Source organism: Giraffa tippelskirchi, chromosome 5 (genome assembly GCF_054371585.1).
Source record: "Giraffa tippelskirchi isolate mGirTip1 chromosome 5, T2T-mGirTip1v1.2.pri, whole genome shotgun sequence".
In the NCBI taxonomy this organism is placed as follows: Eukaryota; Metazoa; Chordata; class Mammalia; order Artiodactyla; family Giraffidae; genus Giraffa; species Giraffa tippelskirchi.
Window position 1 is genome coordinate 161,988,998 of NC_137279.1, and position 72,089 is coordinate 162,061,086.

At 44.5% G+C, this 72,089-nt stretch overlaps 2 long non-coding RNA genes across 2 annotated transcripts; both read right to left on the reverse strand.

Moving 5' to 3' along the window:
- Positions 1–15,213: 15,213 nt before the first annotated feature.
- LOC145507224 (uncharacterized) lies at positions 15,214–27,151 on the reverse strand. Its single transcript, XR_014054707.1, has 3 exons — positions 27,067–27,151; positions 24,742–24,830; positions 15,214–17,803 (listed from the first exon to the last, which is right to left on the reverse strand). It is a non-coding gene; the product is annotated as an uncharacterized LOC145507224 (long non-coding RNA).
- Positions 27,152–50,840: 23,689 nt separating this feature from the next.
- LOC145505045 (uncharacterized) lies at positions 50,841–55,457 on the reverse strand. Its single transcript, XR_014052752.1, has 2 exons — positions 53,511–55,457; positions 50,841–51,573 (listed from the first exon to the last, which is right to left on the reverse strand). It is a non-coding gene; the product is annotated as an uncharacterized LOC145505045 (long non-coding RNA).
- Positions 55,458–72,089: the final 16,632 nt, after the last annotated feature.

Below are 72,089 nucleotides of genomic sequence, written 5' to 3' on the forward strand. Positions count from 1 at the left end.
TTATTAATATAAAGGCAAATATATTAATATAATATACTAAACTAATTAATATTAATATACTAATATTAATATTATATACTAAAATATTTCTTTGACTTGAAGTACAGTGGAACCGAGGTGCTGTGCTTGTTGCCCTTAACAGGTACATCATCCCTGATATGGGTTGCTCGGCTTTTCCAGCTCTTTGGGAGTTGTCCCCAGGACTCCTCTGGGTGGGCAATCCTCTTCTCCTCAAGGGGAGCGCTGGCCAGCCCATACAGCCCTTTCAGATGGCACCTGCTTTGCCTCCAAGAACTTTTCATTCCAATTTCCTAAGAATGGTGCTGATGACTGTTTGGGCTGGATCCGATGGTGAGGCTGAGTGACAGGTGAAGGAAAGAGAGTTGCAAATGTCCCTGTGTTTAAGGGACACAAGTCAAAGGTCTCTGTGTCTGCAGATGTCTGTGACTTTACTCCTGGTGCCACCTACAGCGTCACCCCTGGGACTGGGCTGCCCGCCTACCCCACCCACAGGGAGGGTGGGGAGGCTGAGTAAGTGGCAGTTGCTGAGGATGCTGTCTGGAGAGGAGAAACATCACTGTCTGCCTGTCTGTCTGGGGTTCCAGGAAAACCTGTCTGGAGGTAGAAGAAGCACGCAGGCCTTGCTCTGTGGGTCTGCTGCTTGGGTAGCCATCACGGTGGGTGGATGGAGCTCCCAGGAGGGTTGTCCCCACAACACCTTCTTCCTCCAACTTTCCTCACAGATTCCTCACTGGCCTTCTCGTTCTTTCCTCCATATGCTCAGGATGGTGGCAGGATGACCTGATTCATGAACTTGAGTCCAGTCTCCTGAGTCCCAGCTTTGGCCACTGGATGTACCTGGGTAGGAGAGGCAGGCAAGAGATGGCAAGAAGAGTGCCAATCTGGGGAAGAAAAGTGCGTCCAACCAGGTCTCAATCTTCCCTCATCCTCAAATCACATCTCTCCAAGACCCTTCCTACTAGGTATTCATAATGGATGGATGAACGAATGAGTGAGTAAACATTCAACCTTTCCCAAGTCTTAGAAGTCACTCCTACCTCTGGTCTCTAATTCCTATAGTCAGGATATAGAACCCAACTGTCTCTTCAATTTCAACGAAATTGGATCTTGCAGATTTGGAGGGAAGTCATTGAACAAGCACCCCCCGAGGGCTTCTATTTTCCATATGAAGGCTGTGGGTTTGCTGGAAAGGTAAAGGATGAAGTTTGGAATTGCTCTGGAACAAAAGCAAGACTGAATTGATTGGGGATTTGCAGACACATTACAAGGGAGGGCCATGCATTCTATGATTTGGGGAAGGGTGGGGGCATAAAAGGAATAGCTAATATTCCTGGAGCAATTATTAGAGGTCAGGCACTGAGCCTGGCACCCTGCTTACATGACCTTCTTTCATCATCACATTTGCTCAGGAGGCAGGTGCCTAAGCAAGGATAACCCAGGCCATGCTACAGAAACTAAAACCACAACAACATTCAAAAACCACTCTAAATGACTTACAGATACAAAAGAATGTATTTCATGCTCACACTATATGTCCGTCTATCAATGTGCCAGAAGAAGAGACATGGCAAGACTGAAATCTAAAAGCCTGGTAAGGAGAGAGGGGTCCAGAGCCTGGAATTCAGGATGAGGTCAAAAGACCAGTGTGGTGAGAGAGCTCTGGAAAGATAAGAGGGACGGGTCAGAGAGTGGGACCCTACTGTTTGAGATTTCATGGCTGGAGCAATAGCCAGCCAAGATAAGAGCCAGGTGTGGCTTTGCGTGTGGGTGGCTGGAGTAGGATAAAGGTGAAGGTGCCCGGCACTGAGGAGGTCAAGGTTCTGACAGATGGAGCCATGCTTCCATTCCCTGGGGAGAACTGGGGACCAGGGAGGGTGATAACAAGTCACTGGTTGAATATGTTGCAGCCCCCTGGGTTGTACATTTTACCAGGAGAGGAAGTTTGGAAATGATTTTTTAAATGGTCAAACATGGAAATATAAAACATAAGACCTCAAAGAAAATTGTGTGTGGAAGTCCACTCCCCTCTCCAGTGGAAAGTTGGAGAAGCACAGATGTAAAAGAGTCACTGAAAATTCATAGATCATGACAACCAGGAGGATTTGAGGTGCAAGCATCTAACAACCAGGGGTCTATTAAAATTTCCATTAAATGGTAAAGATAATAAAAGTTAACAGTTCAAGAGAGCTTATTATATGTGGGGCACTGTTCTAACCACTTTATATGTGTAGCTGCTTCGGTTCTCCCATGACACCTTACAGGGAGGTATTATTTTTATTTCTAGCAAGGAAGAGCTATGTAACTTGGCCAAGATTGAGTGGCCAAGCGGCCACTGATGTGTCAGAAGCGGTTTGAACTCAGGCAAACTGGCTTTAGAGCCCAGACACTTAAATGCTGCATAAGTGGGTCTCCAATATGGGTGAGCATCAGCATCACCTGGGGCTTGTTAAGCTGAGGGTTGGGCCCCTCCACTAGGGTCTGGAGTGGGGCCTGAGAATTTTCATTTCTAACAAGTTCCTACGCTACAGGTCCCAAGACCACACTTCCTTCTGCCTCACAGATAGACACACAGCAACCCTTCAAGACAGAGCAAGTATAACACCTCTTTCCAAACATGGCTACCAAATGCCTGGGAGCAGGGGTGTGTGTGTGTGTGTGTGTCTGTGTCTGTGTGTGTGTCTGTGTGTGTGTCTGTGTGTGTGTCTGTGTGTGTGTGTCACAGAGGACAGAGATTATGACTTAAGTAGCACTGAGAGGTAAGAAACATGTTCCTGCCTTTTGGCCCTGAGATATGTGGGATATGGAAAAACAAACCATCCTCACAGAGAGTGAGGGCATCAGGTTCCACTTAAAGTCCAGAAATGAGGTACACAGAGCAGCCAGCTTTTTAGCAGAGTGTGTTTGGCTCAACACAGGAGCTCTAGAGGGCAGAATGGGAGATGGGACAGAGAAGGCAGCAGTCACAGGCCAGAATGGGAGACACCGGGGTGTGGGTGTGGGTGTGGGTGGATAAGAAAGATAGCAGTTGTCTGAAGATGGCCAAACAGGAGAGAAGTGCAGACCTGGAGGCCTTCCTGAAGCTGATTATCTCCCTTCCCCTTCTGGTAATTTCCCAGGGGTCAGTGATGACAAATAAGACTGGAGCTGATACCTAAATATAGGTTGAAGAATTCGGGGCTTCTCCTGGAAAGGAGTGAGCCAAAAACAGGTGTCAGTCTCTGCAGAGCCAGTCATAAATCTTAAATTCAGGGGTCACCAAAAAGACCAACTCTTTGCCTCCTTAAGAAAACCTTCTGCCTTCCCCATTCACTGCCTTCACGTGAGCATGTGGGGCCACCTCAGTTTCCCAGCCGCCAGCCCTCCTGCAGCTTGGGGTCCAGCTTAATTAAGAGCCCCGCCAGTCATTGGTCTCGACCGCCTCTCTAATTGGGCACCAGCTGTGTTTTCTCTTGACAAGGATTCCTTTATGGGACTTCTAAAAGGCCTTACATGAAAAAACATAACAGTTTAGGGTTATAGGATCATAAAACCAGGAACACTTGTTTTCTACAGAAATGGAGAGTGCATCTCTCTCTGTTCCAGAAAATTTTTTTTTGGAAAACCTGGGAGGGGAGGGTAGTGAACGTCAAATTCTCTGCATTTTTATGTTCTGGATATGAATGCTGATTGTGGTTTTAAATGGAGTTTTGCATAATCACAGGTGTTGGTGCATAAAGAATCCTGGAAGTTTCCTGGCAGAAATGTGAGACTTGAGAAATTGAACCATGAATGGCTCCATTTATGAACAGCGACCACTGATTGACAGAATGACTATTAATAGCTAACATTAGCAGAGCCATTCATATGGGCTCAGCCTAATGCCAAACACTTGGGATGTATTGTCTCATTTAAACCTGGCAACAGGCTTCTGAGATGGGTCTAAATGTTCTCCCCATTTTCAAAGATCAGAAAGTGAGACCCATAGAGGTGAACTAATTCATGTTCGATGTCACATGGCTCACTATTTGGTGGCTGAGATGGAACTGAAACCCACATCTGTCTCCTGCCAAAATTCCTTTCTGCCTCTCTCCAACTAAACAATGCAGTTAACTTGTTGAACTCAAGTGCTTGGTTTGCAACAATTACAATATCAACAACAATGACCACTAACTTTTGTACAGCCCTTTCCTAGCTACTAAATTCACTTGCATGTGTTGTCTCATGTGATGTGATAGCCCTGTGAGAGAAACAAAGCAATTGCTGCAACTCCATTATCACAAATCAGGACCCTAAGTATAAGGGGCTAGGCTATTTACTCAGACACTTACCACCAGCAAAGTACAAATTGGTCTAATTTCTACTCCAAATCCAGGGCCCATCTGTCTCTCAATTTGGTGCTTCCCCTGGAGGAAGCCACACACACACACACATATACATATATATTTATAGCCATTCACTCATTTATTCATTCATTCATTCATCCCTTCATTTATTCATTCAGTCACATTACATTTTCATTTCCCTAGCCTGATTATTTATACTTAGTTGCTGTCTATCTCCCCTCCTTGCAATATAAGCTTCATGAGAGCAGACCTTTGCCCTTCTTATGGATTATCAAGTTTCCAGCCCCCCAAATGGTGCCTAGAACTTAAGTGTTTATTGTTCAATGCAGTCAAACAAATATTAATGCAATCACTCAGAAGATACTAATTGAGCAACTACTACGTGCCAGGCACAGGTGGTCCTAGAGATAACTGCATGAAATAAGACTGGCATGATTTCCTACATCCATGGAGCTTATGTTCTAATCTTGGGTGTTGGGGGGTACTTATACACAAGTAAATAAACAAGATAATTGCTGATGGGAATTTGTGCAATGTGGGGACTTCAGAGTGATGCAATAGAAAGTAACAGTTACTCAGTTCTTGTCCCAGAACTGTTCCCATGTTGGTGGGGCAGAGCCTGCCACCCATAGGCAATTTCCACTGCCCGGTAACAGTGGGGGATTTACAAACTTAGAGGCAGTGCACTTAGCTCAGAGGACTTGGACAGGGATGGGGGCAGGGAAGACTTCCTGAGAAAGTGGCACCTGAGTGGTTTTAAAGACAAATAGGAGTCATCTAGGAAAGGGGTGGGTAAAATTCCTGGCCTGTGCAGGGACAGGTGGCAGGAGGCCAGCTGGCACAGGGCATAGAGAGACTGAACCTAGAGTGCGAGGTGGGGACAGAGGGAAGAAAAGAAGTGAGGATGACGAGAATGGACCAGGTCCAAGGGTATCGTGTATAATGCTTCTTTGTTTTATGTGTTGACTTGGCTAGGCTCTGGTTCCCAGTTATTCAATCAAACACTAATCTGGGTGTTGCTGTGAAAGTAGTTTGTAGATATGGGTAATATCTGCAACCAGTTGACTTTAAGTAAAGATTATCCTTAATAATCTGGGTGGGCCTCGTCTAATCCATTGATTGGCCTTAAGAACAAAACTGAGGTTTCCCTGAGAAGGAAGAAATTCTGCCTGTGGACTGCCTTGTCAGCTTCTGTCTTAGATTTTCCAGGCTTCGGTCTGACCTACACCTCTGGGACTTGCTCAGCCAGACTCCACAACTAAAGAAGCCAATTCCTTGAAATAAATCTCTAGATGATACATAGATAAGTAGACAGATGACTCCTAATCTCCTCCTGATTTACTTTCTCTGGTAGACCCCTGACTGACTGATACATACTTAGCCAGCTAAGTGAACTTCATCTTTAACGTAGTGGAAAGAAGCCATGGCAGGCTTTGAGCAAAAGAGGAAAATAACCAGATTTGTGTGAAAACACACTGGCTACAATGTCAAGTGGATTAAAAGGGCAAGGCTGAAGGCTGGTGGACCATGTCTGAAGCAGTTGCCTGAACTAAGTCATGACAGTAAAAATGGCTGTAAAGAGGGGGAGCAATTCAAGTGATATTACGAAAGCAGAATTGGCTAGTCTTAATGTCCAGTTGCTTTCAAATTGCTTGTCCAGATACTTTCGAATTGTGGTGCTCAAGAAGACTCTTGAGAGTCCTTTGGAATGCAAGGAGATCAAACCAGTTAATCCTAAAGGAAATCAACTGAATATTCATTAGAAGGACTGATGCTGAAGCTGAAGTTCCAATACTTTGGCCACCTGATGCAAAGAGGAAAAGATCCTAATGCTGGGAAAGATTGAGGGCAGGAGGAGTGGGGTGACAGAGGATGAGATAGTTAGATAGCATCACTGACTCAACGAACATGAGCTTGAGCAAACTCTGGGAGATAGTGAAGGACGGGGGAGCCTGGCATGCTAAAGACCATGGAGTCAAAAAGAGTGGGACACAACTTAGTGACTGACAACAACAACAACTAAGTGTCCAGTTACATGTGGATGGTGAAGGCGGTTGCAGTGAGTCCCAGATCCTTGGACATCTTGGTAGATGCAACATAAATGCCATTAGGGCAGGAATTTGGATCTGTTCCCAGCTGTCCTGTTTGCACCTGGAGCAATGCCTAGCACTCCAAAGCTGCTCCTTGTACATTGAATGAATGGATGGTGGTGCAATTCTCTGAAACTCCAATCATAGGTTGGATGGCCTGGTGGTCGAGGATGAGAAATCTACAAGGGAGTGTGGGACAGGTTGAGTTTGAGTTGACTATTAGGTGGGAGGAGAGAACTGGAAGGAAGCTAGAGAGGCAGTCCGTGGGCAGGAGACACCTTCAGGACAGAGAATGTGCCTCGTCGCCCAAAGGCAGGGATTGTACCTGAAAATAGGGGTCGGGACACCCCAAGGGTGTGTGTGTAGCATAGAACCAAGAGGCTGGGGACTGAATCTTGGAGAAATTGCAGCATCTAAAGACTGGAGCAGGGGAAGAACCCCTCAAAGAAGAACCAGAAGCAGTGGCCAGAGAGGGAGGAGGCAAATCAAGAGAATATAGTAGCAAGGAGCCAGCAAGGACAGAGTGTTCCCACTGCTACTGAGAGGTCAAGAGCCATGTGGACTTCAATAGTAACCTTGGCCAGTGTGGTGATGGTGAGGGTGGAGGGGACACAGGTCAGATGCAGACATTTGAGGAAGACATGGACAGTGAGATATGGGAGGTGATATCTCCAGAGATCTCTCCCAACCTCCCTTCCCAACAGTTGACCAGACATTACCAGCCCATCTTCAAGTATGTAAAACTGAGGCCCACAGAGATGAAGCTGGTGAAATGTCATCACAGGCCAAAGGGGACTGTGCTCTAACACAACAGCTGTTCAGAACATACACTGCCTTTTATGACCTGGCAGGATGCAGACTTTGACAAGAATGATGGCTGTGCAGGGCGGGGTGCCGGCCCTGTCCCAGCTGATTGCTGCCGACGTGCAGGGCAAGAGCCTCCAGGGCGTGCAAGAACATTTTCTCAGGGGGAACCACCTTCTCTCGAAACAGTCTGTTCTGCTGAGTTGACAGGAGAGAGGAATGGGGACTTCTCAGTCCTGGGCTGGGTGCCAAGACTGGCTCAAAGGAGGAAGGCGCCGGGAGGCCGGTCCAGCTTGCAGCCTCCCTGGGCCGAGCGTGGGCCGTACCAGCTCCTCTGCCTTCTCCGGGGACTGCAGAGAGACTGTATGTGTTGAATTTGTTTGTTTTGAACTAACATTGAATAAGCACTTACTACGAGCCATTCCCTGTATTCATTTTTACGTACTTGAGTTTATTGAATCCTACAATTCTCTTTGAGAAATGTATGCTGATTGTTCTTAGTTAAGAATGAAAAAACTGAGGCCCAGAGAGGTTACATCCCCTGCCCAAGGTTCTACAGCTGGTTCTGCAGGTGGGAAGGCAGAGATGCTTAACTCCTGAATCTGTTGGATGGATGACTTTTTAGCCCTGGAGGGTGGTGTGAGTTCAAATCATCAGTGGGGGTACGGAGGAGGATACAGGATTCTCTCTCCAGTTCTGGGATCTTTGGTGAATTACATCACGGCTCTGAGACTCTGTTGCCTCATCTGTAAAATGGGGGTAATGTTGCCCACCTCATAAGACTATAATGAGGCTCAAAGGGAGTGTCTTTTGTTTGTAAAGTGTCTCACAGAGAGTGTCCAGCTCAGAGAAGATGCTTCATAGATGTCCTATTTCCCTTTTCTTTTCTTCCCTTTTTTGTGAGAGTGGGGGGCAGTGAGGGGAAGCTTTATTTTGAACTTTAGGTCAGAAAATTAGGGCAAGAACGCTGGAATCTTAATCAGACCAACCAGGAGTCAAATGCTGCTTCCGATACCTGTTAGTTATTTGATTTTGAACAAGTCATTTTTCCTTGCCGGGACCTCAATTTGGGAAAATCAGTTTAGTCCAAGATCCCCAAGATCTAAGCCCTGACAACCCCTTGAACTACTATCACTTCCTGTGATCACCAACTGATCACATCGTTGTTTCCCCCAAGCCAAGGTAACACTTGAGAACCCTTTTGGTATCGACTTCCTATAGTCTGGCTATAATTCTACCAGTAAGCAATTAAGCAAAGATTAAATTACCATGTTTCAAGAAGGCACTTGCTGAAGTGCTAAGTCCTCTGTTGAAGATAACATATTAATCTTGGCATATGTTAATATTTGTATCACTAAGTACAATGTTTTATGAATGCAAAATTCATTTATTTAGTCTGGAAATGATTATTGATTGCCTGCTCTACACAGGGCGCTGCTTTCAGTGTGAGAAATGCCTTGCCCTCAGGTAGCATATAGTCCAGGCTCACATTTGCTGGCACCTGTTATATGCCTCATGCTTCACCAGCACAGGAGGCAGAGAACCACAGTGCTAGAGGCAGAGAATCACAGTTCTCTGTTGCTGACGGCTCTTCTGTACAGAACAACTTGTGAATCTTAGCTCCATGACTTCTTAATAGGTGAGGGAAGCCATTCCATCATTTTCCTCCTCAGTTTCCTCACCTGAAATATGAAGATAATAGTAGCTACTCCCAGTTCAGTTCAGTCGCTCAGTCGTGTCTGACTCTTTGTGACCCCACGGACTGCAGCACGCCAGGCTTCCCTGTCCATCACAAACTCCCAGAGCTTGCTCAAACTCATGTCCATCAAGTCGGTGATACCATCCAACCATCTTATCCTCTGTCGTCCCCTTCTCCTGCTCTCAATCTTTCCCAGCATCAGGGTCTTTTCCAATGAGTCAGTTCTTTGCATCAGGTGGCCAAAGTATTGGAGTTTCAGCCTTAGCATCAGTCCTTCCAATGAGTATTCAGGACTAATTTCCTTTAGGATTGACTACTCCCAGTACTGCTTTAGGATTGGCTACTCCTGGGGGGGCTCTATGAGGTTTAAAAGAAAGAGTATTTATAAAGCATGCAATACTAAAAACTTTTATATACCCAGTAAACTGTAGTTAGTATTATTAATTCTGTATCCTCTTAACAACTCTGTGAAGTTGGTACTATTTTCACCATTTTGCATAGAGGGAAATAAAGTTTCAGAGAGTTTTAATCTCAGAGAGGTTAGGTCGCTTGCCCAAGATCACACAGCTAACCAGCAGTAGAAGTGAGGTTCATATCCAGGGCTACCTGACTCTATTACCTAAACGTGATTCTGTGGTCACATGTTTCCCAAACTCACAATTGGACTAGCTGCAGGGCAACAGAAAACCGTATTCCTCTTTGGCGTCTTATGCAACAAACCATATGGACCCTCAAGCTCTTACATAACAGGCCCAGTGCTAACGAGAGGAAGTTTAACAACAACACAAAAAACAGATCGCATTCACAACAGACCACCATATGTTCTCCCGTTCCCTGACAGCAGCCATCCCAGCGCCTACTCGGGCGCCCACAGAAGTCTTCTCGACCAAAACAGTTTTATTCCCAAGTGACTCAAACGATAGTTGCCTTTACTTAAAGAAGGGAGGGGAAAAAAGAATCGGAGCTTTTACAAAAGAAAGAAATCTTGTTCACTCCTCAGGAAAGCCCAGAAACCTCAGCCTCCTCTCCTTGGCCTTGGAACCTGCTGGTTTCTCCAGAGAGAGTCTGGCCTCTGTGACCTGATTGCTGCCCCACACAGAGCGAGGGCAGCCATGATGGCATTGTTGCCTGAGTCTCCAAGTTAAACTGCCTGGCTCCTTTGGGTCATCTCCTTCGTGTGGTCTTTAACTCCTTCACTAATCTTGTGCTCATGCTCATTTCAAGAGTCTCAGGTTTGCGCTAGGTTTCTGCAAGTGGCCCCCTGGAACTGAACCCAGTTCTAGAAGGGTGCTTTCACCTGTGGACCCAGGGGAAAGGCCACTGACTCAGGACAGCTGCCATCTTCCTACTGTTTATCTTTGGCCTGGTCTTCTCTCTCTGACTCCCTTCCATCGACTTCCCTGTCCTGCAGCCAAAGCAATCCTGGCAATATGTAAATCTGATCCTGCCATTCCAAATTCCTGATAGCCCCTGTGGTCCTTCACGTCCTGCCTCTCGCCCCACTTTGCACTGTTCTCCCAGTTGTCCTCAGAGCTCCAGTTACATGGGTGTTCTTTCCATTGCCTGTGACTTTGCACGGCTCTTCCCTCTGTTCGGCCCATTCATCCCTCTTTCACACCTTCCTCATCTTCTGAATCTCAGCCACATGTGGCTATTGGAGCCTTGAAATGTGGTTATTGAGATTAAGGAATTAACTTTTTAATTTTGTTAGTTTTAATTCATGTAAAATAATTTTAGATTAATTCTCAGATTGCAAAGGAATTTTCTTTCCCATATTGTCTTCCTATATTTATGGACATACTTCTTATATTAATAGTAAAATACACTTGGTATTTATCTTAATATGAGCTATAGATACACAAAAGTTGCATATCCAAATGTCTACCCGTAATACTTTCTATTTTCCGAAGAATGCCATGTCGGTATAGATCCTGACCCAAACTCTCATTTTACAATGTGATGTTGACACTCTTTCACAGAGAGATGCAACTGGGTGGGTTTTTGTAACTGAGCAAGAGAATATGATGCCAGTGATAGTGTGTGCCTTCTGAAGTCATAAAAGGTAGCTCTGCATTTTGCATCCTGGGATCCTGGATTCCTCACTTTGAGGGAAACAAGCCACCATGCTATGAGGACCCTTTGGGGAGACAAACTAAAGATCTCAGAAAATAGCCAACACCAACTTGCCATTCATATGAGTGAGCCATCTCAGAAGCAGATTCTCCAGCCCTGGTCAAGCCTTAACAACAGCCCCAGCTTATATTTGATTACAGTTTCATAAGACATCCCAAGTGAGACCTTCCCAGATGAACCTTTTTGGAAATCCTGACACTCAGAATCTGTGAACACTATAAATATTATAGTTATAGGCCACTAAGTTTTGGGGCAGTTTGCTATGTAGTCATAATAACTCTACTCATTTTTTTTTCCTAACACCATTTATTGAATAGTTTATCTTTTCCCTGGGCTTCCCAGGTGGTGCAGTGGTAAAGAATCTGCCTGCCAAAGCAGGAGGCGCAAGAGACAAAGATTTGATCCTTGGATTGGGAAGATTCCCCTGGAGAAGGAAATGGCAACCTGCTCTAGTATTCTTGCCTGGAAAATTCCACGGACAGCGGAGTCTGGCAGGCTACAGTCCATGGGGTCACAAAGAGGTGGACACAACTGAGCACACATATACACACATCTTTTCCCTACAGATAAAAGATGTCATTTTCATCATAAATTAAATCCTCATAGAGTTGATCTTATTCTGTTCTATTGGAGTGTATCAATTCAAAAACTAATATTAAATTGTTTAAATCATTGGTGTTTTATGTGTTACTATATGTTAGAGGTAAAAAAAGTGAAAAGTAACAGTCATCGGTTGTGTCCAACATTCCCTTCTTCAGGGTATCTTCCTGACCCAGGGATCAAACCCAGGTCTCTTACATTGCAGGCAGATTCTTTACCGGTAATCTGAGGCACCAGGGAAGCCCCTGTAGCTGCCCTCTAATACTGATATTCTTTTTCTTAGCTTACTTAGGTATTATAATTTATTTTTTCAGAGGAGTTTTAGAATCAGTAGAATATGTTGCATTTTTAATGAGCTTGTGATGAACTTATAAAATAACATAAGGAAAGCTGATATATTTATGATAGTGCAGCTTCCTGTATAAAAATACAATGTAGTTTCTCATTTAAGTTTTCTTTTGTGATGTTCAGGAGTATTTTAAAGTTGTCTTCATATTTCATTGTATATTACTTATAAAGTCTATAAGTATATTTATAGACTTATAAAGTCTATAAGTATATATTATGAAGTCTATTTCATTGTGTATTACTTTAATATTTTGGTTAATGATGTAAATGGATTTTTTTCTGTTATGCTTACTATTCTATTGTGATTTACATATATGAAAATTATTGATTTCTGTATATTAATTTTGTATGCCACTTCCTTACTGAATAATCTATTTATCTATGGAGGCTTCAGGTTTATTCTCTTAGTTTTACCAGCTATACAACTATATTATAAGCAAACTGAGATAGTTTAATCTTTTCTAATATTTATGCTTCCAATTATGTATTAATATTTTTGCTTGAAAAACAAAATGGTAATAGTGGGCATTCTTAGTGAGACTACTTCTAAAGAGTACATCCAGCCATGTGGGGCTCCTGGATTCTTGACATGTGGTTATTGAGACTGAGGGATTTTGTTAGTCTTAATTAATTTACATAGCTTTTTGTGTGTAGTAATTACTATATTGGACAGCACAGGATGAAAATTTCTTCACTTCATATAATGCTAGCTTTTAGATTGAGACAGTCATTTAACACATGTGGACTATTCAAATATCTTTATTTCACTGGCTGTTTAAAAATTAAAACCAGCTGTTGAATGTTGTGAAACACCTCTTCAGTATCTATGGAGATGCTTATGTTGTTTTTCTTCTTATATCTACTAATATCATGAATCATTCTGAACCATCCTTGCATTGGATTAAGCCCAACTTGGTTATGATGTATTATTCTTTTCATTGATTGCTTCATTCTGGTTTTAATGTTTCATTTAGTATTTTTTAATCAATGCTAATACTAAATATTTCTTGTGTAATCTTTGTTAGATTTTGATAACAGTGAATTCTCATTTGTTAAAAAAAGAAAGAAAGAAAGAAAACTTGAAAGTTTCTATTTTATAACATGACATAGTTCAGAGAGAACTGTTATTAACTGCGTTTAAAAGTTTTGCAAGACTTTCTTTCTTCTTTAAAAAATATTTGTTTATCTTTGGCTGTGCTCAGTTTTCGTTGCTGGGTGCCGGCTTTCTCTAGCTATGGTGAGTGGGAGCTACCCTCTAGTTGCTTCTTGCTACAGAGCACAGGTTCTAGAGCACCGCTCAGTAGTTGTGGCCCATGGGCTTATTTGCCCCTCAGCATGTGGCATCTCCCTAGACCAGGAATTGAACTGGTGTCCCCTGCATTGGCAGGTGGATTCTTAACCACGAGACCACTAGGGAAGTTCTATAGGATTTTCTGGTGAAATTCTTTGGGTGTTAAATTTGGGAAAGGGAGTACCTTGTTGTCTAATTTCTCTGTGTCTTCTCTACAGATCAGTCTGTTTAGATTTCCTATATCTTTTAGGCTCTGTTTTGATATACTGCATTTTCCTCAAAAATTCTTTCATCCAGATTTTTTAGGAAAAAAAAATGTTTAAAGTTATTCTCTTAGATGATACCTAGAAGGAGAATGACAAAGTAGGTGCATGTTTACTATCTCAAGACACTTCCAAACTATTTCCCAAAGTAGCTGTACCATGTTTTAGTCCTATGATCAGTGCATGAGAGTTCTGGTTGTTCCTCACCTTTGCCTATGCTTGTAATGGTCAGTCTTTCTAACTGTATTTACTCTAGCATACATGTAGTGGTATTTAATTATGGTTCAAATTTACATTTCCCTAATGACGTTGATAATGATATATGGATGTTTTAGTTGAACCATAAAGGCTGAGCACCAAAGAATGATGCTTTTGAATTGTAATGCTGAGGAAGACTCTTGAGAGTCCTTTGGACTGCAAGGAAATCAGTCAATCCTAAAGGAAATCAACATTGAATATTCATTAGAAGGACTGATGCTGAAGCTGAAGCTCCAATACTTTGGCCACCTGATGCGAAGAGCTGACTCAATGGAAAAGACCCAGATGCTGGAAAGATTGAAGGCAAAAGGAAAAGAGGGTGGCAGAAGATGAGTTGGTTAGATAGCATCACTGGCTCAGTAGACATGAATTTGAGCAAACTCTGGGAAATAGTGAAGGACAGGGAAGACTGGCATGGTGCAGTCCATGGGGTTGCAAAGACATGACTTAGTGACTGAACAACACAAAAATGATGTTGGACTTCTTTTTGTACTCTTACTTGCCATCCCCATTTCCTTTGGTGAAGTGACCGTTCAAGTCTTTGGGGTTGTTTTCTCATTATTGAGTTTTGAGGATTATTTGTATACATCTAACCCTTGATCAACATCAGTTTGAATTCTGTGGGTCCACTTGTATGTACATTTTTTTAACAAACATGTACTAAATGATCTTTGATTGGCTTAATCCATGAATGTGGAACTGGATGCGAAGGGCTGCTAAAGTTAAACATGGATTTTTCAACCATGTCCATTGAGTTGGTGATGCTATATAACAATCTCATCTTCTGCTGCCCTCTTTTCCTTTTGCCTGCAATCTTTTCCAGCATTGAGGGTCTTTTCCAGTGAGTCAGCTCTTAGATTTTCTTACCCCCGCATCATTCAAGGCTCAACTGCAGTTTACATACAAGGACTTTACAGATGTAAGCTTTACACACATTTTCTCCCAGTTAGTGGCTTGTCTTTTCATTCTGTTAATAGTATCTTTCAAGAAAAATGAAGTTCTTAATTTCGGTTGAAGTCTAATTTATCAGTTTGTTCTTATATGGATCATGCTTTTGATGTCATATCTAAGAAAACTTTCTAACCTAAGGTCACGAAATCTTCTCCTATGCCTTTTTTTAAGAAGTTTTATATGTTAAGGGTTTCACATTTATATCTATAATCTGATTTGAGTTAATGTTTATGCACGATGCAAGACATAGATCAAAATTCAGTATTTTTGTAATTAGATATAGATTATCGAGTTGTATCTAGTGGTTTCCATGTTTTTCATATCTTTATATAACACCTTTAGTTCTCTCTACTTTTTGGACAGTATCTATTAGTTCATTACTCTGAGTGATGATACAATTAGTGTGCTTGTCTTCCTCTTCTTAATAAACCAATTTTAGTCAATAACATTATATTTATTAGTGTGGATGTTCCATAGATACTTATGTTCAGTTCAGTCAGTTCAGTCACTCAATCGTGTCCCACTCTTTCCATTGACTGCAGCATTTCAGGCCTCCCTGTCCTTCACCAACTCCTAGAGTTTACTCAGACTCATGTCCATCAAGTTGATGATGCCATCCAACCATTTCATCCTCTGGCGTCCCCTTCTCCTCCCGCCTTCAGTCTTTCCCAGCATCAGGGTCTTTTCAAATGAGTCAGTTCTTCGAATCAGGTGGCCAAAGGATTGGAGTTTCAGCTTCAACATCAGTCCTTCCAATGAATATTCAGGACTGATTTCCTTTAGGATGGACTGGTTGGATCTCCTTGCTGTCCAAGGGACTCTCAAGAGTCTTCTCCAATACCACAGTTCAAAAGCATCAATTCTTCGACACTCAGCTTTCTTTATAGTCCAACTCTCACATCCTATACATGACCACTGGAAAAACCATAGCTTTGACTAGACAGACCTTTGTTGGCAAAGTAATATCTTTGCTTTTTAATATGCTGTCTAGGTTGGATGTAACTTTTCTTCCAAGGAGCAAGCGTCTTTTAATTTCATGGCTGCAGTCACCATCTGCAGTGATTTTGGAGCCCAAAAAAATAGTCTGTCACTGTTTCCACTGTTTCCCCATCTATTTGCCATGAAGTGATGGGACCGGATGCCATAATCTTAGTCTTCTGAATGTTGAGCTTTAAGCCAACTTTTTCACTCTCTTCTTTCACTTTCATCAAGAAGCTTTATAGTTCTTCTTCACTTTCTGCCATAAGGGTGGTGTCATCTGCATATCTGAGGTTATTGATATTCTCCTGGCAATCTTGATTCCAACTTGTGCTTCCTCCAGCCCAGCATTTCTCATGATAGATTCTGCATATAAGTTAAATAAGCAGGATGACAATATACAGCCTTGATGTACTCCTTCCTCTATTTGGAACCAGTCTGTTGTTCCATGTCCAGTTCTAACTGTTTCTTCCTGACCTGCATACAGGTTTCTCAGGAGGCAGGTGAAGTGGTCTGGTATTCCCATCTCTTTAAGATACTTATGTAATTAAGCTTATATTTCAATTACTTGAGTCTTCAGCTTTTTCCCTGTTCTTATTGTATGCTTAGTATAATCTCTTAGTAGAATAAGGTGGGAAATGCTGACAGACACATTCGCATTTAGAAGTCCCAAATCCATCAGTTCACAATATAGCAACATGCATCTGGCCTCTACTGAAGGCCAGAGAGCCCTGGCTCTCTTAATTACCAGTTCTATTGTGACCTCAGAGTAGATGCCTAACCTATTAAAACCTCAATTTCCTAGTCTTCAGGATGGGATAATAAGATCTCTCTTTTAAAGTTGTGATGAGACTGAAAGAATATAATATATGTGAAATGCTTAGCATGAAACCTGATGCATAGAGAGCACCTAGAAAATGTTAGACACTGTTATTATTAACACAAGTAAAAATCAACAAGCAAACTTCAAGGTAGTACATACCATACACTAGGTTCTGGGCTATCTGCCTTATATTCCTATTTCATTTAATCTTCACAGTGGATCTATGGCAAATGTATTGCCTTCATATTAGAGATGAGGGAGGATGATAATACAACCTAAGTCATCCATTACAGAAGTGACAATGGTGGGAATTAAGACCCAGATCTTCTGATGCCAAGTTCAGAACTCTCACCAGTACCTCACAGTTGTGTTTATTATCCTGAACTCTGTCCTACTAATGAAAGCATGCGCGCATGCATGCACACGCACACGCGCGCGCACACACACACACACACGTGCCTGCACTCACTTTATTCTGAGAACAAACTTGGCCTTACAGCTCAGTATATAGACAGGATACACCTGGACGAATATAATTTGCCTATTTTTCCAAACACTAGGTTTGGAGTCTGGCTTGCAGACAAGGTACAGATGGAAATCTTCCTGGACTCAGACCAAGAAGAGGAGAAAGGGTGGGAAAGGTTTGCCCTATGGCCTGCAGTAGCGCTGTTACTTGTAGATTAGCTGGAGGAATCATGCCCTTGACTCCCACTGGTCGGTCCAGCACTTCACAAATTCTTCAGCACGCATGCCCTCTTGGACTTTTCACAGCAGTGTTACAGCTGAGGAATTGGAGGCTTAGAATGTCTCGCCCAAGGCCACAGAGCTAATTGGCGATAGGACCCAGCTAACAACCCAGACCTCCTAGTTACTTGTCCAATGCTGTTCTCATGATGTTTCTGCCTTCACGGACAGCATTTACCCTCTCATAGTTCTGATTGTATCCCATAGATGTGTAAGTTGATATTTAACTAGATGTATCCCTGAGTGAAAGTGTTAGTCGCTCAGTCGTGTCCAACTCCTTGCAAGTCCATGCACTGTAGCCTGCCAGGTTCATCTGTCTGTAGAATTCTCCAGGCAAGAATACTGGAGTGGGTAGCCATTCCCTTCTCCAGGGGATCTTCTTCACCCAGGGATCAAACCTGGGTCTCCTGCATTGCAGGCAGATTCTTTGCCATCTGAGCCACCAAGGAAGCGCATGTCCTCCGCACTATACAATGAGCTACAAGAGATAAAAAGACACAAAAATTGTCCCTGTTCTCAATACTTATTCACTCATTTACTCACTCACTCATTCATTCTAAGAGTTCGTTAGGTATCAGGCCATGTTGTTGTCGTTCAGTCACTAAGTCATATCCAACTCTTTGCAACCCCATGGACTACAGCACGCCAGGCTTCCCTGTCCTTCACTATTCCCCAGAGTTTGCTCAAGCTCATGTCCATTGAGTTGATGATGCCATCCAACCATCTCATCCTCTGCTGCCCTCTTCTCCTCCTGCCTTCAATCTTTCTCAGCCTCAGGGTCTTTTCTAATGAGCCAGCTCTCCACATCAGGTGGCCAAACGATTAGAGCTTCAGTATCAGTCCTTCCAATGAATATTCAGGGTTGATTTCCTTTAGGATTGACTGATTTGATCTCCTTGCAGTCCAAGGGACTCTCAAGAGTCTTCTCCAACACCACAGTTTGAAAGCATCGATTCTTCAGCACTCAGCTTTCCTATTAGGAGGCCCTAATACCCCTCAAGGATCTCACTGTGTAAAGAAGGAGACAGAATCAGAAGCCAGCTGCTCCAATTCAGGGGGAGAAGCTAAAATAACAGTATCTGGGGTATGATGAGCATGCTGTTGACAGTACTTCAGTTTGCCTTTGGGAACCAGGAAGGCATCCTTGGGAGAAGCTGAGTGTGAGATCCTACACCTGACACCCACTGAGGGAGAAGTGAGCCTGTTACACTCAGTTCAGTTCAGTCGCTCAGTCGTGTCCGACTCTTTACGACCCCATGAATCGCAGCACGCCAGGCCTCCCTGTCCATCACCAACTGCCGGAGTCTACCCAAACCCATGTCCATAGAGTTGGTGATGCCATCCAACCATCTCATCCTCTGTCATCCCCTTCTCCTCCTGCCCCCAATCCTACCCAGCATCAGGGTCTTTTCCAATGAGTCAGCTCTTCACATCAGGTGGCCAAAGTATTGGAGTTTCAGCTTCAACATCAGTCCTTCCAATGAACACCCAGGACTGATCTCCTTTAGGATGGACTGGTTGGATCTCCTTGCAGTCCAAGGGACTCTCAAGAGTCTTCTCCAACACCACAGTTCAAAAGCATCAATTCTTCGACACTCAGCTTTCTTTATAGTCCAACTCTCACATCCATACATGACCACTGGAAAAACCATAGCCTTGACTAGATGGACCTTTGTCGTTATACTCAGAGGACCACAGTTGTGGCTCAGGCCTGGTGTAGAGGGCAGGGATGGGAGCAAAACTGAGATTGAGGCAGTGGTCATGCAGAGGAGTTTAGACTCTCTCCTATAGGTGAGAAAAAGACATTCTAACACAAAAGCAGAAGAGTGATAACATAAGTCAATTTTTTTTTAACTTGAGGTATAGTTGATTTACAATATTATGTAAATTTCTGGTATCTAGGATAGTGCTTCACAATTTTTAAGGATTATACTCCATTTATAGTTATTATAAAATATTGGCAATTTTCCCTGTGCTGTACAATATATCCTTGTATCTTATTTATTTTGTTCATAATACTTTGTTTAATCCCCTACCCCTAATTTGCCCTTCCCCCACTTCCCTCTCCCCACTGGTAACCACTAGTTTGTTCTCCATATCAGTGAGTCTGACTGAACTGGATTAGAAGCTCACTGGCACAGCAGGAAGAATGGACTAATGGGGTAGGACCGATGAAGAAGGTTGGGGCCCACGCTGGGCAGTGGCAGAGGGAACAGGGAGGATTGCTCTGGCTAACTAAGCTCTACTCAGATTTTAAGGCTCAGCGCAGACAGCCACTCAGTGGACCTTCAGTCTCATTAGAAATTGCTCCTCTTGTGTCCTGAAACCCTTCTCCCAGGTCCATAAGCAGAGGCAGTGTTCAGTGGTGGCTAACAGCAGTCGCTTTTTAGCTGGCTTTGAAGCTTAAGCCATTGCAAATTGCCTCAACTGCAGCCTAGCTATGTGACCTTGGGCAAGTCGCTTATTTACTTTGTTGCCTAGGTTTCCTTATCTATAAAATAAAGATAATAACAGTACCAATCTCTTAGGGTTACTGTGATGATTAAATGATTGAATGGGTTTAAAGCACTTAGAATGGTGTCTAGCAGTGATTAAGTGGGCAATAAAGTGGGCTTTTACTACCATCACACCCATTCACTGTAGAGGAACTGTGTGTCTATGGGTGTATCTGACCAGTCTGGAAGATCCTTGGGGATGGGTATCCTCATGCCCATCAGAGAGCCTGGGTCATAGCAGACTGTCAGGGAATATTTGTTGAATGGAACGGAGATGATAGTGAAGACATGTTCAAGAACTAGGTGGAAGTTAAATCATGCTTCCCTGGGGGACTTATTGGACATGAGGGAGAGGGTTAATGAGGAGAATAAAATCATTTCCAGATTCTGAACTGGGACAGGAGGATGATGGTGATATCATGATGGAGATAGGGAGTTTAGAGAAGGAGTTGGTTCAGAGGGTAAGTGGCTAATCTGTCCAAGATCAAGTCAATAGGAACTAATGAAGCTGAGGTTGGAACCCAGGTTTGTTCATATTCCACAGACAGTTCATGTAACCTGCGTGCGTGTCTACACCCGGCATAGGGCCCAGTGCAGTGGGTATTTGATAATCTATAGATGAGCTGATGAATGTTTGAATGAATGGATTCCTTGGTAGATGCCAGGTTATCAGGGTTGGTTTTATTTTCAATGGTAAACAGAGGTCTGCAGAGGTAGGGGAAAAATAAAGAAAGAAAGAAAAGGAAAAAAGAGAGAAAGGAGAAAAGAAAGTCACCATGAAAGATTAAAGAAGAAAAAACTAGTCACCGATATTTCAAGTGAACAAACATGAGTAGCCATCTTCCTTTTTTTTCTCTTATTCTGACATATCTGACATATCTCATATTCTGAGATTTTTTTATGATCTCCAGCTTCATAACACACTCTTGCAAACTGCTAGGAAGGATGATTAAAACTACCCACCAGTAAGTTTTGCAAAGCACAAGCCAAAAAAAAAAAAAGAAAAGAAAAAAATCATGATATCAAGGACTCTAAGTACATAGGAAAATGCCTGATGGCAAAGGAACCAGTCACACAGGCTCCTCTACATACAATCCCTATGTCAATCATCACCTCCTCAGAAACAGGTTTCTTAGGTCAAGCTGCTTGTGGAACTGGCAACTGAGGCCAGAAAGAAACGTCTGTTGATTCCCTATTTGAAATTGATAAGCTGTCCTTCAGTGCAAGCTTGGGAAGTAGGATAGTAATAATTATGATAATTATAATATAAAATTATATATTATAATATATAATATTAATATATTACTATAATGTAATTATATTAGTGCCTATAATTTTGTAATGTTTACTATTTTCAGAAACAGGTGAGTGCTTTCCATGTTATTTCATTTAACCACCAAATCCTACAAGAAACATACTGTTCTTCCCATTTTAGATGGGGAGACCAAGCCTCAGAGAGATTAAGTAACTTGACAAAAGTCACTCAGCAAGTAAGTGGGGAATCAGGACCTGAACCCCAGCTTGCCTTATTCCAAAGCTCATGATTCAGAGCCTAATCCATGCATCATTTTTCTTCTCTACTCCTCTAAATTTGGGGCTGTGCATGGTTTAACTGTATCCATGTAAGCCTAGCTGAGGCAGAGAGCTCACATTCTAACTCCAGGTTTGACAAGATAAGAGTGTTCCTGATCAAATGCCCTTTGTCAGTCCAAAGGAACTAGAAGTGTATTGTGCAGGGATCAATTCTTCGGCGCTCAGCTTTCTTTATAGTCCAACTCTTACATCCATACAGGACTACTAGAAAAACCGTAGCTTTGACTAGACGGAGCTTTGTTGGCAAAGTAATGTCTCTGCTTTTTAATATGCTGTCTAGGTTGGTCATAGCTTTTCTTCCAAGGAAAATTTTCTAGAATTGATGCTTTTGAACTGTAGTGTTTGAGAAGACTCTTGAGAGTCCCTTGAACTGCAAGGAGATCCAACCAGTCAATCCTAAAGGAAATCAGTCCTGAATATTCATTGGAAGGACTAACGCTGAAGCTGAAGTTCCAATACTTTGGCCACCTGATGTGAAGAACTGACTCACTAGAAAAGACCCTAATGCTGGGCAAGATTGAAGGCAGAAGGAGACGGGGATGACAGAGAATGAGATGGTTGGATGGCATCACCAGCTCAATGGACATGAGTTTGAGTAAGCTCCGGGAGTTGGTGATAGACAGGGAAGACTGGCATGCTACAGTCCATGGGGTCATAAGAAGTCGGACAGGACTGAGAGACTGAACTGAACTGTGCAGGGATCAAGCAACATGGATTCAGAGAACTGGGTCCTGATGCTGACTTTGCCACTCACTGGCTGTGAGGCTTCAGTTGGATTATTTAAATACTCTGGGCCTCTGGTAGCTTCTTAGTTTTCATCCACCTGCAACGTGGGAGACCTGGGTTCAATCCCTGGGTTGGGAAGATCCCCTGCAGAAGAAAATGGCAACCCATTCCAGTATTATTGCCTGGAGAATCTCATGCACAGAGGAGCCTAGCAGGCTGCAATCCATGGGGTCACAAAGAGTTGGACACGACTGAGTAAATAACACTTTCTTTCATTTTATTTTATTTTATTTTTTTCTTTCATTTTATATGTACTTTTCAGTGTTTAGATATAAAGGTTAAGTTCTTATGAAGCCTTTTTTATTCTTTTGGTGACTGCAAATAAAGTAAACCCAAACAAAAACTTCTTGGGAAATTTTTTTTTTGAAACAATTCACTCTACAACCTCTTGTTAAGAACCTACCATGTCCAGGACATACGTGAGGAGATACTTGGAATACAGCTTGGTGAGGAGGCCTGATGCCTAGTGGGGGGAAAAGTGAGTGAAGGGAGCCCTGAGAGTGTGTAGGCAGAGCTATTAATCTGTCGCAGAGGACGGGACAAAGGCTGGGCCTGGAAGAGCAGACTGGCATCCAACAGATGGCAGAGCCTTAGAAAAGCAACCGCCTAGACAAGCTCTCGTTTGGTTATCTAGCACCAGCGTGACATACAATTTATCTTCCACACTAGGGTACTTGACAATAAAAGAACTACTGATAATTATGTCAGGACATTGGGTGAAAACCAGAACTTCCTGGGCAAACAAAATCAGATGGCCACCTGACTTCATGCTAACATTTTGTTATTGTGAAGAACAGGGCTCTGACTCCCTTTCCTTACACATTAGAACCTGTGATGCAAATGCCCCAGGGAAGGCCTCCCCACCCTGGTTAACTTCCTGAATAAGCTGCCGAGGTTCCCCTAACAATGCTTTTCAGTCCTGTTGTTGGACTTCAGTATAACACAGTGAATTGTTCCAATTTAGGAGCTCATTTGTGTATCATCCTTAAATTAGCTTCATAGTAATGAAAGGTTTTCCAAACCACATTGATGTTCAGCCTTACGAGTTTGGGTTTTACCATAATGCTTTTGATAATGCTTTAGGTTAGGGCACTCAATGCCTTCACTCTCAGGGTTTCCACTCATTCTTTGATTTGTTTCTGTGTTTAGCTGCAATTCTAAAAAGGCAGCAAAAGCTCTCTCTTTGCAGGGACTACAGAAGTCTTGGGAATGGAAGAGGAAATCTGACATGTTTGAAAATGGGATTGGTGTCATCTAGATGTGGTATCTGCTGGCATGCCATGGGCAGAAGGAATAGCATATACCAAGCTACAGAGGCAGGAACAGACATGGAATATTTAGGGAACTGCATGGAATTCTTGGGCTGGGAATGGGGCTGGGAACATGATCTGAGAAGAGATGAAAATGGTGAGTTGGGACTAAATAGTGAAGGGCCTTGAGTGCCAGCCCTTGTAGTCTGGACTTTATCTTGTTGGGAATGACAAGTCTCTACAGCTGTTCAAGCAGGATATTTGTTTTTGGTGAAAGAGCAAACCAACAAAGCCAGACAAAGTCAGTCATCCTGGAGCCAATTTCTCCTTTAGGTTTTGCAGTCCTGATTTTTCTTCAAACATTTTGTTAATGCGCTCCCTGAAATACCACCCCTAAGGGAATCATTTCTGGTGATCACACACAAAAATTTCTGATTCTTTACACTCAGCCCAACCCCAATCTAGGCCATACTGGAATATTTCAACATCTCCCAGCTCTATCCCCAGGCCAGACTCTGTGGATGAGGGGAATGGGCAAGGTCCAAAAAGGTGACCTGATCTGTCTTCTGATCACTCTGTTGTAAACTGGCACCTGAAGACTTCCTGGTGTAGGGCAGGGGAAGGTGGTGCACAGGATTTATAATTTGCCTTTCCTTAACCCTCTGGGGCTTCTCTGATGGCTCAGATGGTAAAGAATCTGCCTGCAATGCAGAAGACCCGGGTTCAAGTTGTGGGTTGGGAAGGTCCCCTGGAGAAGGAAATAGCAACCCACTCCAGTATTCTTGCCTTGGAAATCCCACGGACAGAGGAGCCTGGTGGGCTAGAGTTCTTGGACTCACAAAGAGTTGGATACAACTGAGCGACTTACACTTCACTTGACTTCACTAACCTTCTACCCAAATCGTGTCTGCCTTGAGTTAAGTCCAGTCATGAAGCGAATATAAAAATGACAGCTTTACCTTTCTCAGCTATTCAGGATACCTAATAATGGACTGGTTGGAAAGATAATAGGTTCCTTTCCCTCAGAAATATTTGAACAGGTTGGTTCCAGGGAGGATTCTCATAGGCAGTAGGGAATTGGAGTCTAACAAATAAGGACTCTACTGCCTATCCAACTACTTCTAACCTCTGAACCTCTGTTTTCTCAGCTGTAACATAAGGATCACAGTGATACTTCTTTACAGGGTTCTGGAGAAAAATAAACAGGGTAACGATGGCACATTGCACAATGCCCAGCACTACTACGTGCTCAGTAAAAGCTGGCCACAATCACAGTTAGCACAATCACCTACCAGTGCTTGAGGTTTGTACTTCCAGTGGTGAGCCAGTCATTTATTTCTGGGTATAACCTCTAACTTGGAACATTACTCCAGTAAAAGTCCTACAGGAAAAGAACTGATCATTAATATACTATTGAATATTACTCTTCAAAAACTATCCAGCTGCAGGAGTCAAACTTATTTTTCTGCAAGAGAAATAAATTCAGAGAGAGGAAGTTCAGTTCAGTTCAGTCGCTCAGTCGTGTCCAACTCCTTGTGACCCCCTGGACTGCAGCATTCCAGGGTTCCCTGTCCATCACCAACTCCCAGAGCTTGCTCAAACTCATGTCCATCTAATCAATGATGCCAATCAACCATCTCATCCTCTGTCGTGCTCTTCTCCTCCTGCCTTCAATCTTTCCCAGCATCAGAGTCTTTTCAAATGAGTCAGTTCTTCGCATCAGGTGGCCAGAGTATTGGAGTTTCAGCTTCAGCATCAGTCCTTCCAATGAATATTCAGGACTGATTTCCTTTAGGATGGACTAGTTGGATCTCTTTGCAATCCAAGGGACTCTCAAGAGATAGGAAGAGACAGGCCTAAGTCCACACATGAAGTTAGAGACAGATTTAGAACCAGGTCTTATGTCCCTTGACCCTGAATGCTCAGTGACATTCTTTTTATGCTTCACTTTCTGTTAACAAGCAAAGTTCAGATCCTCAGCATTCCCATCATCATTCGCTGGACATCTATCACTCACAAGATTCACAATAGTATATCTAGATCTACATAGATTAGATCTAGATGTTCATTCAATCCTACCGCAAGGCCATGAGGCCAATCTTCTTGTTAATTTCCATTTTTATAGGATCCGGGAAGTAAGGCAAAGAGAACTTATATTACTTATTCAGTCCTCACAGCCAGCAAGTAGTAAAGCCAAGATATGAGCTAGGACAGTTGGGCTTCTAAGCATGTACTTAATTACAACACCATACTTAACTCTCCCATGGTGAAAAAACTGTACAGTGTCTGCCTCAGAGAAGCACACTCCCTGGAGGAGAGACACAGCCTACAAGGGTGTGCAGTCACATGCTCCAGGCACCAGGAGAACAGAAGAGGGAGGGTTTGCTCTACAAGGGGAGGAGGGAGAGAATTAGGAAAGCTGCCTGGAGGAGGTAACCTTTATCCACTTTCCAGAGGTCTCCCATTTTCCTGTAATTCGGTGAGCCTAGGGGAAGAAAAGGCACTCCCTAATAGATACAGGCATCTCTGCTGAGGCTGGCAGGTGTGGAGTAGCTGGAGCTTAAGAGACACTTTGAAGAAGGGAGGTCAGGACACCAGGTACTAACTCAGTGTGTGCTGGAGGCAAGTTACTTAACTTCCAGGAGCCTCAACTTCCCCATCTGTATAATGGGGATAATAAGGCCTGCCTTGTGAAGCTGCTTGAATATTAAATGAGGCCATGTGCATATACTTTCTGACCCAGTGTTACTCTTCTTTATTTACCTCTCATAAAACTATTGATATTTCCCTCAGTAAAATATTTTAATTGAGCCTGTTTTTTTTTTTACTTAGAGTAGCATTAGTAATAATCCTGAGTGTCATTATTAGTCATTCGTAATAACAATATAATTAATAAGAATGTTAATTGACATTGAGGGCACTAAATACTTAATATGTATAATCTCTATTTATCTAATCTACTTCTCAGAACATATCTTAGAGATAGGTATCATTATCCCCATTTTACAGATGAGGACAGCGAAGCTCAGAGAGATGAAGAAATCTACACAAAGGTCACCTGGCTAGAAAGTGGCAGAACTGGGACCCAGACCCAAGTCTGTCTGTCCGGAAAAATGTCCGACAGACAATGCCCCGGGTTGGGAGTTCATGTTGGTCTTGGCAATATTCCTCGGCCTCTTTCTCAGAAAGAAAACAAACATTCTAAGCGTTTTACTAATGCGTCGGAACACGAACGCCCTAGAGAGTGAGGGAAGAAGTAAGCCGTAGCAGGAAGATCGCTCCATATTTGGAGGGTGGGGCTGGGGCGGCCCCTGAGCCTCGTCGGCCCGCCTGGCAGTCCTGGCCGGAGCTAGACTGGGCTGGAACCTTGAGCCGCCTTCAGGTGGCTCTGGGCAGCCCGCAGGGACTGTCACCCGCCCGGGAGGCCGCACGCTGGTAACCCAGCTCGTTCCCCTGTGGGTGGCTCCCAGGCAGCAGGGAGTTAATCTGCTATCTGATGGGAAAGCTTCCAGAACCCTCCTCCCAGTCCGTGTTTGCTCAGGGCCGGGCTCTTCAGAAACTGAAATGAGCCGGACGCCAGGCCCCGCCAGCCCCAGCGGGATCCTGCCCGAGTTTACCTTCTATGGGGAGGCCCGGGAGGGCTGGGCGGAGCGGAGTGTGCAGCCGGGGCTGGGCAGGCGACGTGGCGTCCCGGCGCCCTCCCCGCCTCCCGGGAGTCACCCCCGCCCCCGCCCGGGGACCTGCTCTCTGCCCTGGGGAAGCACGTGGGCCCGCCCCCGCCCCCGCCCCCGCCCCCGGGGTGGCTGGAATCCGCCCCGCCCCTCCCCACCTCTGAGACACTGAGTACACCACTAAACCTCCGGAGTTTCGAGTTTCAGTCTCTTTCACTGTAAAATGGGGATAAATAATGCTTAGCCTCTGAAATCAGTCACATCTATCCTGCACTTCTGATCCAAAAGAAATGCTCCATATATGGTCACTGTATTGGTGTCTCTGCTATTAGTGTTGCTGTTCTCCGAATGGGTTGGGCAGCCTGCCTCCCGAGGCGGTGAGCTCCCATCACTCAAGCGTGTCAAGCACAAGCTGAATGAGACGGAAAAAAAGAAAAAAATTAGAACAAGAAGGGACTCGTTCTTGCCACGTTCAGGTACTGACCTGGTCATCTCAGAATCACCTAAGAAGCTCACACCATCTCAGATCCACTTATTCAAAACCCCTGATGGCAAGCTTTTTGGAAGTACTGGCTTCAGTTCAGTTCAGTTCAGTCGCTCAGTCGTGTCCAACTCTTTGCGACCCCATGAATCGCAGCACGCCAGGCCTCCCTGTCCATCACCAACCCCGGAGTCCACCCAAACCCACATCCATTGAGTCGGTGATGCCATCCAACCATCTCATCCTCTGTCGTCCCCTTCTCCTCCTGCCCTCAATCTTTCCCAGCATCAGGGTCTTTTCCAATGAGTCAGCTCTTCGAATCAGGTGGCCAAAGCACTGGAGTTTCAGCTTCAACATCAGCTGCTTCCTTTTGTAAACCAGTGATCTAGGCCAATAATCCCTACAACTGTTTCTCTTCCAAAGACCCTTATGTTATCCCCTCCTACCCCATCCATTGTACAGAGAAAAGGATTTTATTCACCAAACTATATTTGTTAACTCATAATTAACTTATTTACTCTCTATATAAATTATTAACTAAAGACCCAGAGTTCATTCAACAAGTAGTCATTCGTTTAATAAATATTTACTGAGTAACCATTATGTGAGAGGCACTGTGTGGGGTACTGGAGCGTGGTATGGGAGCTCTGTCCTCAGGGACTCTCCAGTCTGGTGAGGGATGCAGACAGGGAATAAGGATTTGAATACTGACCCCGAAGCCCAAAGAATGTGGTTAAGCATAAGATACCCAATATTCCTACAGCAAGCAAACAGAGTTCCAGTCTAATGTACTATTGCTCTCTATGGCCTCATTGTACAGAAAGTTGGATGTCCCTCTCCAACATACACACACACACACACACACACACACAGAGACATATGTACACATACCATGGCACCATGGCATTATTACTTTTATGGATTCCATGAGGTCCAAGGCCCTTAGTTCAAGAACATCTAAGGCCTTGTGAAGAAAAGGAGACCCTTTGGACCCAATTCCTGCTTCTGTGGCTCATCACCTTACCTGCATGCACCTCCAAATACTCAGCAGAGTGGCTGAGAGTGTGTGCTCTGAAGCCAGGCTGCTTGGATTAGGTTTGAATTCCAGCTTGATTCCTTTCCAGCTGTGAGATCATGGGCAAGTTACCATGTGATCCTAGGCAGGTAGGCAAGACCTCTGTGGGCCTGGGTTTCCTCTTCTATCAAGTGGTCTGAATAATAGAACCTGCTGCACAGAGTTTGAGGTTAGGGTTGGGATTAGAGCACTAAAAGCAGGTGGTAGGCACCTACTGTTTGAGCTGTTCTGACACTGCATCATGTATTCCCTTTGATGCTCTCTCTGCCTGGACTATCCCTCCCTTTCTCCGCCTAGGGAGCTCATAGTTATTGGTGCAATGTCCCCTCCTTTCTAAAGCCTTCCTTGCTTTTACATCATCAAGCAGTTTGCTGCTTTTTCCTGCAAGTTCCTGTAGCTCTTTTTATATACCTCTTATAGCACCTCTCATCCCACAGTCTTGTTTCTTATTATGGTTTAGGTGCTTTCTTTCCTCATTGCATTCTGAATTCTTGAAGAGCTGGGGAAATATTTTATACATTTTTTTCATCTCTATGGACAGATAATCTCTGGGATAGAATAAGCACTTGCCATTAAGTCTATTCAATTAATGAATGGAAAGGAGATAGATGGATGGATGGATGAGGTGACTTGCCCTGGACCACAGAGTTCAAATGGATGTGAATTTAGTTTATTTTGGGAAAATTACTTTTCTGAGCTTCTAGTTTCTCATCTTGAAGACAGGTCTGATAATAACAGTTAATAATAATGTCTTGGGATTGGGAAGGTTAAATATGGAACACATAGGACAGTTTTCAAGAGTTTAAGCTCTAGAATTGGTTTGCTTTTGAGTCCCAGCTCCACCACTCATGAGCCATGTGATTTTTGACAAGTTCTTAACCTTGCTGTGCCTCGAGAAGATATATCTCAAACCTATACACACACACACACACATACACACATTAATGGGCTGTTTAGAGAACTGAAAGAGCTATACTTTATAAAGGTGCCCAGCACATGATACGTATTCAGTAAGTAAATATTGGTTCCTTTCCCCGACCTTCTCCAAACCTGTAGGCCCTGGACTCTGAAAGCTTGAAACAGCTGTTCACATGCCGAATATTGCTCCCAGTGACTAATGTGCTTTAAGCCAGGTTAGAAAGCTGACTCCAGAACTAAGCTTACATTTGAGTGCTGAATTAGAAGCAGGGAATATGGCTGACTGGCTTATTTAATTAATAAGGTAAGTTTTGAAAAGGGACAGTTTGAAATCAACAAACATGCTAAGGAAATTGAAAAGCTAGAGCTCACCCACAATTTTGTATGTGGGTTTCACATGTCATTGGAAGAGTCCATTATGAATGAATAATGGGCCTTCCAAAACCAAGTTAATGTTTTAGTAACTGTAAGAGCAGTGATTGTTTTTGGAGCAAATTAACCAACTGGTCCGTGTACAACATTAGAATAATGCTGAATTTCCTACTGCTTTATGACAATAGATCCTAATAAACTCATTATTCAGAATTCTCCGGTGATCATGTGTCTATTACTAAGTCAAAAGGTATGGAAGAGAAAACAAAGGTATTTCATTTTGGACCTAGAATCCCATCACATGCCTACATGAGTCCCCCGAACCTCCTTCTTTTTGTGGGATCTGGAAAGGACTGACATGACGTGCCCAGGGCCCTGGGGGCTGGGGCTGTCAGTGGCTCACGCAGCAAGCATTTGGCCATTCAGTTGAGAGAGGAAATCAGAGAGAGCAGAGGCCCAGCCAGACCTAAAGGGATGAGGTACACAGAGAGGGAGGGAGAACGGCAGGAATCTTATTAGCAAAACCAGCTGCCTGCCAAGTAGGGCGTGTGTCTGAATTTCTGAAGAAAAGAGAGAATTGCAGCTGTTAGTTTTAACCTCAGGCCTTCAAAGATCAGGAAGAAAGTGGAGGATGATGGTGGGGGCAGTGGGGGGACGGGGTACACTACTCTCTATTCTCCAAACAAACTCCTTGTATTTTCTAACTTAATCTCCCTTAACCTCGCACCTCCCCATCCATACCTAGAGCCACGTCATGCACCTGTTCCAAGAACTCTTTCCTAATCTCTCTAACTTGGGAAAGAATCTCTCTCTTCTTCCCCATGTGCCTCGAGAACTCTGTGTCCCCTTTTCAGATAGCTCACAAAGTTCTTCTAATGTATGCCTGCCAACCTCCTTCCTTCTTTTTCCCTTCTTATCTTTCTCTTTGTTAATAGCTTTTTAGAGGTATGTGCTGTGCATGCGTGCATGCCAAGTCACTTCAGTCGTGTCTGACTCTTTGTGACCCCATGGACTGTAGCTTGCCAGGCTCCTCTGTCCATGGAATTCTCCAAGCAAGGAGTGGGTTGCCATGCCCTCCTCCAGGGGATCTTCCCAACTCAGGGATCAAACCTGCGTCTCTTATGTCTCCTGCATCGTCTTTTAGCACTATCGCCACCTGGGAAGCCCTTATAGAGGTCCTGCATGAATTTAAGTGCACAATTTGATATGCACAGACGCGTGGAATCACTACCACCACCGAGACAGTGTACACACCCCTCACCTCAAATGTCCTCATGTCCCCTTGCAATCTCTCCTCCTGCCTGCCTTCCCCACACAATCAATTATCTGCTTTTTAGCCCTGTAGATCAGCCTGCATTTTCTAGGTGGCTTAGTCACTCAATCGTGTCCTCCTCTTTGTGACTCCATGGACTGTAGCCCACCAGGCTCCTCTGTCCCTGAGATCTCCCAGGCAACAATACTGGAGTGGGTTTCCATTTCCTTTTCCAGGGGATCTTCTCGACCCAGGGATCAAACCCAGGCCTCCTGTACTGCAAGCAGATTCTTAACCACTGTGCCACCAGGGAGTGGTGGAAAGATATAGTATGACTGTATTTTGACTGTCCTATGCTTCCCTGGTAGCTCAGCTGGTAAAGAACCCACCTGCAGTGTGGGAGACCTGGGTTTGATCCCTGGGTTGGAAAGATCCCCTGGAGGAGGGCATGGCAAACCACTCCAGTATTCTTGCTTGGAGAATCCCATGGACAGATGTGCCTGATGGACTACAGTCCATGGGGTCGCAGAGTCGAACACAACTGAAGGAGAACGCACAGCACATTCGCTGAATTATGTTGAGATTCACCCATTTCACCTTCACTCCTCCCTGGAATGTGGGTTTCTGAGTTGTGGTGGTGGGGTATGGATGCGGACATGAAGGAAGACCCCCTTCCCACCCGAGAACACTGGTGTGATGCGCAGACCTTGGGATGTGGCGCCAGAACAAACTTGGATCTCACCCCAGATTCAACCGCTCACCGCCAGCTGTGTAGCCAGGAGGGAGTCATTCGCAATCCAAGCCTCAGTTTCCTCATTTATAAATTGGGGTTGATGATAAACTCCCTTCTCTCGGGAGAGCTCTGTGAGGCTCCATTGAGCCAGGAGATCAAGTGCTCTGTAAACTGTGAAAGGTCAGTCCTGGGCAAGGGATTAAGCCTGGATCAAGGCAGCAGCACGTTGGGAATGCCCCAGCTCCAGTGCTATTTAAAGGCCACCCTGAATCCTGGGAAGATGCCTGGATTGGCAATCCCTCCAGAAATGGCCAATAGGAGCGGTGCCCGGTGGCCTTTCATCCTGGTCCAGTCACCAAAATGTCAAGGATTCTTTTCCAGTGACCCTCCCCCCTTCCTCCCCTGGGGCAGTGTTTATTTACAAGGTCTCCCTCCCTCCAGAGAACCGCATGTGACCTGAGGATTCCTCCTCTGGCCTGGAGCCGGCTGATAAGGGCAGCCCATCTGCTGGGGGCTCTAAGAACCTCAGGAACAGGAACCAGGAGCAAGAGGGGGTTGGGTAGCCTGCCAGGCCTGGCGGTGGCTTCCTTTGTCAGAGACTGTCCTAGAGGTGACAAGGCAGAAGGGAGGGAAGGAAATAGTCATCTCCCATTTAAAACCCACTTGACCTATAAAATCACACAGATTTGAGGAAACTCCTATCTCCTTCCATGAACTGGGTTCCTTTTTTACTGTTGATTAGGAAAGAGGGGTGAGGTGTACCAGAAGGACCCAGAGAAGGAGGTTCAAGTTCTGGTAATGTCACTTCTTGTGTGTACTTGGCAAGGCCACTTCCCTCTCTCTCCTGGGGCTTTAGTTAATTTAGAGTTACCATTTGTTGAATACCTACTATGCATCAGGCATGACACTGCTTTTTCTTTTTTTTCTTTTTGCTGTTCCAGGTGGTACGTGGGATTTTTGTTCTCCAACCAGGGGAACAAACCTGTGCCCCCTGCATTGGAAGTGTGGATTCTTAACCACTGGACCACCAGGGAAGTCCCAACACTGCTGTATACTGTATAGCAACACTTTCTATATACTTTTTCAGTGTAACCCTCAAAACTGTACCAAGAGGTGAATATTCTTCCTCTCATTTTGATAACCTGTCCAAACTCATCCGGAATTTGAGCCAGAATATGAACTCAGTGCCATCTGACAACAGAATATATGTTCTTTTGAGAACCTGAGGACAGCAATGCTCAAGGAATGAACTTAATAATTAAGTTCATTTAATATGAGGAATGCTGCCTACAGTGTCCTTGTCATAAAGAACCATGATGTACTTTTGTGTGTCTATAAGATTCTGAGAAGTCCCAGAATAGAGGAACTTACTTTTTTTTAACCAAGAATTTTTCGTGTTAAATTGATCATCAATCTTTTTTCCTGAAATATCTATTCAAAGTCTAAAGAATAAGACTCCTCAGAGACTCACAATGGGGAGCCACAATTGAAGCAGCATTAAAGGGATTACAGAGTTTATCCTACTAACCATAAGAATTCCATGAACAACACCTTTTTTAAACATCTCCTGGTGGCTCAGACGGTAAAGCGTCTGTCTGTGATGCAGGAGACCCGGGTTCGATCCCTGGGTTGGGAAGATCCCCTGGAGAAGGAAATGGCAGCCTACTTCAGTATTCTTGCCTGGAAAATCCCACAGACGGCAGAGCCTGGTAGGCTACTGTCCATGGGGTCACAAAGAGTCGGACACGACTGAGCAACTTCAAGCCCTCAAGGGATGAGAAGTTCATCACCTGATCAGACAGCCTGCTCCACTGTTGTACAAATGCAGTGGTTAGAATAGCACTGCCCAAAAGAAAGATACTGTAAGCCACAGGTGTGACTCCAAATATTCCAGTGTGCATACGAAGTCCTTTCAGTCATGTCCAACTCTTTGTGACCCCATGGACTGTAGCCCACCAGACTCCTCTATCCATGGGATTCTCCAGGCAAGAATACTAGAGTGGGTTGCCTGCCATTTCCTCCTCCAAGGGATCTTCCTAACCTAGGGATCCAACAGGCATCTCTTTGTATCTCCTGCATTGGCAGGTGGATTCTTTGATATATTATTTAACCCAATGGATCTAAAAATATTATTTTTATGAAACCAATAAGCAAATGATGAACGAGATCTTTTTTCCTTTTTAAATTGTCCTTAAAATCCAGAGTAGCCACATTTCAAGTGCTCCCTGGCTACATTTAGCTAGTGGCTACAACCCTGGAGGGTTGGGCTACAACCCTTGTTGGCCTACAACCCTTGTGCTCACAAGGTTAGAAGATTCTTCTTTGGGCTGAGCCCAGCTCTTCCTGCCTGTGTCCCTCCCCCATGGTCCTTGGGTTCAAGGGCACCATCATCACAGCCACCAGACCTGAGAATGAGTTCTGTTTGGCCACGTCCTTGCACATCACGCTCCCATGATGGAGTTCACCCTCAGTCAGTGATCTGCTGAGTTCTGGGTCTGCCTTGAAAAGGACTTCCCAACATAAGTGAAAGTGTTAGTCGCTCAGTTGTGTCCAACTCTGCGAGTCCATGGACTGTAGCCCTCCAGGCTCCTCTGTCCGTGGTATTCTCCAGGCAAGAATACCGGAGTGGGTAGCCATTCCCTTCTCCAGGGGTTCTTCCCAATCCAAGGATTGAACTCAGGTCTCCTGTACTACAGGCAGATTCTTTATGGTCTGAGCCACCAGGGAAGCCTCCCAACAGTAAAATGTTATAAAAATGCAAGGCCTCTTTCTTCTAATTCCTGCTGGGGCAGATTTTCAGTCACCCAGGGTTTTAGGGGTCTCACACCCTGTTATTTTACATTAAACTTACAGGCAGCTGTTAATACAATGCCAGACCTAGGGTGACTCCTTCTTCCTGCTCCCCGGGTCTCAGGTTCCCCATATATCAAATATAGATTTGAGTTTTCTATGATTCTGTCCCTTCCCACCTCTTTTTATCTGCTACCACTCTCTCAGTCTTCCGACTCAGTTTCCCTTTAAACTACATTTCAGTTAGAATTCAGGCATAGTTATAGCCTTCCATACACCATAATAATGAGCATTTTCCCAGAGTTTGCCACATGTTAAGCATGGTGTGCTACGAGACTTACATATAGCATCTCATTTAGTCCTTTCCACACCCTAGTGAAGTAAACACTATTGTATTCCCTTTTATCACTGTGGAAACTGAGGCATCCAGTGGCTGAGTCACAGGCCACATCCCTAGTAAGGGGAAAAGCTGGAGCTTCCCGCCCAGCCCCTTCTCCCAGCTCCCTGATCCTAGGCTGTGAATGCACCTCTAGGCCTCCGGCCTGAGCTGGGCCCAGGCCTCCAATAACTAACAAGGGAACCGGTGAAGCTGCTTCTTGCCTTTTGTCGTAGTTGTTGTTGTTGCTAAAACCTACAGAGCGTCCTCCTTCTGTTTTGCAGAGGAAGGAATTATTGTTATACTCTCCTCGCTAAGGAAATCCTATTCTTTACAAGTCAACTTTCCTCCCATCCCCTTGACCTTTCAGGGAACGGGCTGAGGCCCTTGAAGGCTCTGGAGGAGACCCAAGGAGCTCAGGGTGCCTGTCTAGGGCAAGAGTATTTTTAGAGTTGGCTGCACTGTTTACAAGGAAGCCAGTCCCCAGAGCCTTCCCTCTCTCTAAGGGGGGTGTGGGGAGTACTGGCCGCCGGCCCCACCTGCCGCCAGCTCTAGCCCTTCCTCCTCCCTCCTGGCTGCCCCTCTCCTGTCCTCTCTGTCACAGGTGGATCCCCTTGGCCTGTGGGTGAGCTGTCATTACTGCCCTGGGAGACAATGGAGTAGAGCTGCAGCCCATGGTGCTGAACCCCTCCTGCACTGGAGAAACCAAGCAGCTGCCATCAGTTGGGAAGATGGGGCTGGCAGCTGGTGATGGACCCTACAAATGGACATTTCTCCTCTGAAATAATAGTTTCTGAGCCTTGCTGTCCTGGACCTGAGAACTTCTAAGAAGTTGTGTGTAGCAGATGAAGAGGCCACAGAGCATGGCTGCAGCTCTTACCATGTACTTGAGGGGCTCTGAACTGTGACAAGTCACTCCTGTGCCCCAGCCCCTCTTTCTGCAGCTACAGAGAGTGGAGGGCTCAGATAGTGGGGCTCCCCAGTCACTGACTGAATGTCTGAGCCTCCTCTGTGACGAGCAGAGGATACCTAGGCCCCCTCAGGGGATACTGGTGGTATTAAATCAGTGGGGTGAACACTGTGGGTATGTACTATCTAAGACCACTGGTAATAATTCCATATCTCCAGCACTTTAACACAGTGTCCAGCACAAACTCAGGTCTTCACAAGGCATGCTTTCCTGTATTCTTATAGTTCAGGGTTCTTTCACCTCAAGTCTATATAAACCTCCCCTCTAGCTATGCTTTCTTTGAAATTAAGTGTTTATTCCTTCTCACCCAGCCCTGTGCCCCTGTCCCCATATGGCTTAGCAGTCTCACTGCAGACATTGGAAGTGCTTTCTCTGAGTCACAGTCCTGCAGCTTCCCAGACAGGCTGTACATTTGTACCCCATCCCCACTGGCTCTTCAGACGCATCGTCATCCAGACCCAGTGCAGCTGGACCTGACTCAGGCAAGCCGGTCTTCCCAGGATCTGATCCCAAGCTGGCAGGGCTGGTGGGAAGCTGAGCCCCAACAGCCCAGCCCTCACCCAAGCTTCCCTGGGACGTGGGTGCGAAGATGACAAGGCCTCTAGGCTCCTCAGAAGAAGTGCCAATCCCCTCTGTCCCTTGGGTAGGCTGGACTTCTCCTCTAGGAGCAGAAAGAGGTTCAGGGATTGTTACTAGGGTCGGCTAAACTCCCACCATGCTTCCTTCTCCTCCCTCTTCCATCCTACTCTCCCCCTTCCGTTTCCCACTTCTGTTCCCAGCCCTTTTCCTTCCTCCTTCTCCTCCTCTTCTCCACAGCTGTGCTTTTGACCAAGTGATAGCCTACTATCTTCCTGAGCAGGGAAGTCCCAGCAGAGGGGAGAGCAGTTGACTTCCCTCTGTGGCCTCCTCCTTCTCCAGACCTTCCACAAAGACATCCTGGTGGCCTCTGATGCTCCAGGCACTGGGCCTACCACTTAGAGGCATGGCCAGGTGGGAACACCACAGCCTAGTTAGCCCAGTGAGCTGGGGTCAGGGTGGCCCTCCTAGTTGGTTGGGGAGGTTGTAAATTTAAAAGGTGTTGCCTTTGACCACCTTCTCTATTGCCTCAAGGTCCTGCATTCACATTTTCTCTCATGTCATTTTACTGCCATACAGGTGCCACCTTTGGAGAATGCGGTTACAGAAAGAAGCATCCCACCCAGGTCCCCTTCCTCTGACCACCAGGCAAAAGAAACAGCTTATTTAAAGCCTAAAAAAAGCTTCCCAGATGGCGCTAGTGGTAAAGAACCCAGCTGCCAATGCAGGAGACATAAGAGATGCAGGTTCAATCCCCTGGAGAAGGAAACATCAACCCACTCCAGTATTCTTGCCTGGAGAATCCCATGGACATTGGAGCCTGGCAGGCTATAGTCCATGATGTCATGAAGAGTCCGACACGACTGAAGCAACTCAGCACACATGCACGCACAAACTTGAAAGAATAATGGTGCCATCCGGCAAAAGATAACCGGTGTAGCTGGAGTGCAGGGTGCTGGCAAGGGAGAAGATCAGGACAGCAGTCTGGAGACCCAGGATTGGACCATTCTGCATCAGGGATGCCTCAGCTAGGATGTCAGACTGAGTTGCAAGAAGGAGAGATTACCAGCAGGGAGACCTCCTGGGACAGAGTGACACTTCTTGCCCCTTGAACCTCCTCAATCCCTAATCTCTCCTTCTAAGCCACTAGACTTGGCAAGACTGAAACTTTCCCAGGGATGTACTCATTCTCAATCCTCTTCCTCACTCACTTTCCGCTCCTCACTAGCTAGTGATCTCACAGCTATATAAATCCTTTAGCTTCTGTGGCTTGATCTCCTTCACCTGTCAATCAGAGAAAGAAGGTGCGTGTGTGTACGTGTGCACCTGAGGGTACACACACACACACACAGGTTGTTATGAAGCTGAAGTAAATAAGATGCTGTGGAAGGAAGCCCTCTCTGGAAAGCACACGCTGTTCCCGGTCCCTCGTCACCACCCTCAGCTGCTATTCCCATTCCAAAAGGGAAATCCTCGCCCGGAAAGCCCTGCTCACCCTGGCGTGGGGCCCAGGGCGGGCGCCCCTGTGGAGTCTGGGTCTCTCCCTTCCCATTTCCCGTGTTGATTCCAGTGTGACTGTTGTTGGCTCGCAGATGGACAGGCAGCTCTCCAGGATCGCCCCGCTGCCGGCCTCAGGTCCTGCCTGGGCTGCTCAGGCTCTGAGACTGGTTTCAAGGACTCCAAGGGGCTCAGAGGACCTCTGCTCAGATAGACGGGGAGCTTAGCTGTCTCCACAGAGCTGGGCAAGGGCTTCTTATGCTCAAGCAGCAGCTCAGAGATGACCTGTCACCTCTACAGAGGCCTTCTGGCAAGATGAAGAGGTGAAGTTGGTGAGGTGATCCGACCTGAGAAAGAGGGGCCACATGGGAGGAGCAGAAATCCCAGGAAGGGGGAGGGGCTTCCTCAAAGGCTGAGAGGTGTGGGCCAGCGGGAGGGCTTGCAGGCTCTCAGCTCATCCCCTGCAACAGCTGCCTACCTGCTGATGCTGCTCTTTGGCTTGGCCCTTCCCTCTCCCCCAGTACCCTCTTCTCCAGTTTTATGGCCACCGCCTGAAACTCACAGCCCTTTCTGGCCTGAACTCATTACAACAGCTTCTTGACTATTCTTTCCTCCAGTTCCCCCTCCTTCTAACCCATCCACCTCACAGCAGCAAAGTGGTGATCTTTCTGACATGCAGCTCTGATTATGACATGTTTCTCTGCTGCTTAAATCCATTAAGGTCCCCTCACCACCTGCAGCTTAGAACCCAGGGCCCTCCGTGGTCTGCACAGTGTGGCTTATAGCTTCATTGAGTTATACAAGTCCCTTTCTCACAACAAGGCCTTGAAATCATGACTCAATGGACATGAGTTCGAGCAAACTCTTGGAGATAGTGAAGGACAGGGAAGTCTGGCATGCTGCAGTCGATGGGATTGCCAAGAGTTGGACACAACTTAGTGACTGAACAACAACAACCATTTGCCACACTAAGCTTCTAGGGATAAAAGAAGCCTTGGCCAGGAGCACAGTGTTCCAAAATTTATAGCTCCTTCAATATCCCCTTTTTTGTGATTTCTTTACAACTCAGTGATGTCAGAACTCCTTTATGAATAACAAAACAAATCTTGAAGAAAAGAAATTAGTTCAGTCAAGGTAACTCAGATGGCGGAGTAAAGACTTGAGCCCAGATCTCCTAAGTCAAAAGCCTGTGCCTTAAACCCAAACAGGCCTGGAAAACCATTCAAGAGAGGACTAAATCCAGAGAACAGATCATAACCACCAAGATCAACATCAAACATCACCATCATTGCCATCACTATTACCATCATCTTCATCGTCTTTGTGGCAGCTGTATTCTTCTGATTTAAATCTCCCCTTATTTTGCTTAAGCAAGTTTAAGATGGGATTTTGCTCCTTGTAACCAATAAAGGTTTGAACAATAAAGACAAGAAGTTCATAAGTTCAAACTCAGAGAGGAGGGGATAGGCATGAAAGACACATCAGAAGCAGAATTAAAACAATGTGGTAATCAATTTGATGAGTCATGTAAAAGGGATGTCCAAGGGGAAGTCCCCAGCTTTTGGCTTGAGAGATTGGAGGAGGATGGTGGTGTCTTTAGCAGAAGCAGGCAATCCAGAAGATAAACTATGTTGGAAGGTGGGTGGAAGAAGGGAAAATGCATTCCTCCATTCGTTCATCCATCCATCCATTCATTCATTGAACAATTATTTGCCAAGCTCTTTCTATGCACTGGGAACTTAATACTGGATAAGGTGAGTTGAGATTTGGATAATGTCTGTGGACCATTACTGACTTATTTATTTTACTAACAATAATCACCAACTACGGAGCATGCTCTGTCCAGAGAACTGAGCATAAATCCAGGCAGTGACATCCAGCAGGCAGCAGGAAGGAGGGTTGAGCTGGCCTTTCTGTTGTAAATGTCATCCCCACAGGATAATTCTGGCAGTCATGGGAAAGGGTGCTTGGAGAAGAGAAATCTAGTTTCACATGCATCATCCATCATGCCCAGGCTTCATCTGTGAGCTGAGAACAGAGTGTTTCTTGGGCCTGTGTGGCTGAGAGGCAGAGGTAGAAAAAGCATGGATTTTGGAGCCCAATCTGGCGCCAACCTGGGTTCACACATCAGCCCTACCAGATAACCTTGAGAATGACCCTGAATGAGTTGGCTGGCTTCTCAGAGTTTTGGTTTCCTCAGCTACAGAGTGAAGATGTGAATGCTTAGCCAAGTGTTAAGAGTAAAGAAATCTAGAAGGGCATCCATTCAACTGCAACTATGTAGCAAATACCTATATGTCCCAAGTTCTAGAGTAAAGGACCTCATGGAAGCCAATCTTAGGGGGTTCATCTAGGAGGAATAGGTGAATCTTTGGGGCTATCATGGCTCTGTTCTGATTCACCTAAAACAGCCAGTCTTTCTCTGCCCACCACAAATCAACACCAATCTGCCCTTTCCTCACCCTACACTCAAGGCAATATTTTTTGCAATTAGAGGGGAGAAAGAAAAATGATCATTCTGCTGTCCTCTGCAGAGCTGTTTTCCAGAGCCGCAGAAAAAAGGTCCACCTGAACCGTGCTGTTCTTGGCAGTCACTGCTCCACTCCTAGCAGCCAGAGGCTTAAAGCTTTATTTGTGGTTTAGGTTACAAGCAGGGGTGAAAACCCCAGAAAAGGAGGGGCAAGGTGAAAACCTTTTAAAAGTTGAGAAAATTGCCTTGTGTTCTCAAGTGCGGGCAATTTGTCCAAACACCTGAGCTCTGTAGAATCCTAGTGGTCTGACTGTGGTTTCTATTCTGGGGCTCTGGGCCCAGTGTCGGGAGTGGGGGACGTTGTTTTCATACATTAAGAAAATCACAAAATCGCTTTTTACAAAATATTAATGAGTAGTTTTACTGCTTCAATGGCAACATTGTTGAAGGTCTTGAAAAAAATCCAGGTTCAGGTTTGGAGGTGGTTTTGTTCTGAAGGTCGTCGCTATGTTAGGCCAAGTTCGTATGCCCCGTGCACAGTGAAGCTAAACAAACCAAAATGTCGGAGTTTGGAGCAGAGAAAGGTTTATTGCAGGGCCATACAAGGAGGCAGGTGGCTCATACCCTAAAAAGTTCCAAGCTCCCAGAAGGGTTTCAGCAAAGCATTTTTAAAAGCCAGATTAGTAGGGTGGTGGGCGAGGGGCAGTGGTTGCTGGGTCTGTGGTCAGCTTGTGCACAATTCTGTTTATCAGTTCTTAGGCTCCAGGACGCTTAGGGCTTTGTGCTCATAGTCATCAAGTAGTTAACATCTTCCATTTGGTGGGAGGTTTTCACATCTTTAAAACAACTCGGGAAATGTATATCAGATATTGTTCTCTAGGTATCATACTTCAGAGAGTAGCTAAAGCAGAGGATATGGGGAAGGCCTGTCCGAGGAAGGCTTCATAAGGTCCTGCTCAGTTGTGCTCAGACACTCAATTATGCCCAACTCTTTGTGACCCCGTGGACCGCAGCCCGCCAGGCTCCTCTGTCTATGGGATTCTACCAGCAAGAATACTGGAGTGGGTTGCCATTTCTTTCTCCACAGGATCTCCTGATCCATGGATCAAACCCTTGTCTTTTATATCTCATATACTGGCAGACAGATGCCAGTCTGTGCCACCTAGGAAGCCCCCTGCTTGGTTACAGCTATAGAAAGCATTTCACAGATATTACCTGCAGAGTTTGGGGGCTGTCCTCCCAGGATCCAGAGCAAAGAAAGCTAAACATTCTAGGGACAGAAGTGCCCACTAAAGTCTTCAAAGTCCAAGCCTCTTCTTACACTGATGACAAAAACAAGGGCCAGAGAAAGTGGGCAGCATGCCCAGGGCAGGACAGCATGTTTGTATTATAGCAGAAGCAAGTCTAGACTCTTGGCTCCTAGACTTCGAAGATCTTTCTGGCAGTCTTTGAGACAGCCCAGAGGTGACATTCCACTTCAGGAACTGGCCTCCCCTCGTGTTGACATTTCTGCGGCAGTGGCTTTGAAAGCTGCCTTTTATGGCCTTAGCTTTGGAAGGGCAAACATTGTTATCAGTAGAACAACACAGGTGGCTTCTGGAGTTGGGTCCAGGTGGAGCTGAGCAGGAAGAGGGGCCCCTCTGCGTAGGCAGACGTGACCCAATCACCTGTCTGGGTTCAGAAGGGGACACAGACCCTCCTGGGGAGTGGGACAAGCAGCTGGTATGAAGGAAGACAAGTGGCTGATGGTGAAGGAAGAGCTTGGCTTTGGGAAAGACAAGACGGTCTAAGTCCTGGCAATGCTGCTTGCCAACAAACTCCCTGACCGAGATGTTTATAAAACAAGGGTGATGGTGGCTCAACCACAAATGCTCAAGAGGCCAGGTTGCTACTAGCTCTTGTATTGGATAGTCCAGGTATAGGATTGGAGAGTGCTGATGGGGACACTAGGCTCTTGACGTTGGTTGCTTGCTTCTAGTCTTGCCATCTAAGAACAGAGGGTGGCCCAGGTGAAGTCTCCAACTCTAAGGGTTCAGGCTCCAGGCAGGGCCATCTCCAGGTTCCAGGCTCATCTCTCCTTCTCAGTCCTCTCTAATACTATAGGGATTTGTTTTCAAACTTTGGATCCTGGCTGAGTGACCTTCTCGTGCTTCCTGGAGCAAAACTCCAGGCCAAGAATATGTGTGGGGTCAGGGGCCAGTGGTCAGGGCAATGCTTGACATAAGTGCTACTGTTTAGAGTCAGAAAGCCTTGATTCAAGTTCTTGGTTCACCTGTGTGCTGTGTGCTTAGTTGCTCAGTCATCTCCAACTCTTTGTAACCCTATGGACTATAACCTGCTAGGCTCCTTTTTCCATGGGGATTCTCCAGGCAAGAATACTGGAGTGGGTTATCATCTTCCAGGGGGTCTTCCCAACCTAGGGATCGAACCCGGGTCTCCCGCATTGCAGGCAGATTCTTTACTGTCCGAGCTACCAGGGAAGCCCGGCATTCAAGTCCTGGTTCACCTATTCAGATTTTATTGGTCCTGGGTAAGTCAGAGAACCTCTCTGATTTCCTCATTGGTTTTCTTCCTGCCTGCCAAGTCACATGCTGGTACAAGAATGAAGTCACGAAGGTAGAAGACATTGTAATCTGTAAAGGGCACTGATAACAATCAGAAACTTCTAAAAATAGGGGGTGGCTTTCTTTTTGCTCTGTCTCTTCACCAAAACAGTATTTAGGCAGAAGTATGTAGCTGCCTTTGAATCTATGTAAATAGATGTTGTACTATTTGGAAGGTCTTCCCACGTGTCTCAGTGGTAAAAAATCCACCTGCCAAAGTAGGAGATGCAGGTTCAATCTCTGGGTTGGGAAGATCCCCTGGAGGAGGAAATGGCAACCCACTCCAGTATTCTTGCTTGGGAGATCCCATGGACAGAGAGGCCTGGTGGGCTATAGTCCATGAGGTCACAAAAGAATTGGGCACTACTCAGCAACTAGCACAAACACAATATTTATTATAGAAACGTTCTCCAGATGTCTAAAGATGAGAAGAAGCTGGTACCCAGAGACACCCTGAAAGAGTTCCCTTAAGAGAATGGGGAGGGGAAATTAAGTATTCTTTTAACACCTATTACATCACTTTCATGTATAAAGAGTGAGAGTGAGGATGATGATGGCTAACTTTATCGACAGATGCAATTCTGAGTGCCTTACACACACTAACTCCATTTTGCAGATAAAGAAACCGAGGCACTGAGAAGTTAACATCAGTCAACAAAGTTGTCCTAAGCTGCGGGTTAGATCCCAGCAGTCTGGGTCCCAGGGCTATGTGTGTAACCATTGCCCTACACTGCTCCCACAGATGGCATGCTGTCAGATTCTCATGTACACCACCTGCACCCTTCAGACAGGAAAGAGAGACTCGGGAAAGTCGGGTCATTGTGCAGTGTCACACAAAGGAAAGACCGCAGGTTCGCTGAGGTTTTTCTTACTTGAAAATTATTTCCTTCTTTGATGTGGCAGCCTGGACGGGAGGTGAGTTTGGGGGAGAATGGATACGTGTATATGTATGGCTGAGTGCCTTTGCTGTCCACCTGAAACTAACCCAACATTGTCAATCAGCTGTACTCCAATGTTGGGGGAAAAAAAAAAAAAGTTTTTTTAAACAAATGATTTCCTTCTTTGTCTATCTTTTTTCCCCCAGTTTTCCTCAGTTTCTAACTGGTAGGAAAGCATCATTAAGAATGAGTCCAAATGCAGCTTCCTGTTACATCCTCACTTGGGTCCTATTTGGGTCAAAGAGAAGAAAACTACTGCCTCGGTCAAAAGGAGACTGAGGAAAACTGGGAAAAGCACCTGGGCCAAGCTTGGCACATAGTAACACAGGGTGTTGGACAGACTCTCCCAACTTTCTCACCGCTTTTCTTTCTCAGAAAAGAAATGCAGGTCCTTCCGCCTTTACAGGGATGACAACAGTATGCCCTCCTCTGTTCCGGTTCTGCACTTTTTGGACAAGTTCCGGTTTGACTATGATAATCTGAAAATGTGAAAGCAGACTTTAACCCTGCATTCCAGCTCCAGTCTGACCCAGGAGGAAATGCAATGTCACCTTGTTATTTGACACTATGCTCCTACTAATGCAGCTGAAGTTTACATTCTTTCTTTTGGCAGCCGCCACACACTGCTGACTCACGACTCTCAAGTCCTGAGATCCTATCTGTTGCCCTCTCCTCTATTTGGCCTGATTCCATTCCTTAAGACTTTCCCATTGGCATTATGCTGGGATTCATAAGGGATCCCTTCTGAGGGTACCTTGGGGGAACTCTCAGATTAGGGGCTAATCTGCATCCTCAAACGTAAGCCTTTGAAGTCCCAAAGATCATTGGATCCAGTGGGTGACCAAACAGTGCTGTCTGACTGCTGGGCAAGCAGCAGACAAAGTCAGATCAGTAAGTGATGGGAAAACATCCCTCGACAGGGAGTAAATGAGGCTGTGACCTTGGGTGAGGCTCACTTCCGGAAGAGTTGGGGAGCTATAGTTCATTCCTGCATGGATTTACTTTAAAGTAGTGCTTGGTAGTTCAGGCTTTGGAATCTGGCAGGCCTGGATTCAAAGCCACTTACCAGCATTGTGACTTTAGGCCAAGTTCCCACATTTTAAAACCTCAGTTTCTTTCTGTAAACCTGGAGCCATAGTGGTACTTACTTCATCATGATATCGAGAGAATAAAAAGAGAAGGCATAAATAAATGTTTTACCCCAGTGCCCTGGCACAAAAGGAGAGTTCAGCATTTGTGGAGATTTCTATCATGTCTTTGCTTTCCCATTCAAGCATTTTTACAGCAAATATTCACCAAGAGTCTGTGGGGGTAAATGAAAGGAACACAGGTGATAGTAAAAGCTTGAGGGCAGGATAGGGATCCAATGAATAAAGGTGCTTTCAGGAATCACCCAGATGCCTTACAGAAACTTTGCTCTGGCTCTGGGTTTGGACTGCTGGACACCCCAGCAGCTTCACCCCACCCCAACACGCACACGATTTCCTGGGTCATCTCTGAGTTTGAAGTTTCTCAGGTTACTCTCAGTGTGACCTTGGGCAAATCCCATAACTCATCTCAGCCTCTGGCACATTTCCTGTAAAAGGGATAAGTTCATATCCACAGTGTGGAGGTTTTATAGTAGGTCAACCAATAACAAAGGTAAGGTGAGAAGCCAAGCCTGCTCTTGGCTGATTCCCCATAACTTTTATCTATGTTTCCCCCACCACTCACCCTTCCTGCCAGCCTCTATCACCATATGCCAAGATTGGCCTAGATGCTGGTAGTCAACAGACACATGATAAGCTAGCCCTGCCTATAGAGAGTTTCGAGTTTGCGGGGGTGGAGGGGAGGGTGAAATAAATGTTTGAACTTCCAACCCTGACAGAGAAGGCTAAGAACTGTGACAGAATTACGTTCAACTCTATGTAGGAATGCCAGAAAAGATCAATCACTTTGTCTTGTTGGCCCTCAGATTTTTCATCTGTCAAATGGATGTAATTTGTTTTTACCTCACATGAGATGCCTTGAGTGAGTTAGTAAATGTGAAATTATATGTCGGAAAGCTTAATTCTATACTGTGTGTGTGCTCAGTCATGTGCGATTCTGTGTGGCCCCATGGACTGTGTAGCCCGCCAGGCTCTTCTGTCCATGGAATTTTCCAGGCAAGAATAGTGGGACAGGTTGCCATTTCCTACTCCAGGGGATCTTCCTGACCCAAGAATCAAACCCATGTCTCTTGTTTCTCCTGCATTGTCTGGCAGATTCTTTACCACTAGTGCTACCTAGGAAGCCCCTCAGTTCAATTCAGTTCAGTCGCTCAGTCATGTCCGACTCTTTGCGACCCCATGAATCGCAGCACGCCAGGCCTCCCCGTCCATCACCAACTCCCGGAGTTTACCCAAACTCATGTCCATCGAGTCAGTGATGCCATCCAGCCATCTCATCCTCTGTCGTCCCTTTCTCCTTCTGCCCCCAATCCTTCCCAGCATCAGGGTCTTTTCCAATGAGTCAACTCTTCGCATGAGGTGGCCAAAGTATTGGAGTTTCAGCTTCAACATCAGCCCTTCCAATGAACATCCAGGACTGATCTCCTTACAGCTTCTATTTATTTATCTATTTCTCCATTAGAAGTCAGTCCTCTTGAGAGAGATCGTATGTCTCCCTCATCTCCCTGTCCCCAGCACACTGAGACAGAGCAGGTGCCGATCAACCCTGGCTAAATGAACTGACAGAAGAATTTATTATCTGATTTGATTTCTCCAACCTCAGAGAGGTCCACCCATTTTGTAGATAGAAAGAAAACTGTACAGGGTTCAGCAAGTTCTTGGCAATCAGTGACTGAACCAGACATCTTCAGACCTGTTCTGATGACCTTTCTGCTAGATTCCACAACACAAGCCACTGGTTCAGGTAGGAGGACACTGCTCTGCTGGACATGACTCGCCCTTCTCCATGGTCCCTAAGCCAATCCATCAGCCTCTCATGCTGAGTCATGGGTGGAGGTGAACCTAGAACTTGAAGAGAAAGCAGAGCGGTCCTGCTGGGCCTATGTGCCCAGGGGTCCTTCAGGCCAGCCAAACACATCACCCAGGAAATCCCTCATGGGGTGGAGGGTGGCAGTAGGATGGGTACAGAGACGTCACACTGCTTCCACTCCCCTCTCTCGCAAGACTGTCTGAAGGGCAACACCTAGCCAGTCACTGTGTCCAGTGGCCCCTGACACAGAGGCATCCCTTCCCCTCCATTCCCAGGGCCAAAGCCCTCATCATCTCTTGTGTTGACTAGGCTCTCAGTCCTCACTTTACAGACCTTCCTTTAAGAAATTAAGTAACCTGCCCTAGGTACACATTATGACTATGTCATGCTGATGTTCAAAAAAATCTTTAAAAGCTCCCCAGTATGTAGGGAATGAAGCCCAAATCCCTGGCTCAGCATTCAAGGCTCTCTTGATGACAGCCTACCTTCCCAGTCTCCTTGCTGTCCATACTGCCCTGAAGCCCTCACTTTAGCTCAGGATACATATCGTTATTCCTCAGAGTTGTCTTTTGTCCTTTGTTCTCCTCACCCTGACTAAAATACGTTCTTTCCCTTCAAAGGCCCTCTTACTCATCCTTCACATCTGAGCTTAAAAGCCACCTATTGAGGACTTCCCTGGTGGTCCATTGGCTAAGAATTCATCTTCCTATGCAGGGGACCCGTGTTAGATCCCTGGTTGGGGAACTAAGATCCCACATGCCAAGGGGCAACTAAGCCCACTCGCCATAACTAGAGAAGCTCATGCATGGCAATGAAGAGTCTGAGTATCATAACTAAGACCCAATGCAGCCAAATAAATAAATATTAAAAAAAAAAAAAAGCCACCCCCTTTAGGAAGCATTCTCTGATCTCTTCAGCCCAAAATGATAGCACTAGTTATATCTGTTGATCATATATTTTGTCCAATCATAGTGATTGACACTTTGACACACTTCCTTTAATTCGATGCTTCCCACAGTCTTAGTCATGAATATCATTATTCCTCTTTTATAGATGTGGAAAGTGACACTCAGAAAGGAGGACTAACCTGCCTGACCTCACACACCTCATGGGATTTCACACATTAGTCTGCCTGCCTCCAAAGCTGCTCCATGATTTTTGGTACTTACTCAGCTAGTTCTTTGTACCTCTTTGTGACACTTACCTTGCTAGATACTGTGTTTTCCTACAGAGCTAATCTACTCATTTCTACCGTGATCTTCCTGAAAACAGAGGACTATTTCTTAAGCACCTTTAGGACTCTGTATAGCATCTGACACATATTGGGACATTGTGTCCCACACATTGTGGGACAGAAAGCAAGAGTTAATCAGCATTTACTGTATGTAGTCCAGGGCTAGTTGCTATACCTACATCCATATACAAATACACACACACATTCTTTTAAGTATTGTTAGACCCATTTTACACTGGAATAAAGAGGCCCAGAGACACTAAATAACTTCTCATCATCTAAATTTTGTGATTGAATTATTTTTTTAATCATTTGCATGTGTTTATCAAAAAATAAAATAGTTGATTTGAAATAGGAACCTATACAAACTTTTGAAGATCACACACCTTGAGAACAATTCAGATTTGGGGTTTTCTGACTCCAGGGGTCATTCCGCTATAACCGTCTCATTTCTGACATATTTGGAGAAAATTTTGATATATGGTGTTAGTGTTATGGTCAGCTGCATATAACAGAAAATTCAGTCATTGTGAGGTTTAGTTCTTTCACACATAAAAGAAGCCCAGAGGAAGGTGATACATTCCATGGAGGCAGAGGCCCGGGCTCCTTCTATCTTGTTTCCCTGCCATCCTTCATGCATACTTTCCACTTTCAGGCCCAGAATGGCTACTCTCTCCAGCAAGACGGAGAAAGAGCAGGATGGAGGGCATGTTTCTTTCAATCAAAGAACACCTCCCAGAAGTGTCCTACATCACTTCTGCTTACATTCCATGGACCAGAACTTAGATATCCGGCAACACCTAGCCATAATGAAGGTCAGACAGTAGCAACTTCACTTGTAGCAGCCACAGTACAGTTCAGTTCAGTTCAGTGACTCAGTCATGTCTGACTCTTTGCGACCCCATGAACCACAGCACACTAGGCATCCCTGTCCAACACCAGCTCCCAGAGCCCACCCAAACTCATGTCCAATGAGTCGGTGATGCCATCCAACCATCTCATCCTCTGTTGTCCCCTTCTCCTCCTGCCCTCAATCTTTCCCAGCATCAGGGTCTTTTCAAATGAGTCAGCTCTTCGCATCAGGTGGCCAAAGTATTGGAGTTTCAGTTTCAACATCAGTCCTTCCAATGAACACCCAGGACTGATCTCTTTTAGGATGGACTGGTTGGATCTCCTTGCAGTCCAAGGGACTCTCAAGAGTCTTCTCCAACACCACACTTCAAAAGCATCAATTCTTCAGTGCTCAGCTTTCTTCACCATCCAACTCGCACATCCATACATGACTACTGGAAAAACCATAGCCTTGACCAGACGTACCTTTGTTGACAAAGTAATGTCTCTGCTTTTTAATATGCTGTCTAGGTTGGTCATAATATTCCTTCCAAGGAATAAGTGTCTTTTAATTTCATGGCTGCAATCACCATATGCAGTGATTTTGGAGCCCCCCAAAATAAAGTCTCTCACTGTTTCCACTGTTTCCAGATCTATTTGCCATGAAGTGATGGGACTGGATGCCATGATCTCAGTTTTCTGAACATTGAGCTTTAAGCCAACTTTTTCACTCTCCTCTTTCACTTTCATCAAGAGGCTCTTTAGTTCTTCTTCACTTTCTGCCATAAGGGTGGTGTCATCTGCATATCTGAGGTTATTGATATTTCTCCTGGCAATCTTGATTCCAGCTTGTGCTTCCTCCAGCCCAGAATTTCTCATGATGTACTCTGCATATAAGTTAAATAAGCAGGGTGACAATATACAGCCTTGACGTACTCCTTTTCCTATTTGGAACCAGTCTGTTGTTCCATGTCCAGTTCTAACTGTTGCATACAGATTTCTCAAGAGGCAGATCAGATGGTCTGGTATTCCCATCTCTTTCAGAATTTTCCAGTTTATTGTGATCCACACAGTCAAAGGCTTTGGCATAGTCAATAAAGCAGAAATAGATGTTTTTCTGGAACTCTTTTGCTTTTTCGATGATCCAGCGGATGTTGGCAATTTGATCTCTGTTTCCTCTGCCTTTTCTAAAACCAGCTTCAACATCTGGAAGTTCATGGCTCACGTATTGCTGAAGCCTGGCTTGGAGAATTTTGAGCATTACTTTACTCACATTACGTGTGAGATGAGTGCAATTGGGCGGTACTTTGAGCATTCTTTGGCATTGCCTTTCTTTGGGATTGGAATGGAAACTGACCTTTTCCTGTCCTGTGGCAACTGCTGAGTTTTCCAAATTTGCTGACGTATTGAGTGCAGCACTCGCACAGCATCATCTTCTGGATTTGAAACAGTTCAACTGGAATTCCATCACCTCCACTAGAATTCCATCACCTCTACTAGCTTTGTTTGTAGTGATGCTTCCTAAGGGCCGTTTGACTTCACATTCCAGGATGTCTAGCTCTAGGTGAGTGATCACAGCATCGTGACTATCTGGGTCGTGAAGATTTTTTTTGTACAATTCTTCTGTGTATTCTTGCCACTTCTTCTTAGTATCTTCTGCTTCTGTTAGGTCCATACCATTTCTGTCCTTTATTGAGCCCATTTTTGCATGAAATGTTCCCTTGGTATCTCTAATTTGCTTGAAAAGATCTCTAGTCTTTCCCATTCTGTTGTTTTCCTCTATTTCTTTGCATTGATTGCTGAGAAAGGATTTCTTATTTCCCCTTGCTATTCTTTGGAACTCCGCATTCAGATGGGTATAGCTTTCCTTTTCTCCTTTGCTTTTCGCTTCTCTTCTATTCACAGCTATTTGTAAGCCTTCCTCAGACAGCCATTTTGCTTTTCCACATTTCTTTTTCCTGGGGATGGTCTTGATTCCTATCTCCTGTACAATGTTACGGGCCACTGTCCATAATTCATCAGGCACTCTATCAGATCTAGTCCCTTAAATCTATTTGTCGCTTCCACTGTATAATCATAAGGGATTTGATTTAGGTCATACCTGAATGGTCTAGTGGTTTTCCCTACTTTCTTCAATTTCAGTCTGAATTTGGCAACAAGGAGTTCATGATCTGAGCCACAGTCAGCTCCCGGTCTTGTTTTTGCTGACTGTATAGAGCTTCTCCATCTTTGGCTGCAAAGAACATAATCACTCTGATTTCAGTGTTGGCCATCTGGTGATGTCCATGTGTAGAGTCTTCTCTTGTGTTGTTGGAAGAGGGTGTTTGCTATGACCAGTGCGTTCTCTTGGCAAAACTCTAGTAGTAGCCATGCACCCAGCTGAAAATCAGGGATTTTATGATTAAGGAGAAAGTGGACAACCAGTTGTTCCCTGACACGGGTATGAGTGTTTTGTTTTCAGAATGTGTTTGCCCTGTTTGCTAAAACTGATTCATGGTTAGAAATGTTTCATCCTTCTGAGATACTCTGAGCCCTCTGTAGAGGAGATTAATATACACTGAGGGAAGACAACCAACTGCTCATCAAGGACTCAATTTCTGCATTGAAAGATGGATTCTTAATCACTGCACCATCAGGGAAGCCCTTGTAGATTTCTGGGTTTATTTTTTTGGCTGGGCTGTATGTGAGATCTTAGTTCCCTGACCAGGGATCAAACCTGTGTGCACCATAATGGGAATGCACAGTCTTAACCACTGGACCATCAGGGAAGTCCCAACGACTGAATTTCTGAACCAAATGGTCAACAGTCCTTCTCTGAGGCAAGGTCAGGTATGTGTTCTTGGGCAAATCAATTACCTTCCCCAGGTCTATATGACCTTCCGTGCATGCATACTTAGTTGTGTCCAATTCTTTGTGATGCTATGGACTGCAGTCCTTTAGGCAAGAATACTGGAGTGGATTGCCATGCCCTCCTCCAGGGGATCTTCCCAACCAGGGATCATACCTGTGTCTCCTGAGTCTCCTTCATTGCAGGCGGATTCTTTACCTTTAAGCCACCGGGGAAGCTTCTACAGGACCTTAGGCAAGTCATTTGACCACTGTAAGCATGTTTTCTTTTTCAAAAGCATGTTTGCTTTTGAACTGTGGTGTTGGAGAAGACTCCTGAGAGTCTCTTGGACTGCAAGGAGATCCAGTCAGTCAATCCTAAAAAAAAATCAGTCCTGAATACACATTGGAAGGACTGATGCTGAAGCTGAAACTCCAACACTTTGGCCACCTCATGCAAAGAACTGACTCATTGGAAAAGACCCTGATGCTGGGAAAGATTGAAGGCGGGAGGAGAAGGGGACGACAGAAGATGAGATGATTGGATGGCATCACCGACTCAATGGACATGAGTTTGAGTAAGCTCTGGAAGTTGATGATGGACAGGAAAGCCTGGCGTGCTGCAGTCCATGGGGTCACAAAGAGTCGGACATGACTAACTGAACTGAAGAGAAGCATGTTTTCTACCAGTTAAATGAAGACTAGAATAAAATAATATCTACCTCATAGGGTTGCTGGGCAGCTTAAATGGAAACATGAGAAATTAATTTTGTTAGTAAATTTTATTTAACCCAATATATTCAAACTATTGCCATTTCAACCTGCAACCAATTTAAATTGCTAATGGAATATTTTACACTGTTTTTCATACTTAGACTTTGCTTTGCTTTTCTTTTTGTTTTAATTGGAGTATAGTTGATTTACAATGTTTCAGGAGTATAGCAATGGAGAAGGAAATGGCAACCCACTCCAGTATTCTTGCCTGGAGAATCCCACAGACAGAGGAGCCCGGTGGGCTACAGTCCATGGGGTCACAAAGAGTTGGACATGACTGCAGCAACTTAGCAGCAGCAGCAGCAGCAGCAGCAGCAGGCATATAGCAAAGTGATTCGTCTGAATATATACAAACATACTATTTTTCAGATTCTTTTCCATTATAGGTTATCACAAGATATTGAATTTAGTTCCCTGTGCTATCTAGTAGGTCCTTGCTGGTTATCTATTTTATATATAGTAGTGTATATCTTTTAATCTCAAATTCCCAATTTATCCCGCCCTGACTTTCCTCTTGGTAACCTTGTTTCCTGGGTCTGTGAGTCTATTTCTGGTTTGTAAATAAGTTTCTTTGTATCATTTCTTTTTATATTCCACATATAAGTGATATCACATGATATTTGTCTTTCTCTGTCTGACCTACTTCACTTACTCACTCTTAGACTCTGAAATCCAGTCTTTGAAATTTACAGAACAACTCGGTTTGGACCAGATACGTTTAAAGTGGCTGCTGGCTACTGAGGTAGATCTTACAAGTTGAGACTAACGTATGTGCCCTTTCTGGGTGCTCCCCTGGCACCCTGTCCTTACAAGCAAAGACGTAATCTTTCCCATGGCAAGTATCTGTTTACGTGGCTTATCCACAAGCAGCTTCCTTGAGGAGAGGGCAAGTGTGGTCTCCTCAGGGCCTAACACACATAGTACCTAGCACAGAGCAGACATTCAATTGGTGCTTGTTAAACAAATATTATTCATTTCTCTATCCACAATACCCAGCCCAGAGCTTGACCCTCAGTAAGCATTTAATAAAGATGTATTAAATTAATGAAGTAATGACCCAGTAGTTTAATGGTAAGTGAGTTTGTGACTCGACAGCAGATGAAAAGCAGGCAGTTTATTGCAGAGGAGACAATGGCACCTTTCTAGCCCTCAAAGTAACACCTGCTGTTAAGTCAAGTATCCTTCACCACCTCCTTCCCACTCCCCACCCCCAAACAGAACTGGAGCCACCTGGTAAGCCCTGGGCCCGCTTAGTCTGGTAAGATCGCACAACGCCTGGCCTGCAGAGATAAGGAGGCAGATCAAGTTCCCATGAGCAAATAAAATGAACTCCCAGCTTAAGGCTTAAATTCTCGGGTTGACGATATTCTTTTTCTCTCAAAATTGACTCAGCACAGCGCACGGTGAGAGTTTCTGAAAAGTTGCCAGCCATTGTGCAACAGAAGTCTAGGCAATTTTGCAAAAATACCAATAAAATTCATAATGCCAGGACATGTCAGCCTCAGTAGCACCGCTAGCTAACATGATGTCCCAAAAAGCAGCTTGTGGCCTTTCCTTGATCATGAACTTCATTGGTAAGCTGGGAGTAACTGGCCCTGCAGTTGCAAAGATCCTAGGAGACCAGAGCCTGTTGAACATGCCCAGTGAGGGTGAACTTGCCTTGTTTCTGCAAGGGTGTCCTGAAGGGATTTGCAAAGTGAGACTTAGCATCATTTTTGTCTTGTCAACCAGACAGGCTGGATGATTTCCTTAGAATTATGTAGAGCTTTCCCTCCATTCCTTGTGGACAACTAAAACACAAACACTATTTAGAAAGATCTGGGCCGAATCATCTCTTTGGAGCCTGGTGGCAGGCCAGGAGGCCGGTCACAAAGGCTGCATTCAGCTCCAAACAGCAGCCTGATGGGCAGGGGCCTTGTCCCAAACATCCTTTACTAGGCTTGGTAGGGGGTGGGGGAGGGGAGGTGTTGCCAGCCTCGCAGTATTTGTTGTTGTGTCTCCAGGGCAACGACGTTGGCCATAGTGAAACCTTGAAACTGCACATCGAAACTTGGGAGGTGCTGCAAAGACAGGCCTGATTGGAAGAACGCTTTCTCCTGCACCTTTCCCTTGCTGTCTAACTGGAGAGTTTTCTGGGCTCCTTTCAAAAGGCATTAAACAGAAGCTATTATGCTGGCCGCACCTAGACTACTGCTGGCTCTCATGAAAGTTATATGTGCAAAAGCTGTACCAACTGCCCAGGACAGTTTTTAAGAGACTTATACCAAATCAAGCAGCCTGATGTTGCTGCAGAGCTTAGCAGCATGATGTACTGACTCTGGTTCTGGCACAGGACAACAATGCCACTTACCTGGGTGACCTTGGACAAGTCAATTCCAGTCAATGAGTCCTCTACTTAACAACAACAAAAAATTCATTTAAATTAAACCCAATTCTTCATCCAGTAAACTCTTACTGATTTCCCACTCTGAAATAGACACTGAAATTGCAAAATTAAAAACACATGCCTATTCAAGACATGGCAACGACCCAAGTGTCTATCACTGCATGAGTCAATGATGAATGGATAAAGAAAATGTGGTATGTACTTTATACCATATATTATTTCATATAATAATATGAGAGATTATTTAACCATTAAAAAAGGAGGAAATTGTACCATTTGCAACATAATGGATGGACCTTGACGGCATTGAAGTGAAGCGAAAGTTGCTCAGTTGTGTCTGACTATTTGCGATCCCATGGACTATACAGTCCATGGAATTCTCCAGGCCAGAATACTGGAGTGGGTAGCCTTTCCCTTCTCCAGGGGATCTTCCCAACCCAGGGATTGAACCCAGGTCTCCCAAATTGCAGGCGATTCTTTACCAGCTAAGCCGTGAGGGAAGCCCAAGAATACTGGAGTGGGTAGCCTATCCCTTCTCCAGCAGATCTTCCCAACCCAGGAATCAAACCAGGGTCTCCTGCATTGCAGGCAGATTCTTTACCAACTGAGCTACCAGGGAAGCCCATTATGCAAAGACAAATACTGTATCATACCACTTGTATATGAAATCCAAAACAAACAAGCAAAGTTGGAGACACAGAGGGCATATTGGTGGTTGCCAGAAATAGCAAGTAGGGTGTGGGCAACATGGGTGAAAGTGGCCAAGAGATACAAACTTCCAGTTTTAAGATAAGTAAGTCTTGGGTATGTAATGCTCCACACAGTGATTATAGTTAACAAAACTGTATTTATTGTATATTTGAAAGAGGCTAAGAGAGTAGGGACTTATCACAGAAAAAAATTGTAACTATGTGCAGTAATGAAATAAAGAAAGAAATAACAAAACATGGAGGACTGAAAACAAAAACAAACAAAAAACACACGGCTACTGAGGGGAAGGGGTAAATTGGGAATTGGGGATTAAAAGGTACACAGTACAGTAAGTCTCCTAATGCAAATGAGTTCTGTTCTGAGATCGCATACGTAAGCCCAATTTGTTCTTAAGTCCAACAAAGTTAGCCTAGGTGCCCAACTAACATAATCAGCTATATAGTACTGTACTGTAATGGGCTTCCCTGATAGCTCAGTTGGCAAAGAATCTAACTGCAATGGAGGAGATGCAGGTTCGATCCCTGGGTTGGGAAGATCCCCTGGAGAAGGAAATGGCAACCCACTCCAGTAGTCTTGCCTGGGAAATTCCATGGACAGAGGAGCCTGGCGGGCTACAGTACATAGGGTCTCAAGAGTTAGATACTACTTAGCGACTAAACCACCACCCTCCACAATGAATCTGCTTCCCACGAGGTGCTAGTGGTAAAGAATCTGCCTGCCAGTGCAGGAGACATAAGGGACGTGGGTTTGATCCCTGGGTCAGGAAGATCCCCTGTAGGAGGGCATGGCAACCCACTCCAGTATTCTTGCCTAAGAGAATCCCATGGACAGAGGAGCCTGGTGGGCTACAGTCCAGCGGGTCGCAGAGAGTCAGACACGACTGAAGTGACTTAACACACAGAATAGGTTTACAATACTTTTCAGACAAATTAATACATAAAAAGCAAACACAAAAAAAAATAACACATCTTTAATCTCACAATCTTGAAAACTGCAGTGGTACGGTCCAGTACATACATTGAGTGAACACACAAGAAGAGTCACTGACTGGAGGAGAGAGAGGAGGTGGGAGATGGTAGAGATGAAGGATCATCAGCAATAGGAGATGGAGGGCAAACTGCAATTTCACTCCTGCCTGACATTGCTGGCACAAGTTCTGGTTCCTTTCTGGCTTCAATTCTATCTACCTTCTTATCTGAATAGTAGCTCTTTTTCTCTTGTCATAGATGACATGGTAGCACTGAATTGCACTCCAAACGGCTGCTGCAACCTTCCTGTACTGTTCTATGCTCGGGTCCTACACCTCCAAAACTAATGGTGCCCCCTCAAACAGAACTAACTTGTATGACTGGACATGGGAACACACATGTTCGCATCTTGGAAAGCTCACAACTTGAAGGTTCATATGTAAGGGACTATCTGTACTATATATAACACAGATAAATAATAAGAACCTACTGTATAGCACAGGGAACTACATTCAATATCTTGTAATAACCTATAATGGAAAAGAATCTGAAAAATAGATATATCTACATGTATAACTGAATCACTTTGTTATACGCCTGAAACATTAAAAATCACCTACACTTCAATTTAAAATGCACACATATACACTGCCCTCCAGGAGCTCATGTAACCTACCAGGCAGGCAGAACTGTATTAAATATTAATAGTAGGTTGGCTCACACCCCATGCCCTCTGCCTGGCTGCCAGTGGAGACCAATCATCCTATAAAAGTTCCTTTCCCTCCCTTCTTCATCCTGGGGTACTCCAAACAAAGCCCCCAGAGATGAAGATCCCATGTATTTTCATAATGTTCTTCTGATATCCGAGACACATTTACCAATTTGGACAAAATGGGGAGTAACTGATCTTTCACTGATTTTATACATCATGTCTTCATTATAGCATGTTTTCACAATCCAAGGATTTCACAATCTCATTGGATTTTCTTAACTCTCTGCCGAACCTGGAAGGCCAAGACATTGTTTTCACTCTAAATCGAAGGTGTTGAGGCACAAAGGGAAGTGATTTGTCTGGGCCATAGAGGGAATCAGAGGCAGAGCTGGGATTCAAACACCCAGTTCCCAACTTCTTCTTTCCAAAAATATTTCTTGGGCAGCTACTATGTGCCAACATTGTTTTAGATACTGGGAGAAAAGCAGTGAACAAAACAAACTTCTGTTAAGAAGCTTAGGTTCCAGAGGAAAAAGCATTCTGTTAACAATCACATAAAAATATATTCTATCAGAGAAGGATAAGCACTATGGAGAAGAAATAGGCAGAAGGAAGAAAATATTAATGCTGAGTATCATTTTTTAATAGAGTCATCTGTGAAGTCCTATCTAAGGAGACCTGAGAGAAGCGAGGAGCCAGCCATGTGGGAACTATAGAAGAACATCCAGCTAGAGGGGAGAAGAAGGCTTGAAGTCTTGAAAAGAAAGTGAAAGTGAAAGTCTCTCAGTCGTAACTGACTCTTTGCGACCCCATGGACTATACAGCCCATGGAATTCTTCAGGCCAGAATACTGGAGTGGGTAGCCTTTCCCTTGTCCAGCACATCTCCCCAATTCAGGAATTGAACCAGGGTCTCCTGCATCACAGGTGGATTCTTTACCAGCTGAGCTACCAGGGAAATCCGTGAGGTCTTGAGGTGGGAACACTGTTGGCACATTTGTGGAATAGGCAGATGACCAATATGGCTAGAGCGAACAGAAGGATGAGGAGACTGACAGGAGCTGAAGCCAGAGAAGGAGTGAGGGGTCTAGCTCATAACAGTCTCTTGGGGGATGGAATGAACTTTGGATTCCACCCAGAGAGAGACTGGAGCCATTGGAGGGCATTGGGCAAAGCAGTGGCATGCTATGACGTGACTTTCTAAAAGATCCCTCTGGCTCCAAAATGAGCAATCGTCTGGGAGCAGCACGGATGGACAGGGAGATCGGTTAGGAAGCTCTTGCCACAACTGAGGAGGAAAAGGACCGTGGCTCAGAGAGAGTGGTGCCAGTAGGGTAGTGAGAGGTGGCAGAGTCTGGATCTGTTTCTCAGAAAGAAGCAACAGGATTAACTGATGGCTGAATGTGGAGTGTGAGCAGAAGGAGGCAATGATGACACCACAGCTCTTGGTCTGAGTCACAGGGAGAGTAAAGTTGCCATTTCCAGAGATGGGAAATTCTAGAGGAGGAGCAGGTTGGGGGTGATGATAAAAAGTTTTAAGTATAGTACTTTGAGATGCATACTGGAGAGCCAATGGTAAAAACAGAGAAGGTAGAGAGAAAGGCAAGCTGGAGATATGTACTCACCATTCTTCAACTTCCTTGGTGGAAGTGAAGTGAAGTAAAAGTTGCTCAGTCGTGTCCGACCCTTTGCAACCCCATAGACTATACAGTCCATGGGATTCTCCTGGCTAGAATACTGGAGTGAGTAGCCATTCCCTTCTCCAGGGGATCTTCCCAACCCAGTGATTGACCCCAGGTCTCCAGCATTGCAGGTGGATTCTTTACCAGATGAGCCAGCAGGGAAACCCTCAGATAGTAAAAAGTCCAACTTCAATGCAGGACATCTGGGTTTGATCCCTGGGTCAGAAAGATCCCCTGGAGAAGAGAATGGCTAACCATTCCAGTATTTTTGCCTGGAGAATTCCATGGACAGAGGAGCCTGGCAGGCTACAGTCCATGGGGTCGCAAAGAGTCGGACACAATTGAGTGACTTACACTTCAGAACATATGTTATTTAAAGCCATCGGTCTGGATTGAAAATGCTTCCCTGGTGGCTCAGATGGTAAAAGCGTCTGCCAACAAAGTGGGAGACCTGGGTTCTATCCCTGGGTCAGGAATATCCCCTGGTGCAGGGCATGGCAACCCACTCCAGTACTCTTGCCTGAAAAATCCCATGGATGGAGGAGACTGGTAGGCTACAGTCCATGCGGTCACAAAGAGTTGGACATGACTGAGCGACTTCACTTTTCTTTCTTTCTTTCACTTTCTGGACTGAAATCCTCAAGGGAATGAGGGGAGATAGAGGAAAGGACCAATCCATGGAGCATTCCAAAGGCTAGAGTTAATGGAGAGGAGGGACCAGTGGGAAAGCTGTGCAGAAGAGTTCCCTTAAGGAGGAAAATCCAGAGATTCCAGCCCTAGCAGCCAAGTGAAGAAAATGTTTCAAGAAAAGAGTACCCACAAGGTAAAACTGGTGATGGGTTAGGGTGAGGAACTTCTAATTTGGCACAATTCCCTCTCTCTGGAAATGGCAGATCATGACACTAACAATGTTTGTTTCAGTGATGTGGTGAGGGCAAAAGCCTGATTGAGTGGGTTCAAGAGAGAATATAAGACAGAAAGTGGAGACTGAGAGTAGATTTACCTCTTTGGAGAGTGTGTCTGGAAAGAGGAACAGAGTTTCTTTCTGTTTTGTAAGTAAATTCATTTGCATCATTTCTTTTTAGTAGTGTTAGTCCTTCAGTCGTGTCCAACTCTTTGCAACTCCATAGACTGTAGCCCGCCTCTGTCCATGAGGATTCTGTTGACAAGAATACTGGAGTGGGTAGCCGTTCCCTTCTCCAGAGGATCTTCCCAACCCAGTTCTCCTGCACTGCAAGCAGATCCTTTACTGTTCTACATATAAGGGATGCCATACAGTATTTCTCCTTCCCTGACTTACTTCACCTCAATATTACACTCTCTAGGTCAATCCAGGGAGAAGGCAATGGCACCCCACTCCAGTACTCTTGCCTGGAAAATCCCATGGACAGAAGAGCCTGGTAGGCTGCAGTCCGTGGGGTCGCGAAGAGTCGGACACGACTGAGCGACTTCACTTTCACTTTTCACTTTCATGCATTGGAGAAGGAAATGGCAACCCACTCCAGTGTTCTTGCCTGGAGAATCCCAGGGACAGCGGAGCCTTGTGGGCTTCCGTCTATGGGGTCGCACAGAGTCGGACACGACTGAAGCGATGCAGCAGCAGCAGGTCAATCCATGTTAACTCACAGACTTAGAAAATGAGCTTACAGTTGCTGGTGGGAAGGGACAGTTAGGCTGTTTGGGAAGGTCATGTTCACACTGCTTTATTTAAAATGGATAACCAACAAAGACCTACTGTATAGCACAGGGAACTCTGTTCAATGTTATATGGCAGCCTGGATGAACGTGGAGTGTGGGGAAGAATGGATACATGTATATGTACGGTTGGATTCCCTTCACTGTTCACCTGAAACTATAACTATCACAACGTTGTTAATAGGCTATACCCCAATACAAAATAAAAAGCTCAAAAAATTAAAAAAAAAAAAAAAGAGGAACAGAGAATTGAGATCAATGGAAGGCTTCTTTTAAAAGATGGCTGCCTTTACAGATTGTTACTGTTACAGCTTGCCAGAGAGGGACAGATGACAATGTCCTTGAGAAGATGAGAGTGATAGGATCAGCTTCAACCCCTGGTGTGTCTTCTACTATAATAATATGCCCCCCAATTAACACAATTAAATGTTTGGGGATAGTTTTAAACTACTTTAAAATGCAAACGTTTCTTTCAATTACATCGAGTGAGTTAACCAGGGGATGAAAAAATATTGCCACTGGGTCTTAGAAACGCTGCCTTGATGAGCATTGTGGGATGGCCACTCCTACTGCTGACTTTCCCTAGCATTTCTGCACACTTCTGATTTGGGGTTATTTATGTGGCGGGCTCCCAGGGTAGATAGAAGTCCCCAGAGACAGGTTGTTCAGTCACTCAGTGGTGTAGAACTCTTTGTGACCCCATTGACTACAGCATGCCAGGCTTCCCTGTCCTTCACCATCTCCCAGAGCTTGCTCAAACTCATGTCCATTGAGTCAGTGATACCATCCAACCATCTCTTCCTCTGTTGTCCCCTTCTCCTCCTGCCCTCAATCTTTCCCAGCATCAGGGTCTTTTCTAATAAAGTGGCTCTTTGCATTAGGTGGCCAAAGTATTGGAGTTTTAGCTTCAGCATCAGTCCTTCCAATGAATATTCAGGACTGATTTCCTTTAGGATTGACTGGTTGGATCTCCTTGCAGTCCAAGGGACTCTTAAGAGTCTTCTCCAACACCACAGTTCAAAAGCATCAATTCTTTGGTACTCAGCCTTTTTTATGGTCCAACTCTCACATCCATACATGACCGCTGGAAAAACCATAGCTTTGAATAGATGGACCTTTGTTGGCAAAGTAATGTCTCTGCTTTTTAATATGCTATCTAGGTTGGTCATAGCTTTTCTTCCAAGGAGCAAGTATCTTTTAATTTCATGGCTACAGTCACCATCTGCAGTGATTTTGGAGGCCAAGAAAATAAAGTCTGTCACTGTTTCCACTGTTTCCCCACCTACTTGCCATGAAGTGATGGGACTGGATGTCATGATCTTAGTTTTTTGACTGCTGAGTTTTAAGCCAGCTTTTTCAGTCTCTTCTTTCACTTTCATCAAGAGGTTCTTTAGTTCCTATTCACTTTAAGCCATAAGGGTGGTATCATCTGCATATCTAAGGTTATTGATATTTCTCCATTCTACAGTGCCATGACTAGCAAATGACTAGTATATGTGTATTCACAAACTACTTGGGAAAAGAAGGAGAAATAAAAAGAGAGAAGGTGAGAACTGGATCTTCCTGCCCTACTAAACCTTTCACCTTTCACATGAGGCATGAGCTTCATATTATTTTGCAAATATACTTTCCTGATAGTAAAGTAAGTAAACAATATCTTCCTTTTTAATTTGCAAATGACAAAGGTGAAAGGGGGGAAGGAATAAAGATTTATTGAGTGCCCACAGTGTTCTAGGCACTCTGCTAGGCACAGTTGCATGAATTAGTTCTTTTATATATAATCAACATGATTAGGAAAAAGTTGCATTTTGTACAGAGTCATCAGCACTGCCATTGAGTTAAATAGTCATGTAATGGAATGGAATGCCTCATACAGTAGTGAGCTTCCCATCAGTGGAGGTATGGAAGAAGAGCATGGATAAGGAGAAACCTAGCATCATCAGGTTTTAACACCTATGGTCAAATCCAATCATGGGAATCAATGGGTCCAAGTTATATCATTCTGTAACTGTATAACCCATACCTCAAGGTTTCACATCATCAAAATATAAGCATATAGAATTTGTTAGAAGGCACCATAGGACAGTACTTAAATATGCAGATTCTGAAGTCAAACTGTCAGGGACAAAAGCTACCTCTGCTATTTATGAATCATATTATGTGCCTCAGTTTCCTCATGTGCAAAAAATTAGAATAATAACAAGATGGGAGATAGTGGAGGACAGAGGAGCCTGGCATGCTGCAGTCCACAGGGTTGCAAAGAGTCAGACACACTTCAGCAGCTGAACAACAACCTCACTCTAAAATTCATCCAAAGTGATTAGGACAGCATCTAGCACATAATAAGTGCTCAATAAATATTAGTTATTCTTCATTCTGTTCAATCATCTCTTAGAGACTCCACCAACAGTATCCTGGGTATTTGAGTATCTGTTATGGCCCATGTTTATACCTTAGACCTAAGCCAACTCCAGTTAGAAAGACTGAGCTCAGCACTCGAAACTCTTGGGGATTGAGGTACTTTGATGGGGGTACAGCCAAGCCGGCCCCCTCTCCTGCTCTATGAATGTACCCATCTGCCCGAGTTGGGCAATGTGCAGAAATGTTTATGGCGACCTCATTTGTTTTCCTTTCTATGACTGCTGCCTTCCAAAGGCCAGGAACCGCTGAAATTAAACCAAGGCAGGGGCCAGGGGAGCAGACAGGGCCTGGGTCCAGGCCAGGAGTAATGAAGTGGAAAATGTTCACACCACAGGCAGCATTACAATGCACCTGTACAAATAGAATGAGACCTGCCCCCTCTCCCTCCCAGGGGCCCAACTACCTCAAGACTTCTCTTTATGGCTTTCCTCTGTCCCCTCCCCAATCAACCACGCTGAGGCCTACAATGGAGATAAGAAACAAAGACATTAAGAGTGTCAAGGTTAGGGGAGGGGCAGAATGAGAGGGAGGTGAAAACAGAGACACCCTTAGCCCAAATGTTTCCTGTAAGTTCTGGTGAGTTCTTTGAAAGCCAGGTTGCCTAAAACAGGGGAGAAATGAACAGTTAAGGAGTGCCAACTAGGTGCTGGGGGTTTGGCAAGTCACTTTCATATACTTTAGCTCATGTTACCTACCTGACACGATTTCACCCTTTTTCACAGACATGGAAACTGAAGTTCAAAGAAACAAAGCCAGAAGGTGACAGAATCAAGATCTGATTCTGTGTAGCACCATTCCTGTTTTATAATGAAGTGACTCTGAGCGGGAATGTTGAATGGCTTTCTTAAAGCCATACAGCTATTGAGCAGAAACTCAGAGGTGCTGAGCTCCCAGGGTAGTGGTCACCGCTGCACCCTGAACAGGTAGGGCAGTGAAGATGAAGGGCCTGGATTCCCCCAGAGAGAGGAGTAGCTGCTGCTGCTGCTGCTGCTAAGTCGCTTCAGGCATGTCTGACTCTGTGCAACCTCATAGACAGCAGCCCACCAGGCCCCCCTGTCCCTGGGATTCTCCAGGCAAGAACACTGGAGTGGGTTGCCATTTCCTTCTCCAATGCATGAAAATGAAAAGTGAAAGTGAATTCGCTCAGTTGTGTCCGACTCTTGGTGACCGTATGGACTGCAGCCTACCAGGCTCCTCCATCCATGGGATTTTCCAGGCAAGAGTACTGGAGTGGGGTGCCATTGCCTTCTCCAGAGAGGAGTAGAGGGGCCATTAAATCTTCATCAGGATAGAAGACGGAAGATTAAACAAAGACCAACCTATGATCAGCATTATATCGTTTTTGAAGCAAAGTGACTCTGGACCAGTCTTCCAATCTCAGGAAGGTTCAGTGTCTTCATCTCTGAAGTGGGAATTCTGTGAACTTGAAGAGAGATAGCACCTCTGAAAGCCCAAGGATCTGGTGCTCTTCACCTCTCTCAGGCTCCATCTGCGATCACTCCCAACTCTTACTTTTGGTGCAAGCAGAAGCTTCCTCAGGGTGGTGGGGGAAAAGTAAAGCTCAAAAGTAAGAGTTGCCCCTACATACACCCTGGGAGCTCACCTTTCATCACCATCTCCTCTTTCATAAGTTGTTAGGATCCTGGGTCTTCCCTGGTAGTCCAGCGGTTAAGAACCGGCCTTGGAATGAAGAGGACAAAGGTTCAATCCCTAGTCCTGGAACTAAGATTCCACGTGCTGTGGCCCAGGTAAGCCTGTGTGCTACAGCTACTGAGCCCACACACCACAACTGGGGAGTCCATGCGCTGCAACAAAAGGTCCCGCGGGACTCAGCCAAGATCCCACATGCCACAGTCAAATAAATAAATTTTTATAAAATACGTTGCTAGGATTCTTAAAGCAAACAGATATAGAAATGCATCCACATACCATCCTGCTGCTAAGTCGCTTCAGTCGTGTCCGACTCTGTGCGACCCCACAGACGGCAGCCCACCAGGCTCCACCGTCCCTGGGATTCTCCAGGCAAGAATACTGGAGTGGGTTGCCATTACCTTCTCCAGTGCATGAAAGGGAAAAGTGAAAGTGAAGTTGCTCAGCCATGTCTGACTCTTAGCGACCCCATGGACTGTAGCCTACCAGGCTCCTCCGTCCATGGGATTTTCCAGGCAAGAGTACTGGAGTGGGGTGCCATTGCCTTCTCCGCCACATACCACAGACCATCAATAAATTCTAGCACCCTTGAAAAATGAGTTTTTTGCAGACCAAAACATATGCTGTTTTTAAATTTCTAATATGTAGCTCATAGTAAATGCTCAATAAATGTCTATCAAATCTGTCAAGCACTTCCAGAGCTTGTGTCATTGTGCCCCTAACTTCCACACTCATGGTTTGGTCGACATTCAGCACAGTTTGGTCCTCTCCAGATGCCAGATGCTTGATGCAGGAATCCAGGGACCAACATGATACAGTTCTCCAAGGAGATGCTTAGCTGCTTCAAAAGGCTCACCTAATTCAACATTAGGAATGAATTACTTTTGTTGCTCTTTGTTGCTTTAGATGTTTTTGCTGTTGCTGTTGGCTTTTATGATCACTGTTGTTTGGATCAAAGAGGAAGTCTAAACTTTGTATAAAAATCAGGGTTCAGTTCAACTACTCAATCATGTGTGACTCTTTGCACGCCAGGCTTCCCTGTCCATCACCAACTCCCAGAGCTTACTCAAACTCATATCCATTGAGTCAGTGATGCCATCCAACCATCTCATCCTCTGCCGTCCCCTTCTCCTCCCGCCTTCAATCTTTCCCAGCATCAGTCCTTCCAATGAATATTCAGGACTGATTTCCTTCAGGATTGACTGGTTGGAACTCCTTGCAGTTCAAGGGACCCTCAAGAATCTTCTCCAACACCACGGTTCAAAAGCATCAATTCTTTGGCACTCAGCTTTCTTTATAGTCCAACTCTCACATTCATACATGATTACTGGAAAAACCTTAGCTTTGACTAGATGGACCTTTGTTGTCAAAGTAATGTCTCTGCTTTTTAATATGCTTTCTAGGTTGGTCATAGGTTTTCTTCCAAGGAGCAAGCGTCTTTTAATTTCATGGCTGCAGTCACCATCTGCAGTGATTTTGGAGCCCCAAAAATAAAGTCTGCCACTGTTTCCATTGTTTCCCAATCTATTTGCCATGAAGTGATGGGACCAGATGCCATGATCTTAGTTTTCTGAATGTTGAGTTTTAAGCCAACTTTTTCACTCTCCTCTTTCACTTTCATCAAGAGGCTTTTTAGTTCCTCTTCACTTTCTGCCATAAGGGTGGTGTCATCTGCATATCTGAGGTTATTGATATTTCTCCCAGCAATCTTGATTTCAGCTTGTGCTTCATTAGCCTGGAATTTTGCATAATGTACTCTGCATGTAAGTTAAATAAGCAGGGTGACAAAATGCAGCCTTGATGTACTCCTTTCCTGATTTGGAACCAGTCTGTAGTTCCACGTCCAGTTCTAACTGTTGCTTCTTGACCTGCATACAGATTTCTCAGGAGGCAGGTCAGGTGATCTGGAATTCCCATCTCCTGAAGAATTTTCCACAGTTTCTTGTGATCCACACAGTCAAAGGCTTGTCACTTCCACTGTATAATTGTAAGGGATTTGATTTAGGCCATACCTGAATGTCTGGTGGTCTTCCCTACTTTCTTCAATTGAAGTCTGAATTTGGCAATAAGGAGTTCATAATCTGAGCCACAGTCAGCTCCCAGTCTTGTTTTAGCTGATTCCATAGAGCTTCTCCATCTTTGGCTGCAAAGAATATAATCAATCTGATTTAGGTATCAACCATCTAGTGACATCCATGTGTAGAGTCTTCTTTTGTGTTGCTGGAAGAGGGTTTGCTATGACCAGTGCATTCTGTTGGCAAACTCTGTTAGCCTTTGCCCTGCTTCATTTTGTACTCCAAGGCCAAATTTGCCTGTTACTCCAGGTATCTCTTGACTTCCTACTTTTGCACTCCAGTCCCCTATAATGAAAAGGACATCTTTTTTGGGTGTTAGTTCTAGAAGGTCTTGTAGTTCTTCATAGAACCATTCAACTTCAGCTTCTTCAGCATTACTGGCTGGGGCATAGACTTGGATTACTGTGATATTGAATGGTTTGCCTTGGAAATGAACAGAGGTTTTAGAAAACTGTTGAAATGTCTTCTTATGATGTTACCATTATTACTGTTGTTTAATAGATGATGTGCTATTTTAAAATTCCTATAATTGAAATTCTGTCGTTTTTGAGATTGCATCCAAGTACTGCATTTTGGACTATTTTGTTGACTATGATGGCTACAAAAATCAGGGTTGGCATGTGTTATTGTTGTAGGTGTGTTGTAAAGAGAGAAAACGGTTTATTTATTTATATGTATTTATTTATTTATATGTATTTATTTATTTATATGTATTTATTTATTTTTGGCTCTCCTGGGTCTTTGTGGCTGCGTAGGTCTTTCTCTAGCTGCAGACAGCAGGGTGTACTCTCTAGTTGCAGTGTGCATTCTTCTCACTGTGCTGGCTCCTCTTGTTGCAAAGCACAGGCTCTAGGGTGCACAGGCAGTAGTTGCGGCACATGGGCTCAATAGTTGCTGTTTTTGGGCTCTAGGGCACAGCCTTGATAGTTGTGGCTCATGGGCTAAATTGCTCTGCCGCATGTGAGATCTTCCCAGATCAGGGATCACGCCTGTGTCTCTTGCATTGGCAGGCAGATTCTTCACCACTGAGCCTCCAGGGAAGCTGGCATGTGTTCTTAAAACCCTCTGCACTTTCTGACTTTTCCCTATTCAATCCACTTGCTCTTGTCTCTCACTCAGTGCCAGATGGAGCAAAGAACTCACTGCTGCAGATGCAGACTCTCGAATAAATACCTCTCATACAATGTGACTCCTGGAGCTACAGAAACATGTACAGGTGGAAAAGATAAACTCAGCTCAGGAATGTTGTCCTAAAAGTGGTCATCCTAGCTGGGTTAGAATTCCATCATGGGATGATCCCTCAGTAGATCACATGGCCTTGGCTACATCTTCTGAACAGCTGAATGACCTGCATCTTCAGAGCAAAGTATGTCCAACCACACATGGTCTATTTCCCACCATTTAGAATATAATGTTATCCCTAGAATGGGCACCTAATCAGACACCATTCAGTGTTCTCATTTAGCAGTTTTTCATGGCTATACATAACAAAAACTCCATAAAAGTCTGTTGACCCACCTGAACTCAACAATGAAGTCTAGTCCTGCTGCTAGAAGATGGAAAGTTTCTTAAGACTAGAGACAAGCCCTAACATTTGTAATCTCAACAGCTGTGTTTTGGTTTCTCTATCCCTGCAATAGCCAGCTCCTGCTAGTCCATCAAACTCAGATGGTCAGCATTTCCCCAGGTGTCTTGGCCATTCACGAGTCCATCCCCTCCTATGGATGGATCACATCCATCCCCCTGCGTTCCTGTTGTACTGCAAGCCTCTGCCACTGCAGCACTACCTGCTTCATTGGCTTATTTCCTCTCCTATGCTGATCTTCTTGACAGTAGAGAAGGCAACACCATCATCTCTGCCTTCCTCTATGCCTGGAACATAGGGGGTCAACAGTAGACACATGTTGAGTGAACAAACGACTGTAAAGTTTCCTCTAATAGGGTTGACTTTTCCTGAAGATTTTAAGCTCCCTGTGAGCAAGACCATATTGCCCCTTGAGAGCTGGAGTAAGCCAGGCTCTGGGAGAAGGATATTGATATCAGAAGAGCAGGATGATGCCAAAGGGTGAAGGAAGAGGATTCCTTCTATTTTTTTTTTTCCAAATTTATCTCACCTTTAGGATTCTTCCTAGAACCTGGAAGTAATTCTTTAGGGGACACTTAGTATGTATTTCAGGGCTCAGGTAGGCTAGGTGTTTCCTGCTATGGGACTGGACCAATTCACTGCTCCCAGCTCAGTGGAGTTGCTGTGGCTGGGAGAATGGTCTAAACTTGGATTAGTGTGCAGGACAGGGAGCAACTCAATCTCTATGCAGAAGGGAGGTTTTGAACACTCAGACACAAATACCAGTTTACCACACCTCCAACATCATTACCAAAGGTTAATATTTCTGGATTTTAAACCTTTTAAAAATTATTTTATAAAACCAAAAGGTGAAAACCCCCAAATTTCCTGTTCTCAGTGAAGAACTCACTTAATTCAGCTAATACCCAGTATGTTCCATTTAAGAAGAACAGACCTCAAAAACACCACAGAAAAATCACAGGGTACTTACCTGTAATACACAAGAGTTGTCTCTTGGATGGAATCACCACAACCTTTCTTTAAATGGCAAGCAACCCCTCAACTCTGAAAAATTTAGATCTCAGAAATACGATACTGTCAGCAAATACCAGGCACACTTGGGGGGCCAGGGGTGTCAAAAACGTCCCACAGTTGTACAATACAATTTCACATAAACAAATAGACAATTACATGCTGCTTCTTATTCCTGTTGAATGTACAGAAACTGAAATCATTCTTACCCCCAAGATTTCAACATGCCATGATGGTTTAACTTTTCTTTGTTCACATACAGACTACATGCACTGAACAGTTACCTACATTTCTTAAAAACAAAATGTTAGAACCAAAAGTAACATCAGATCCCAGGGAAAACACGAGGGTTTATCTGACAGTGACAGTGTGGAGCAGTGTTGAGACGGAGTCTGAGTCCATGTTTGGATTCAGCCAGAGAGTGTGTAGCGATCGATTAAGGATATCTGTCCTGGATGTGTGAATGCAGAGTAATAACACACCCGGCACGTATTTGTCATCCCTGATCCTGTTTGCGAATCTCAAATTATAGACAGTGAAACTAGCATCCAGAGAGATGAACTGTCTAAGGTCACATCGTGAATTTCTTTTTAGAGGACTTAGAATCATGGGGACATAATCATTAGGCCATTTCTATGAGATAAAGATCTACTAGGATTCAATCTGTAAGGCTTAGAAAAGGCATCTAGCCTTGGTATAAAGGATCTTAGGCAGCTATGATTTCTCACCTCATTTGGGTCAAACCCCAACTAGCATCTGAGAAAATATACCGCCATTGAATAGCCCCCTACTAGCCACTGGACAGCCCCTTTCAACTATATCTGATGTTTAATTAATAGAAATCACCAATATTGTCCATTGTCATCTGCCTGAGGCCCCTGGGACCCACCACATCCCAAATTCTTAAGTTTGGGACACGGCACTGATGCTCAACAGAGAGGGGCTGATGCTCACACTACCACTGAGATCATGTGCTCTCTGGTCCACAGACAGCTAGGTGTGTCCTCACAGACCATGCACAGCTAGAGGACCTTCCTCTCTGTGCTTGAGTGGTGGCCCTGGTGTCCCCTGCTATGAAACTCTTTTCTGAGACTTCCCTGGTAGTCCAGTGGTTAAGAATCTGCCTTTCAACAACAGGGCACATGTGTTCGGTCCCGGGTCAGGGAACTGAGATCCCATATGCCACATGCCACTAAGCCCACATGCCACAACTACAGAGAAACCAACTGCCAGCAATGAAGAGCTCACGTGCTGCAACTAAGACCTGACACACTCAAATAAACACATCATAAATAAATATTTAAAAACAAACAAAAAACGCTTCCTTAGTCATTCAGGCTTTCTGTAAGACTGCCTTCTTGCCTCCCAGTTAGGTGAGCCGCCCTCTCCGTGATTGCTTTATCCTGTTACTATGGCACCCATCACACCTTCCTATGACCACTCACTTGAGACAGTGATCTTCATAAGGGCCAGGAGTATGTCTTCTTCAGCATCTTCGCTGCAGTAGTTGAGCACAATGTCTGACCCAGAGTAAGTGCTTCATAAGTGTCTGTCACAAGAACGAGTTACTAGATGGATGAATAACGTCTTCTTCACATTTATCAGCACACTGTGGTCTTATCTTTTCCAGAATGATTACAACCTAGTTTTCCCTAAGGTAAGTTTTCCCAAATTATATTCTGTGAAATCTTGAGATCCATGAAATAACTGTTGTCCTGAAAAAGTAATCAATAAAGAGTAAAGAAAAATCTTGGGATTTTTTTTCTAAAATGTAATTTAACACATTTGTTGTTGTTGTTCACATTCATGTAAGAAAAGTGTGTGTGTGTGTGTATTCTTTAACACAGTAAATGGTTAAACTATATTAAAGCATAATCTGGTCTGGTCAGAAGAATGGAGAAATAGCACACCCTACATTAGAATGCCTGGTGGACACGCAAACCTGGAACATTCCATGGCAGCATGATGCATAGACAGCTTGAATCAGCTCATGTATATTGCCTTTTGGATGATTGTTGGTCTTTGTTACATATATTTCTTATAAAAGCACCATATATTTCTGATATTATTCAATGTTTATTGTACATTAAACATATGGATCAAAATGTGATCATTTCTTACAACAAATAGATCATCCAGAAAACTTATTATTCCTCTCTATTTTCATTCAAATGCACATGATATTTATAAGGTCCTTTGGAATCCATAAATATACTATTTTTTAAATGTTTCTTATATACAAAAGTCTGAGAAGTACTACCCTTATATAAATATGTCACTGAATTGCTGATGTATCCAATCTGCTGGTTTCCTTGGGGAAATAAGCAGAGATTTGGAAACAAAGGGAAGAGTAGATGAGGAGGTTGGAGGTAATAAAATAAGATTTCATGAAAGTTGAAA